The sequence below is a fragment of the Notamacropus eugenii genome, chromosome 6, assembly GCF_028372415.1.
Source record: "Notamacropus eugenii isolate mMacEug1 chromosome 6, mMacEug1.pri_v2, whole genome shotgun sequence".
Taxonomy (NCBI): domain Eukaryota; kingdom Metazoa; phylum Chordata; class Mammalia; order Diprotodontia; family Macropodidae; genus Notamacropus; species Notamacropus eugenii.
In genome coordinates this window covers 218,121,291-218,193,379 of record NC_092877.1, presented here as the reverse complement: position 1 = coordinate 218,193,379, position 72,089 = coordinate 218,121,291, and the positions used below count along the sequence as shown (strand labels likewise).

The 72,089-nt window shown below is 36.6% G+C and overlaps 1 long non-coding RNA gene across 1 annotated transcript; it reads right to left on the bottom strand.

Annotated features, from left to right (window-relative positions):
* Nucleotides 1-35,795: 35,795 nt before the first annotated feature.
* Nucleotides 35,796-56,337, bottom strand: LOC140512685 (uncharacterized). The gene is made up of 4 exons (XR_011969878.1): nt 56,247-56,337; nt 50,012-50,145; nt 49,860-49,926; nt 35,796-40,220 (listed from the first exon to the last, which is right to left on the bottom strand). It is a non-coding gene; the product is annotated as an uncharacterized lncRNA (long non-coding RNA).
* Between the last annotated feature and the right edge of the window lie 15,752 nt (nt 56,338-72,089).

Here is a 72,089-nt window from a genome sequence, read left to right as displayed (position 1 = left end):
CAGCTTCAGGAGATAAAGAGGGGCTAGGGATGGCATTCATGCTAGACTCCCCCCAAAATAGCCATAGTGAAATCATCATTGCATCACTCCAATTTCATTCAAGAACACTCTTGTCATTATATAATCAATGAAGCAGAATTCTTTCCTCTTACAAATGTGGCCTAGACAGCCACAAATATGTGAAGTGTTTTTGAGAAAAGAATTTTCTTTTGTTTCATAGGAAGCAGATTCCAAAGAAACAAGTATCAGAATATGAACAATGTGAGGTTCTTGCTTGTTAACCAAAATTAAAACAACATTACAAAATTTTGTTGAAGGAATTTAGTGTTCTGAGACTATTAGAAAATCCTGGGACCTTTTAAATATTTTAAATATTGCAGAATCTCCTAGTTGTCCTCCAATCCACTCTCCCTTTCTTATTTAGCTCTGTTTACACACACACACACAAAGCTAATTATCTTCCTCTAAAAATATTCTTTATTTCAGTCCAATAAATATATATTAAGCATATTCTCTATATAGAGCACCATCCTGGGTGTTCAGAAAGACACAAAGTTTGGAGGAGACACATTTCTTTGTAAAGTTGATATTCTGTCAGGGATTATGTCCTCAACACAAATAACTATAATATATAATAAGAACATATTGGGGAAAAACAATTCTGATTTTATGGTCCATCAGGTTTTCAACACAGAAGGTGGATCTAAAGTTGGAAATGCTGGTGTTTGAACTGGATGCAACATCTTAGTTCAAGTTTGATCTTTTATGAAAGTAGTTAGGTGTAGTTAATGATTTTGTTCTATTATTTTGACCAATAAAACTCAAAAATCTCATATATTTCATGGTAACAATATAGAAAAATCTGATTATTGTTCAATGCTCCATGAACTAACCAACTGAAACTGGTATTTCTACACTTTTGGGAAAATTAATGCTTGGAACTGTACTTATGGCAATAGAAAGGTCAAGGACTTTTTAATGTCACCTCATACTTCTTTGAAAAGCAACTACAAAGATAATTTATATTTCGTATTTAAGGCTAATGCTAATAGTCTCTTCAGATGAGCTCAAGGAGAAAAACGGCAGTGTATTATGACATCCAATGGATAAAATTTAAATAATCATCTAAAAAACTGACATCTTTACCTCAGAATTTCTTATACATAAAAGAGTGAAAGAATATAATGACCATAATTAAGTGCGCTACACCAAGTGACAGATACTTCAAATCTATAAATCTTAAATTTATATCTTTGAGTTTAATCTCACGATTACATGTAAGAAAAATGAACTGACAATATAAAACAAAATTGATATGAATACAGTAGGGAAATATTCTCTTTGAACAGGGCATCCTAAGTCTCATAAGAGACTTCCACTGAAACAGTACATTCACACAAGCTCTCAGTTTTATTGACCAATGAAAGAATTATGAAAGATTTCTTTTATTTGTAATTCCCAGGGAAGTTTTCATATTTGGCACTGAACATCAAAATCAGACATAAAAATTATGCACATTTTATGTTTCCATAACTAAGAATTAAAACTACTATGCATTTTATTTTTATATTGAAATGCTACCAATGAATAATTTTGGGGAACAATATCTTTCCTTAGATTTCTATCCAATTTATCAAGTTGACAATTTTCTGTGATGTACATACTTTAGATATGTTCCAAGAGCCGTGATGACTACAAACTACAGCACCTGGTGGTTGATGTTATGGTCCTGAGCCTATGTGTTGGTTCTCAAATTGCACAAACAACCTGCCTTCAAGCATGGATTCCAAACTTTACGAGGGTAGCAGAACCTGGAGCAGCTTGTACTCCATCAATACAGCTTTTGAGACACTCAGATCACTTGAATTATGAGACAGCAGGTTTTTTTGTTCTTTTCTGAAGCAAAGACTCCCAATGGTCCCTTCTAGATCTAAACCTATGATCCCTTTTTGGAGTTATAACACCCTCTCTTTGTTCATTATTTCTATCTCTCTAGACACAAAAAGTGTGGGAGAGCAAATGACATATTATTTTTTAGATTAATGCTAACTAAAATAGCAATTCAAATAATCACCCAGCAACTATTTATTTAACACTCCATGATGTCATTGATTCTCTTTGAAAATTAAAGGAAACATCAATTTTTAGCACCTACTATGTAGTAAAGCACTCTACTGTACACATGATACAGTCCCTGACTTCAACATGCTTATATACAGAGGAAGATAACACATACACATAAAAGTATATAAATTATACACAAATTCATACCAGATAATTAAGGGGAGGGGCACTAGCATCTAGGACAATTACAAAGGGCTAAATGTAGGAGGCGGTATTTACCCGTAACTTTGAGGAAAGCTAGGAATTCTAAGAGGTGGTAAAGATCACATTCCAGACTTGGGGTAGAATCTGTACAAAGGCAGGGAGTTAGCACCTGCATTATAATTTGTAAGGAATAGCAATTTTCCCAATTTGTACCAATGTGTGCATGAAGAAAAGTCATGTGTGATAAGGCTGGAAGAGTACGTTGGAGCCAAGTTGTAAAGGGCTTAATGTACTAAACAAGGGCTTGTACTTGATCCTAGTGATAATGTCAATACACATTTATTATGTGCCTTGTGTGTATAAGATACAATCCCAAGAAATGAAAATTAAAAGAGGAAAAACATTAAAAATTAAAATTAAAAAAATTAAAAGATCCTGCATTCAAAATATTTACAAGCTAATTGGAGGAGGGGATAGCATGAGCAGAAATAAAGATAAAATAGCACATAACATATCAAGTGTTAGGAAAGGTTGAAAGTGCTAGGAGATAATTGAGGAGGAAAAATGACCTTTAACTGGGAAAGGGAGGAGGGTTTTAGGGAAGACTTCAGGGAGGAGGCGGCTACTGAGGTGGACCTTGTATAGAGTGAGAAATGGTAACAGGCAAGGACTCTGGGGAGAGAATTTAAGTTTGATGTTCTAGGTGGTATGTAATTTTCCTAGATTAAGTATGGTGAAGAGGATAGAGAACCACCCTTAGACCTAAGAAGAATTCAAGTCCCACCTTTGACAACCACTGGATGTTTGAGACCCAGAGCAAATCTCTTAACTTTTCAGTACAATGGACAACAACCTTGGATTGTAAGGTGTGGAGAATGTGACATCATACATTGATTAGCAGAGGGAGTTTTTTCACCAAGGTTTTCCTTAGATGGGAAATTATGGGATAAGTCCCTATTAAAAAAAAATTTAAATAATTTTATTAGTGATGAAGATTCTGAAGTCCAATAGATAATGTAGCAACAAAGCCGATCAAGGTTAGAAGAGCGCAAGGAGTAAGGAGGATGGAAGAAGTGAGGGAAGGGGAAAAGGGAGACAAGGGAGAGGAGAGGGGAGAGAGGTTGGAGGGCTTAGCAGAAGAGATGATGCAAAAAACTAAAAGGTTTTCTATAAATTGGAAGCAACCATTTCTCCCTGGAGGAGTACAAATAAAAGGACAATTTCTCCTTAACATGGAACAACATAGAAAGTAGGCTGATGTCTTCCCTCCTCACAAATATAATTTTTAGAATTGTAAATCTAGAATTGTAATAACTAACATTTAATGGAGAGCTCTAAGTTTTTGCAAAATCCTTCACCTGCATTATCTCATTTGAGCTCCACTCTAATCCTGAGAAGTAGGTATAATTTTATTTTTCCTATGGGTAAGAAACCCAGGTAGATAGAGTTTAAGTGAATTGGTGAGGGTTACATAGCTAATAAGTATTCTGAAGCAGGGTTCAAATTCAGTTCTTAATTATTCTGAGACCAGCATTCTATCTATTAAGTCATCCACTTGTTGGAAGGGACCTCAAGGACCATCTGGTCCAACCCTCTCATTTACAAATTAGATAACTGAGTCCCGTAGAGGTTAAGTGACTTATCCAAGGTAATACAGGTAGTTAAGTGTCAGAAGTAGGGTATAAATCCAGGTCCTCTGAAACCAGAGCCCAATTGACAGGCAGATTTCATGATGCAGGGGCAGCATCTGTTTGTCCAAAACTAGTTGTTCCAAATGATATAGGGCATGTACTTATGGGAATACTTATAACAACAAACAAGCTTGACCAGATGTTGATCATTAGCCTAACTCATTAATTCTGAAGAAGCTAGAGGATTAACTTTGATAGAGCAACGAATTAATTCATTTAAGCTCAGAGGATTTGTCAAGAGTCACCCATGAAAGGGTGACTAGTCTTGGTCCTAGGATTCTATGTTTCTCTGTTACCATGGTTAAGTGATAAGGACTTTCTGAGATTCCCTTCCATAGAGTTTGGAGTCCACATGAGTTCTTCCTATGTATTAGAGATTAAAAGAGGATACTGAGTGGTGGGTATTGTTCTGATTCTTCTGTCTGAGCATTGTGGGATAATATAGCATATGACTCGTCATTCTCAGATCACAGAGGGAAAGCAGAAGGATATGAAAAGGACCTGTATGTGGTTAATTAGCACCTGTTCAAAAGTTTCAGGATAAAGCTTTCCTTTATGCTAAAACATTGAGAGATCATTATTGAATTATATTATCATTATTACATTGAAATTATTACATCAAAGAGATTATTAGATTGAAAAGGCAGGCTTTGACAAATTTTGCCATATTCCTCTAACAGAAGACATAAAACCAGAAGTTACAACCACTAAGATAATATATAAATATGTAAGGTCACAGATTCATGAATTATTTTAATCTAGAAATCATAACATGGGGTTTAATGGTCCAAATTTTAGTTGATTTTTCTGCAAACGTGCTTTGTTATCTCAACCAAATCTCTCATGGATTTGATTCATCTTTACCTGTAAAAGGGGTTGAAATCCAGGAAGAATTTCCCAGAATGTCTATGAAACATAATAGCAGTCACATTTCTTTTTAACATATTTTTGAATAATTGTAATAGCAGAATTGTCAAATAAAAAGTATTTAAATCAATTCTTCACTTTTGCAATGGCTCTTAAAATCTTTTCGGCTATAAAGTTAAGAATCCTTTAAGATTCCCAGTAGTACATTAGTTGATTAATCCATAAATATCCTAAGAATAAATTTCTTGAAGAAATTTTATGATGATTTTTTTCAAAGGAAAAAGTAGATTTAAGTAAGCACTGTTCCATATTATCAGGGATAACATAGAAGAAGGGGCATGAACAAGACAGGAAAGAAGTAATCCTATATATGAGTAGAAGAGGAGGTGAGCAGGCAGGCCAATCATGCAGTGAAAATGAACTCTTGACTTGTCCTTCAGAACTAGCACCTCAACCAAGAAGATGGACAGCCAGGAAGCATGAGAGATGAAGCCCTGTTGGAGGAGCCACTGTTCCAGTGGTCTATAAAAGCTGAGGTGTGAAATACCCAGGCTGCTTTATTTTTCCACACTTTGTTTATTAAGAACTTCTAGATTACAATGTAGCGAGTAGGAAGAAATATTTCTCAATCCCTCCTCTCTTTTTACCACCCGAGGACCAGAACATGGTAAACCTCAAGTTCCTGATTGTCTTTTTATGCCTAATTATTTTTTTTAATTAGCCTATTGCCTTAATTCTATGTGATTTAGGAAAACTCATCTGGACCTGCATTAGATTTGTTAAAAGTATTTTAAGGATCCTTTAGAGACATTTTGTTGACAACTTCATGTCCTGTAGGTCAGAATTGTTCCTGGTTGGTCCCTAGTGATTAGTTGCTACCTACAAGATGATTGTTGATAAAATCAAGGGGAACCTCTTTGGGAAAGAATGTCCTCTTTCTATTGTCTGTAAAGGCAACTAGCCCCCTTTCATTTCCCATACTTTTTCTTCCTTGGATTCCTTGAAATATGAAACTCATAACTTTCAAGGGAAGCATATTTTGAGTAGCCTATCCTGCCTAAGAGGACAGTTTCTAGATCACTAGTTCTTAGCTATTTTTTTTCCCATTCAGTTGTATTTTGGAGGAAAAGTCAGAATCTAATCATGCTGAGAATGGATATTTCAAGTCTTGTGGCAACTTGAATGGCAATGAATATTTCAAACCTCATGAGTAACCTGAATTTGAGAATTCCCAAGTTTACAAATTCTCGAAAGGTCAAAAGTTTTTTGGTTTAGGAAGAACTAGTACTTCAGCAGGAGAAATTCTATCATAGAAGAACTATGTAGGAGGGCCATCCTGTAGCTGGAAGACTAATGCCACTCCACAGGGAAGAGGACAAATGGATTTTCCTAGCCCTCCATAATGTTAGAGCCGTCATTCACTCATATCAAAGTCAACTTCAAGTCATGTCATCATCTCTCTCCCTGATGTCATGGTCCGCTGTGAGAATGGACACACACACACACACACACACACACACACACACACACGCACAACTGCAGTATTACTATAAGCGGCTTAGAGAATGCAGGGGGGAATGAATATGGAGAGGGCATTTTTTGTTGTCTTGTTTTTGGTAACCACAAAACTGCCTTACTTTCGAGGGGTAAGAGATCTAAGGAAGGTAATGGCATAGTTGTGTTCTTTACATTTCTGTACGTTGATGTCAAGATGGAAGAGTACCAGGAAGAAATACAACCTCATCCAATCACTTTCACAAGGATCTAGAAAACACACCAGACCAAATTCTTATCAGGCAATCCAGGCAAAAATCATGGAGCAGAGCAGGGACTTGCTTCAGCCTCCAACCCAGAGTGTAAAGAAGCCTACAGTGTAATAATGAGAGCAGGAGACCCAGCCCAAAGCTGCCGAGTCTCCCAGTAAGCTACTAGTGGGAGAGTCTGACTATCATCAGTCTGATGTGTTGGGGATGGAAGCTCAATTCCATGTGGACAGTCTCGGGCGGGTAAAGGTGGGAACTTCTAAATCTTAGAGTTCTCATGAGGCCCCCCAGAAAACAGCAGGGAATTGAGGAGTGAGACCGAGCTATCTCGTGTATTTCCGCCTCTTCCCGTGAGAAACGTGATGGGAGGAGCATCCCCGCCCTCGAGACTGACCCGGATCTGGGCACACCTATTGTTATCTAACAGGCATGGTATTCAGGTGCAAACTACGCGGCCGGAGAGCTTAATTAGGGTCAGGAAAGCCTGAAGGCGCTCTTAGCGCGGGAGGGGCCCTTAAAGGACAGAAGGCGCCTCTTCCCTTTTCCTCTCTTCGCTCTCCCTCCCCCCTCTCTCCCCACTTCCACTTCTGCTTTCATTCCCTCACTGTAAGATCTTTGCCTCCTTGGGAGATTTCTCTCTCCCTCCTAAGGAAGAGTTCCCCCTGCACATGTAACCAGGACCCTGAATAAAGCCTAACCCTTGTTCGACTCCGGAAAGTCTCTTCTCTCATACGTTTATCCAGTTTGGCCAACCGAAGACCTGGGACAGGTAAGGTAAGACTCGGGTAGCCCTCAGGCCTCTAGGCCTGGCACACCCAGCTAGGGAACCAACAGACCCAAACCTAGGTCAGGAAATTATAAAGCACAAACCAAGAGGACAGAGAGCAAATTTCACCCTAGATCACATCACTCTGGTGACAATGAAGCTTAAAAGCCTCTACCTGCATATAAGAAGGATATGAGGATAGAAACTCAGACTGGACTTTGTTTCTTTAATTGTTCATAGGTTCTGATCATTTTTTTCTATTTCATACATTTTCTGTGGTGGAGGAAATAAGAACCATGTCAAACTTAACAACTATGATATAAACTGAGTATCTACACAGGAGTGGAGACCTACCATGAAGGAAACTTAAACATGAAACATTTTTGCTGTTGTCCAGTCATTTCAGTTGTGTCTGACTCTTTGTGACCCCATTTGGGATTTTCTTGGCAAAGATACAAAAGTGGTTTGCCATTTCTTTTTCTAGCTCATTTTACAGATGAGGAAACTGAGGCAAACATGGTTAAGGGACTTTCCCAGGGTCACATCTAGTAAGTGTCTGGGTCAGGAAGATAAATTTTCCTGACTCCAGGCCCAGAACTCAATCCACTGCACCACTTAGCCACCCAAACGTAAATCATACCTAAGTTTTACTCATATTTATTATGAGGTAGGGTCAACAAAGCAAAGGCAAACTGACCATTTTGGAGTCATCCCCCAGGGCTGGACCTTGTTCTGCCTGAGTCCTAGAATCTTTACGAGGCTCTAGGCCACTGATGACATTAAACTCTCAGAGAGTTAATTGTTTAGACTGGATTAATTGAAATGGGTGTGGAGAATGACAAAGAAGGAAACAGAAAAAAAAATCATGCCAATTCAGGCATGAAAAATTATAAAGTGGTGTGGAGTGGAATACCTACCCTCTTTCTCAAATCTTAAAACATATGTGACTAACAAATAATCCACCCCCAAGATTTACAAGAGTAATTTGTTAACTGGGAATACATGAGTCTTGAACACAAACTTGTTTTTATTCAATGTGAGTCACATAATACAAATTAATAATGTGTTGCAGACATACAATTCTGATGACTAAACAGCAGGAATCCCCAGTCTACCTTATTCTAGTATCTTTGTGTTTTCATTAAAGGAGCAGAGAGAGTGTATGATGCTTTTAGAAATCTGACTAGTGGCATCCAACTCTGACACGAGCTATAGACACATTCAGCCTATGCCACATTGTATCTTTATCATAAACATTAACCCAATCTTTGTGCCATTAGGTGTCTAAAGGCATTTAGAAAACAACAAGACAACATGATTGAGATTGGCACATTACCAGAAATCCAGATGCTGAGTGCAGCAAGCCCAACAGGGCTGGCAGATAAGCGTCTTTGGCTCATTAGCCAACCAGGAGGATAGAAGCCCTCCACAGTCAGGACAAGGATCTATCAGATAGATGAATATTATCCAGTGAGCTGTGATAAACATAAGGATTGAAATATGATTTCATCAGTACAGTGAAATATGATTTCATCTATACCATGAAAGTTGAGGTGAGGAAATTCCTTCCTCCTATACAGACCAGACCAAATTCTAATCAGGAGATCTAGGCAAAAGTCATGGAGCAGAGCAGGGATTGGGTTCAGCCTCCAACCCAGAGTAAGCCTACAATGTTATAACCAGAGAAGGAGACACAGACTAAAGCTGCAGAGTCTCCCAGTAAGCTGATAGTGGGAGAGACTAACTAGCATCTTCACAACGTATATTCTGAAAGACTGTGACTTTCCCTGGGTCACAGGAAACAAAATGTCCGAGGTGGGTTCTAAATACGTCTTCTTGATTTGGGGCCAGCTATCTATCAATTATACAATACTGCCAACTCTGATGGAGATGTGTTAGAATTTTGCTTAAAGAAAAGAGAGAGGAGAAAGAGAAGATATGAAATAGCACAATGTAATAAGGGGAGCAGGAGACCCAGTCCAAAGCTGCAATCTCCCAGTAAGCTAATAGTGGGAGAGTCTAACTAGCATCAGTCTGATAAAATGCCCAACCAGGGAACCAACAGACTCAAACCTGGGGCAGGAAATTGTAGAGCTCAAACCAAGAGGACAGTGAGCAAATTACACCCTAGATCACATCACTCTGGTGACAATGAAAGCTTGCAAGCCCCTACCCTGCCATATATCATGGACAGTAAGTTATTGGCTAATGAAGAAATCCACTCCTCAAGCTTTTACTCCCATCAGAATTCTAATAAGCTATTCAACTCCAGACATCACTGCAGAATTCAGAATAATTTGAATCTATATGAGAAAAGGTGAGCAGGATTGCATGTATGTGATATGTTGTTGGAAATAATGTTAAGGAAGATTCAGTGCTTTTAAAATCTATTATGGCAATGACACATCAAGAAAACATTTCAGCGTAACTGAAAATTATATTGTTTATCTGAATCAGTCTATACTTGTACCTAGGTACTATGAAATAGATATAAACAGTTTCCGATGTGCTACAATTTATAATCTTAAGGCATCGTTATCATAAGATTAAAGACAGTGCATTAGATTTCTTGTACATGCAGAAGAGCTGTGCTGGACTGCTGCCCCTGTTTTCTTAGCTACTACATAGCTACTACAGCCCAGGAAAAGAAAACTGTCCCCAATATGTTGAATAGTGTGACATTGGAAACTAATAAGATTTTAACAGTGGAAATTATGATTAAATAAAATGCATGACCACCTGCTTTGTCAATACACCCTATTGAAACCATGGAACATTTCCACGTAACTGAAATCTCTTAATTATATTGTTTCCCCTTTTATAATTGGGGATCTCCTTAAAAGCAAGGATTGTCTTGGATTTTCTATCCATATTCTTAATACTTAACATAATTCTTTGTACATGGTAATCATTTAATAAATGCTTTTCTTCATTCATTCTAAAAAGACTGGATTCACCATCTGTTGTAGTGAATCTGCCCTATTAATTTTATTTTTGTTGACTTCAATTTGAACTTTGTTTTCAGTAAAAAAAAAAGGTAAATGTGTTTATTAAGGAATTATACCTTAAAAGATCATACAGTATTTATGTTCATTGCCTCAAACACTCTCACTTTGTTGTTGCTGAGTCCTCTCAGTCATGTCTAACTCTTTCTGACACCATTTAGGGTTCTCTTGGCAAAGGTACTGGAATGGTTTACCATTTCATTCTCTAGCTCATTTTACAGATGAGGAAACTGAGACAAACAGGGTTAAGTGACTTGCCCAGGGTCACACAATGAGTAAGTGTCTGAGGTTGGATTTGATCTCAGGAAGATGAGTCTTCATGACTCCAGAAATGGCACTCTATCCCAGATGCCCTAAATCCCCCCATACCCCAGAGGCAATAATGAGGAAAAGGAGGAGGAGGAGGATAATAGCTAATATTTATATAGCATATACCATGCTAAATACTTTGCACTTATCTCACTTCATCATCCCAACAACCATGGGAAGTAAGATCTATTATTAACTCCATTTTACAGATGAGAAAACTGAGGCAGAGGTTAAGTGATTTGCCTACCATTATACAATCACATTTGAACTCAGGTCTTGCTGACTCCAGATCAAGCACTTTATCCCCTGTACCATCAAATTCACTCTACGGTTTGGAAAACTCTGACAACACATTTAAGGAAGAAATACTTTCAAAACTGCCCTCAGAGCTTGCTAACACAAGATGCTATAAAATATTCCTAGTACATGATTATGAAATAAATTGAAGTAGATCTTTGATGCTAGAGTTCAGAAATAGAAGCACAGGACAAGGCTGGGGGTAGACCTTCCTCAGAGTGAGAGTGTATGACTCTCTAATTACAAAACTTACATGAAACCAAGGTCATTAGAGGAAAGTCTCAGGATGTGTGAAGCCACTTTGGACTCGTTGAATAAGGCAAATATATTTTTGTTTCTTATGTTCTTAGCTTTTTGAAGAATTAGGTGCAAAAGTTCAATATGTACATTAACATTCCAGATAAGTCTTAAGGATTTTTTAACTAGAGAGAGATAATATATTTTCATTTAATTTCATAACTAAAGACAATTAAACATTGATTTCAGATTTAGAGGTAGGACAAACAGGTGAGAGGAGGGGTGCTGTACTCAACTTTTGTTCTTGAGAGCTAGGAACTGAACTGAAGTATTTGCATATCGAATACAGTTCAGATAAGCATCTGAAAGTTTGGAGTTATGCTGCAAGTGGTCTAGTCTCTGGGCTCTCTGAAAACCTAGACTGGAATACCACCAGATTATATTCACTTGTGACATTGTCTCCTTGGAAATACCAAAAAAATTATATTGCACCTTAACCTCCTATACTGAGTGAAATTGTTGAGATGTATAGAGTATCATCCAGCAAGCAGATAAATGAAGTTGTTTTTTAATATTATTTAGACCTGTTTGAACCTCATTATGCATAGTGTGGTTGTCAGTCTTTGTTTCAGCTTGTGGGGGAAAACAGGTTCAGGGTTAATTATATTTGAACTGCAGAGTCCAACCTTAAAACAATATTAAATTCCCATAGTCACAGAGAGGTCAGGAATTTGATCGTCTAACATACCTCGGAATTTATGGTCTTCATCGTGATGAATGAGATCATTCAAAGAAGTACTCTTACAGCAGGAGTTTCAAGAATTATATCACAGTATCCACTAATAGTAGAGTTGACATTACCCACCAAAGTCCAGAAGGTTTGTATGCCTGGAGGTATGTGAAAAAGACTTTCAAGAAATATCATCAAAATGCTAAGAAATTTTTTTTTTTTAATTGAAAGTATTAGGTTTTTGTTTTATCACAGTACTGGGACTTTGCATGGCAATGAGATGGAACAGGCTGGTGGCAGAAGGTAGGGCAAGGCTGGGATCAAAATTATCGTGCACTAAGAAGGCCAGCAGTTATGTCATGGAGGTCAGCTAAGGCAAAAAATTGTAATTAGTTATCTCACGTCCATACAGGCAAATAAGAAGTCTGGTAAAAGGGCACAGTACACCAGAAGCAACAACAGAATTTAACATTGAGCTACCTGCTACCTGAGGTAGAAATGATTTACATACTTTCTGCCCAGAGTCAGAACTGCCCTCAGACTGGGATGGCTAGATCTCATAGGATGAAGCAAATGCGGTCAAAGAGTTGAAGGGAGTAAGGACAGGGATACAGGCTTTTCCTAACAGTTAAATGGAAATCATTTCAGAGACCATTTAGAACAAGGGCTCTTAACCTTGTTCCCCTCCTCCAAATACAACATTCCACATTATGAAACCCATGGGCCTCATCGCACTGCTGAAGCCGCATCATACTTATTGAATGAGATAAATTAATTTATGTTCATTTTTTTCCCACTGGATGTTGGTTCTCTCCTGAATTTCATGCAAAAGTCCTCAGAATAATGTTGCTAAATGAATAAGATAAATTATATAAAAGCAAAAAGGAAACAAATTATATAACACAATTCAGTGATCAAAATATTTTAAAATATAAAAATCACAAGACCTCAGATTGGGAACCCATGATTTAGAAAAACAAGAATGTTTAAACTATAAAAATACCTGATTTAGGTAAAATATAGAACTTTAATGTGTGTAAAACAAATGAAAAAATGGATAGGAAATTATATATAGTGCAAGAATCTTTCAGGATGAGAAAGTGGAAAGGAATAAGTTTAGAATTCATTCCTCCCCCATTCTTCTTAACACTATGCCATCTGGCTTCCAGTCTCATTATTCCACTAAAACTATTATCTCCAAAGAGAGTAATATTTCTTATTTCCTGAACCTAATGGCCTTTTCTCAGTCCTCATCCTTCTTGACCTCTCTATGGCCTTTGAAACTGTCAATCACCCCTTCCTCTTTAGCTTTCCAGATCACTACTCTAACCAGGTTATCTATACCTGTCTAACTGCTGTTTCTCAGTCCCCTTTGGCGAAGTTTTGTAGGTTGGTGAAGTCATGACACTTACAGTGAATGTCCCCCCACTGCTCCATCTTGAGCCCTCTTGTCTTCTCTCACCCTACTATTTTGATTGGTGGATTCACCAACTCCCATGGATCTAATTATCATCTCTAGGTTGATGATTCTCAGACCTGTTTATCTGGACCTAACTTTTCTCCTAACCTCCAGACTTGTGTCTCTAACTCCTGATTAGACATTTTAAACTGGATATTCCAAAGATATCTTAAATTTAGCATATCTAAATCTGAACTCATTGTGTTTCCCTCCAAAAGACTTCCCCCTTCAGAATTTCCTCTGGTCAAGGTCACCACCATCTTTCCAGTCACCTAGCCTTCCAAAATACGCATCATCTTCAACTGTTCATTCCTCATTCCCTGCCCCATCCAACCTGCTGCCAAGGCCTTCACAACACCATTTCTTTGACATTGTTACTGCCCTGATGAAGACCCTCATTACCTAAGAGTGTGCTATTATACTAGCTCTTTTCTTTGTCTCCTTGTTTCAAGTCTCTCTACCACTCTATTTCGTCCTCCATTCAGCTGTCAAAATGGCCTTCCCAAATTACAGGTAGGCCTTTGTCACCTCTCTATTCAGTAAATTCCACTAGTTTCCTATCACTTCTAGAATCACACCTAAAATCCTGCTTGGCTTTTAAAGCTCTTTATATTCTGATCTCTTCCTGCCTTTCTGTTTTTCTTACATCTACTCCTCACCCCCACATACTCTGCAATGAAGTGACAGTCACCTCCTTGCCATTTTTAACACAAGAAAATCTACTTCCTAAGAATATGTTTTTCTGGTCATCCCTCTAGTATAGCATTCTCTCCTTCTGCATCTCTTCCTTCTGGATTCCTTGGCTTCATCTAAGTACCAGCTAAAACCCCTTCTACAAGAAGACTCTCTTGAATCCCTAATGCAGTGCCTTCCCTTAATCGATTGTGGCCTGTTCACTGAATGGGTATCACCTCACCCTAAGTGAGTACAGAATAAGCTTTAGCCTAAAGGTGACAAGGTCTCCCATTGCATCCTGGGTCATCTCAAGTCATTCTAATGCATATCTGGTCACTGGATCCAGATGGCTCTGAAGGAGAACAGGTGATCTTGCACAGCCTTCCCTCTTTCAAAACAACAAGTGCAAGTCATGTCATCATTTCTCTGATGGCAACGAAGGATGAACACAACAATATATCCAATGTATCCTGTATGAATCTTGTTCCTACATAATTGTTTACCTTTTCTCTCCCACATTACACTGTAAGCTCCTAGATAACTAGGACTATTTGTTTTTCTTTTCTTTTTTCCAACCAGCTCTTAAAAACAAATGTCTGGCACATTTAATAAACCTTTATTGATTAATTATAGAAAATGGTTGTATGTGTTGTCTCCCTCAGCTGTACTGTAAAGGTAGGGATTGCTTCACAATCTTGAATCTCCAGGATACAGAGTATGTCCAAATGTACTAACCCAGGGGTGTCAAATAGAAATCGATCATATATAGACTAAAAAAACCACAAATGAACATTTTCAATGTTACATTGTAATTTTGTTACACATTTTCCAATTACACTTTAATCTAGTTCAGTCTGCACTCTGGAATCTGTGTCCTAGCCAATCCAACAAACTTCTTGCAGAGGTAGAGATGTCCAGTTCTTGTTCACAACTAGTGAACCATAAAAAAGTTCTCAACTGAGAGATATATTAGAGCTAAGTGGGTGGGATCACTTTCATTAAGTTGTTGTTTTGTTTTGTTTTACATCTGAAAATGCTAAAGCTCTACATGAAGTATAATTTTCAAATTTAATGGCTTAAAATGTAAATGCGAGCCCTTATTATTATTAAAATTATATTTTTAAACTCCTAGCACTGTACATATGTCCATGTATCTTACTGTGTACCTATAGCAGAATGCTGTGCATACAACAGGCACTGGATAATCCTTTGTTAAAGCTTTGTCCGTTGAGAATATGTATGTTTGAGCTAAAATATATTTACCTACAATTCACTGAACTACAAGGTTTTGTTGCCATGAAACTAGGTGAAAGTATAATGAACTTGCTCTGATTACAAAGAAAATTTTAGAATATCAATATTTCCAGAATGTCTTTGCTCCTCTCAGTCATTCTCAGCATGGAGGATCTTTTATATCGATAAGGCTTTTTTAATAAGCTTCAAGTCCTCAGAAGGATTTTACTTCAGTTAGCTTTGACATTTTGTTGACAAGCACTAAGATTACATCCAATGTACATACAGAGAGTCACAAAGGAAAGTTGTCTTGTTATGTAAAAGACACTAGTGACCATCTAGGTGCTTCTATATCTCACTTCAGCCTAAAGAGGAGGTCAAGGTAAGGTAGCAATATAGCATAGTGTAGGGTGCTGGGCCAGGAGCGAGGAAAACACGTTTTAATCTGACCTCAGATGTTTACTAGCTGTGTAACCTTGGGCAAGTCACTTCACCTTTGCCTCTGTTTCTTCAACTGCAAAATGGGCATAGTTACATTGAACTTCTAAGAGATTATGAAGATCAAATGCGATAATATTTCTACAGAACTTAGCACGTTGCTTGTCACATAGTAGGAGCTCTTAAATGCTTGTTCTCTTCGCCGACTTCAAGACTGTTCAGCACTATCCAATGGTAGAATGAGCTGTCTTTAGTGGTTGTCCATTGTGCATCAATGGAAGTTCAGTGACTATTTTTCTGGGATGATGGAGAAGGAACACTTGCTCAGATACATACAAGTCATACCACACAGCCTCTTGGTACATTAGAAGTCTGCCATCTTATTTTTTCCTTAAATTTTATTGAAATCAGTATTTCAGCCAAAATAGTGAATAATGGTAAAGGTTCTAGACTCTGTGATGAATGGATAAAACTTCTTAGAGGCCTTAGGTCTCTTTTTTTTCGTATTAGTTTTTAGTTTGGGCTAGATCTATACTTTCCTTGGTTAGAGGACTCCCAGGAAGGAAACCCTATCTGCCAAAGCAGATGACCAAACAGCTCTGACCCTTATGGTCTTCAAGAGTTGTAAGAGGCAACAGAAAGGTAAGCCACTTACCCAGGGTCACATGGCCAGTATGCATAAGTCATTTGCACTTTCAGGTATGATCATCTCTTTTTTTCTATTCTACTATGTTATGCAAGTGCTTGTTTTATTTCTTAAGTTCAGAATAAAATAAATAGCACTAATAAACAGAGGTAGGACTTGTACTTTGTGAAACCAAGACTCCCTCTTTATCCACTACCTCCTACTGCCTGTCATCTACATTTGTAGAAGTGAAGAAACACTTGACTACTTCAAGGATACAATCAGCAACATGTACAATAGGACAGGTGAATCATGCTTTTGCATACAGGACAATCACATATACTGGGTCCAGCCTGTCAGTGGGTAATAGAGGGTGATGTCCCTATACTTTCCCACACTTTTCTCCTAGGTCACCTCTATTGTCCTTGTTGACTGGATGCCGCACATTTCACTCTACTACTCATCCCTCCTTAGCATGGCTTAATTCCACTCTCCGAACATTCAGAGTTGGTAGCTATTGGATTCTTAACTATTACCAGAGAAAGAAACATAGAATAAATTACATCTTTGTTCATGTATTTTAAACAGTCACAATGAAAGACAGAGCAAAGCACACCCCTGGAAGCTGGTGTTGAGGTATCTTTCTGTGATTCTCAAAAATGCTTAATTCAACGTGGAATGAATGTTGCCAAAAGTCCTGCTCCTACCTCAGTCTAATCCTTCTCACCACTCCCCTTATTTATTTCTACCCTTTCAGCTCCACACCTTCTTGCCTGGCACTCCCTTTTCTCCAAATGCCCTGCTTTCCTATGTCTGTGAGGCATACTCCCATCTTCAAAGGCAACAGAATCCATGCACAACCAAACCTGCCCCCATCAAGGAGAAAAATGACAACTCCCTGCCTTCCTCAATTTAATGAATGACTCACATCTAGAATGGAAGCATTCACTCAGCACGAAGACCACAAATGATCACTTCTCCATGGAGAGTAAATAATGATTTGTTTCTACATTCCTGGCCTTCTTTGTTTGGTTTCTCAGCTGGATGTACAGTCATCATTGCATTTGCACATCCTTATATGGGTTTGTCTGTGTCAATATTATTTGTTCTGGATTTGAAGGTGCCTAGAAGGCAGGGATTGTCTATTTGTCTTGTTTGGTGGAACTCCCTGCCCTGAGTTTGTTAAGCCACTTCTCTTTGATCAAAGAAGCATTATATTTACCATTATATTAGATGCACTCACATATTGCTAAATTTCTCTTTTGCAAAATGTTGGGTTTACTGGGGTAGGAGCAGATATAAGCTGTGTAATTTTAGGTATGATCTACTATGTGTTACATACTTACTGATCACAGGCTGAGGCATAAGGAGGTGTACCAGATGTGACATTTTATGGTAACTCTTTGTTAAGAAAACTCCCTCTACCAATATAGGTCAGCACTTTTTCTACAAATTCCCTTTTTAGAGAATTGCCTGGATCAGTGATTTACTCAGGGTTATACACCCAGTATGTATCAGAGATGGGGAATTGCCATTTCTCTCCTTGGTTATCTATGTATTCTATATCCTTTCAAGATGGAAAGGGTAGGCCTTACAGACAAAGGAGAGAAGATCTTCTTGACCTTGAGACCTGCTTTTTATTCACTATGCTGGGCCAATCAAACCACTCCATTTTCTTTTAAAAAAGTAAAAACAAATGAAACTCTTCACTGAGGTAAAATATCTTCACTTAAGTGACTAGATGTCACCATCCATTTGGGTGAATCTGGACCTGACTTTGATTCTTGTTTCAGACTTTCTGTGCAACACTGAGTATGTCACTCAGCATTAGTGTCCTTTTCTGTAAAATGGGGATGAAAGTAATAGCACCTACCTGACAGGTTTGTTGTGAGGATTAAATATGAAAAGTGCTTGCAAATCTTAAAGTGCTATGTAAATACCAGATATCATTGGATATTTATTATACAGACATAGGTCAAATTATGACAATGATTTCTAAAATGAGGGAAAAGAAGGAATAGGACTGCTAAAAGTCACAAAAGTACAATTAATAAACAACATGGGTTTTTCTATGTTGACATATTATGGAAAGGTGAGGACATTTTCTGCATCCCTTGCATCCCATCTTGCTTTAGAAGAGCAGGTGCAAAGCCAGCTGGTCATTGCTAACACTTGTTTAATACACTAGCATGAGAATGATTAAGTGTCTTTCTTAATAATCCTCATATAGTGATAATAAGAGTAAGAATAATGGATGATAAAGATCTGAAAGGAGTTGTAGCTTTTCTTATTTGTCATTGAAACTTACATGATGGACCAGAACTCACTCAGGGTACTTGAATCCTGACATCTTTCAGGCTATTATATCCCCATTTTACAGAAGAAAAAATGAATAGTGGTTAAGCAACTTGCCCTGTGGCACAAAGCTAAGTGGCTTGTCCATATTCACAAAGCTGGTAAGTGTCTAAGGTAGAAATTGAACTGAGGTCTTCTTGACTCCAGATTCAATACTCTTTGCCAACAGATTAAACAGTCCCTGACTTTAAGGAGTTTGCTTTTAAATAAAGGGACATAGCACATATAAGATAGTTGTGGCTAGGAAAAATTGTTGCAGAGAGGTCACAGGCATGCTTTAGATTGGATTCATAGAGCCAATAATTGGCATGTCCTTTCCAGGATTGATGTAAGGACCTTATATGTATACATGTTGTCTCCCTCAGTGGAGTGTAAGCACTTACAGAACAGAGTTTCATTTTGTTTCTTTATATCTGTGTGCTTAGCAAGGTTTCCACACATAGAAAACTCAATAAATACTCTATTGCTTAGACAAACGAGGAATTATTGAAATATGTTTACTACTATCCCCTAATTTTATCTCAACATATACTTTTTGAATGCCTTACTTTCATGTTGGTCATATTCTACCTCCCCTCTTCCCTCTAACAACTTATCCTGTATTATCTGTTATTTCAGAATCACTAATACATTCTTTATCCTTAGCCTAGGTTAGTATCAGCAATGACTATCTAACTCCTAGTGAAAAGCATGCCTAACAGAAGGATAACACATTGTTGGTATTCAGTAAATGCTAAATTATAATGACAAAAAAACAAGTTATTTTGGAAAATAAAATAGCTAATCTAATTTCCCATCTGGTGTCCGGAACATTAACCAGAAGCATTCCCCTTTGAAATGCAAAATATCTTCAAGAATGACCAGAATTATTTTCAGCTTGATCATATTAGGTTTTTTTAATTTATTTTTTTTCAGTCACCTTTCTTTTTCTTCTAGTTCTTTCAGTGTCTAATTAATCTAAGATTTATGGTGTACCAAAATATACTTGTTCAGCTGCCTTGCTTCTTTCTTATCTAAGAGGCTACATCTCACTTTGTTTAGTGGCGTTCACTGAGGAAACTAAAGGTACTAGACAAACATGAGTACCAGCTTTTATGGAATGGTATGTTTAGGTTGGGAATAATGAGTGTATGTTCTGCCATCTCTATGTAGAAATGAGTGCGCTGCTGAAATGTTCCTCCTGTCCACAAAAAACTAACTTAAAATTAGCAAACATAGAGAAGAGCCAAACAAAAACTAGCCAGGTTAAAACCCAACTAACTTATTGCTACTAGAAATAGGCAGCAAAGTACATAAGCTGAGCAGGATCACAGCATCTTAGAACAGGCACTAAGAGATCTTAGAAATCATCTAAGTTCAATTCCTTCATTTTACAGATAAGAAAACTGAGCCATAGGGAGGTGAAGCTATTTGTCCATAAGCATGCAGAAAGTGGCAGAGACAAAACTGAAACCCAGATCCTCTGAGTTCAGATCTAGAGCTATTTTCCCACTCTACCACACATCTATCCAACATAACAATGATGTGACCTGGAGGAGAGAGTGGGGTGGAGGGTGAAACAGTAAAGAAATGGTATTACAGGGTAGTAAACAATTAGAGGGAGAGACAAGGAAGAAAATCTTACAAAATAGAAGTAGATTACTGGGAAACATGAAGTTAAGTGACACAGTGGATACAGTGCCAGGCCTAGAGCTGAGCCTGAGTTCAAATCCAGCCTCAGACCCTTATTAGCTGTGTGGCCCTGGACAAGTCTCTTAACCTCATATGCTTTGGTTTTCTCATCTGTAAAATGAACAGGAGAAGGAAATGACCAACCACTCCAGTATCTTTGCCAAGAAAATACCAAATGGGATCTCTGGGAGCTGGGCATGACTGAAACGATGAAACAATGATGCTGGGAAACATAGCAAAGAAAGTGCCAATAGTAGAAACAGGAAGAGTGAGGCAGAAAAACAGAAGAAGCATTAATTATAACAAATCAGAGCTCACCTCCTTATGGGAAATAGTTAATAATAGTTTGTCACCTAGATGATTGTGTATCATTATATAAATCTTTATTTACTTCTTCATAAAAAAGGATCCCTTCCTGACAGTGAACCTAAACAGATCAACTCATTTTCAGTGGTAGTAGGCATGAAGGCATCTTATCAGGCAAAAAAGTCTTGCTTTCTACTAATAAACTCAAAAGAATAATGTGATGTTAACCTTTTACAAAAACTAGAGATGACCCATTAGAAACACTCCCTGTTTATTAGAAGTAGATTTTAAAATTAATTTGCTAGACACTTTAATGAAATATTTGACACAAGGGAAAGAAACAGATGGAAAGTGTAATTTCGGAAGGTCATTATCGTCATCTGCTTGGTAAGTGTGGCTGTTTGGGGTCACTGCTGCAGTAGGATATATCTCTAGAGATTTAGTCACCAAAGGCAGAGCTCACTTCCAATTAGGATACTAATACAATATCTTCAATTCACAAAACAAGGTAAGGGTGTTCCTTGATTATAAAAGACACTAATTTAGAAATAAATGGTGCAATGAACCATAGCTCATTTATTCTATTTATTTAATTCAGTTCAACTCAACACTTCCATCTACTCTGTATGCATTTTTGTATGTACCTATTTTTTTTTTCCATGTTGTCTTTCCCTTTAGAATGAAAGGTCTTTGATGGCAGGGGCTGTCCTTGCCTTGCTTAATATGCTGAGTCTTTAGCACAGTGCTTGGCATAATGGTAAGGGTTTAATAAATGCTTGTTGATCAAATAACAAACTTTTGTTAAATACCACTTATGCTCGTCATTGTGCTAGGCCCTAGGGAATCAAAGATGAAATGAAAGTCCTTCTCTTCGTGGCATTTTCCTTCAGCTAGATGTAGCCTCATAAAGTAGTTATTTTAGATGCAGTAAAACTTTATCTAGATGACAAATTGAAGATAGAGTGAACAGTGTTCATGCTTTGTAGGTGGGATATGCTGGACTGGATTGGATAACCCCAAGGTCCCTTTCAATTTTAAAGGATTCTTTGATTCTATAATAAGGGAACATCTGTAGCAGCAAGGATGATGTTAAATTAATACAGAACCAAGAATGTATCTTGTCTAGGACCTAAAAGATAGACTTAACAACCTAGGCATGAGAAGAATACAGTAAAGACAACAGGAAAAACAAAGTGGGTAGTGATTCACTGTTCAGAGTTTCTGGGGCAGTTATTTCTCATAACTCGGTAACAGCAACAAAAAGTTAGATCCAAGAAATGACAGAGAGTCTTCCAGCACTTCTTAAAAATGAATGACTACTATTCACTTCTGGTGAATCATATAGGCACAGGAAAGAAGCATTCCAGAAAGTACTGCTTAAGATTATGAAATTGTATGGAGCTGGGCAGAGGGGAGAGGAACACTTGGAGAACATAGAGACACAGTTGTGTTTCCTTCACCCAAAAGACTCTATTAAGGTCTACCTGTACCCTGACAAGTGACTCCTTTTTCGTCAAGGGCCTGAGTGTGAAAGTAAATGCTAATCCCTTGTAAAATGTGAAAGCAAAACTGAACAGTTTACATTGTTAAACTAGAGCTACCCAGCTGTTAGTATACTGATGTCCAAATCTTCCCATGTTCAAAACCCATTGATGTCCTAAATCCCTTACTATTCAAATTTTCCCAGTTCACCAATCACACTGAAGGGTCTTTGAACTCAAGCAGTCTGACTTACAATCTTATCTTTCAACTGGAACTACTCTCTCCAATGTTTCTTCAAGAATGAAGGACGGGCAGCAACCACCACCACAACTTTCTTCAATATTACCAACGATCTCTTAATTTCCAAATCTCATGAATTTTTGTCTCTTTTTCAAATTTAATTTTATTTTTTTAATTGGCAATCTTTCTCCCTCCCATCTCCTACCACAGTAAAAAAAAAAAAAAGAGAGAGAGGAAGGAGAAAAGGAAAGAAAAGCCTAAATCATAACAAACAGACATTGTCAAACAACACTCATTTCCATATTGAATATGTTCAAAAAATATATGCCTCAGACTGTACCCGGAATCCATCATTTCTCTGTATCAGAGAGTGGGCAGTGAATTTCCTTAGAATTCTTCTGGAAAGATGGTTGGTAACTTCATTATACCATCTTTCAAAATACAGCTTATATTTTTGTGTATTTGCTCGTCATCATGATGTTGTGGTGATTGTATAAATTGTCCTGATTCCTCTCACTTCACTCTACATTAGATCATACAAGTCTTTTCAGGTTTCTCTGAAGCTGTTCATATATAATAGGTCCCAGTTTTAAGTCTTTGCCACTGTACACACAAATCTCCTCTCTGTCCTTGTCTGTCGCTGTTTCTCTGTCTGTCTCTCTCTCTCCCTCTGTCTCTCTATATGCGTGTATACATATGTGTACTCACACACATTAGAGATCTACTGACAGTCTCACTGGTTCAAGGGCTATAGAATTTATTAACCTTTTGGACATTGTTCCAAATTGTTTTCTAGGATGGCTGGACTAATGCAGAAAACCCTTCAGATTTCGCCATCTTCCTTTTTTGTCAACTTTGTTAATCTAAGGAGTATGAGGTGAAGTCTTAGAAATGCCCTAATTTGCCCATTGATAATTGTTAGGGATTTAGACTATTTTATGTTTATATGGCTATGACAGCTTCAGAGCATTTCTTCCTCTGAAAACCTTGTTAACATCCTTTAGCTGCTTATTGATTGATAATAACTCTTATTCTTATAAATGTGAGACAGTAACCTTTATATCTTGTTAATGAGACTTATTAGAGCAACTTACTGTAAAGGGTCTTTTTTCTTCATCCTTAGCCTTCTTGCCCTTACCTCAGCCTCTGACACTGTTGACCACTGTCTTCCTCTGCACTTACTCTCTCCCTGGATTTCCATAACACTAGCCACTCTATTGGTTACCCTTATGCCTCTGACTATTTTTTTCTCAGATTATTTTTTCTGAATCTTCCCCTTGAACACATTCACTGCAAGTATTCCCCAAAGACTCTGTCCTGGGACATCTCTTGCCAAATTTCACCATTTGATTTCATCAAATCCCATAGGGTGAGTTATTACCACTATGTAAATGATTCTCATCTTTTCAATGCTAACATCTCTGCTGACCTCTATTCTCACATCACCAACTGTCTATTCAACCTCTCAAACTACTCCTGTAGAAATTTCAAGTTCATGTCCAAACAAAACTCATTACCTTCCCCCCCAAGCTATGCCCTTTTCCCATTTCCCTGTTACTGTCAAAAGAACCACCATTTTCCCAGTCATCCTTAAATATATATATATATATAAAATTTATATTATATTATATATTATATATAAAATATATATTCATATTTTATATATAATATAAATTAAAATATAGATATCATCTTTTACTCTATACTTGTAGTCACAGCATTTTTCAAATCTAATGCCAAGTTTTATCCTTTCTGTCTTCACAATATCTCTTACACACATTCCCTTCTTTACACCCATATTAACACCACCCTATTTCTGTTCATCACTGTTGCATACCTGGACTATTTATTTCAATAAACTTCTGGTTGGCCTCTCTACCTCAAGCCTCTCCCCATCTCAGTCTAACCCCAACTTGATTGCCAACCTTCCTAAAGCACTGATCTGATCTGGTCACCCCTCCCTTGCACTCAATAAACTCTAATGGCTCCCTGTTACCTCCAAGATCATTTATGAAATCCTCTCTTTGGCTTCTTAATGTCCTTATCACCTTGAGTTCTTCCTGTCTTTCTAATATTCTTATGCTAAGATTCAACAACACTGAATTTATTACTTTTGCTGAAATAAGATAATCTGTTTCTCGACTCTGGGCTTTTTCACTCATTGTCTACCATGACTGGACTCCTTTGCCTCATCACCTCCACCTCATGGCTTCCCTGGCTTCTTTAAAGACTCAACTCAAATCCCACTTTCTACAAGAGGTCTTTTCGGGTTTCCCTCACATCCTCACTTATAACTTGCATGTACCTAGTTATTCGTACGTAATCTCCTCTACAAGAATGTGAACGCCTAAAGAGTAGGGGGTGCATCTTTACCTTTCTACCTTCCTTCACCAAACTAGCATTTAGTACAGTAATCAATCGATCAATATACATTTATTGAGCACCTAATATATTGTTGGCTGATTGACTTACATAAAGTTATAAATGAAAATGTTTTTTTCAAATTTGCAAGTGATTCAAAGCTGAAAGGGATAGGTAATACATTATATAAAAAAAATGAGAAACTCAAAATAATTTGATGGGCTAGAATAAAATAAGCTTAGACTCACTGGTGTAAAGTATTAAATAGATACAAAAATAAATTTGTCAAGTATAAATTGGAGGAGGCATGGTTAGACAGCAGTTTGTCTGAAAATAGATTTAGAAATTTTACTTGTCTGCAAGCTCACTATAAGTCAATCTTGTGGCACATTAAGAAAGTCATTACTTCAAGGATTCAGGTGATAATCTCCCTGGACTTTGCCCTAGTCAGAAGACATTTGGATCATTGTGTTAAATTCTGGCCACCATAGTCTAAGAAAGATGTTGAGAAGGTAGAAAATTTCTGGAGGAAAGCAGCTAATCTTGAGTCCATATCATATATAGATCTGTTGGAGCAATTGGAGACATTTAACTGGAAGAAGAGGTGTAGTGATGAGGAAGAAGATGAGGAAGAGGAGGACTCAACAATGACTGACTTTGTTAAAGTATTTGAAGGATTGCCATGTGAAAGAGGGATTAGATTTATTCTTTGTAGCCCCACAAGGCAGTATCAGGAAAAATGATGGAAGTTAAAGAGGCAAATTTAGGCTTGATATTAAAGAAATTTCATAACAGTTAGAGCTATCCAGCAGTGGAATGGCTGAGGGTGAGAGATGGTCAATTCTCCCTTTCTCCCTACTTGGAAATCTTCAAGAAAAGCCTGAAAGACAACTTTTCCTATATGTGATATGTGAGATTCCTTTTGAACACAGGTTTGACTAGATGGTCACTAAAGACCTTCTCACTTTTGTTCAGTCTTCTTTTAGTTGTGTCCAACTCTTCATGACCCTATTTATGGTTTTCTTGGCAAAAATATCGGAGTGGTTTGTCATTTTCTTCTCCAGTTCATTTTATAGATGAGGAAATTAAGGCAAAAGGGAAGTGACCTGCCCATGGTCACATAGCTAGTAAGTATATGATGCCAGATTTGAACAAAGGAAGAAGAGGCCTCCTGACTATGGGTCCAGCACTCTGTCTATCTAATCTGTCCCCTAGTTGCCTGTTGTCTGAAAGTTTTATATCATCTGGTACCTCTTTGAATATGGCTATAACAACAAATTCTGACTTCTTGAAAAGGTATTTTTAAATGTTATGTGTGTGTATGTGTGTGTGTGTGTGTGTGTGTGTGTGTGTGTGTGTATCATGGACCCCTCTAGCAGTCTGGTGAAGGGACTTCTCAAAATAGTTTGTTTTTTTAATGCACAAAACTAAATATATTGAATTGCAAAGGAATCAGTTATATTGAAATGATTATCAAAATATTAAAAGTTCCATGTACACGTACCACCTAAAATATATCCACAAATTCCATTGGATCTGTGTGGACCCCAAGTTAAGAACTCAGCCTTAGAAAATAAGTAAGAATGAACATTATAAAAAATTTTGATGTTAAAACATGTTTCAATGTATAATTAGGGAAAAATAAAATATTATATGCAAAATTAAAAAGAGATGTCTCAAAAAGAAAGAAAATAAGCAAAAATCAAAGAAAGCAGACTAAGTTGTTTAAAACGTCATAGAGTTGTCTGACTATCTGAAAAAGGGATGAGCGACTCATGGTGCAAAAAGAGATAAACGTTGTTTTACATGGCCACTATGAGGGTTTGTCATTTTTGACAATGTTTATTTAATACAGGAGTTTGGGGTTTCTATAAATGGTAAAGGATTAGAGAAAAAGAGGGGGACAGTTAGGTCTTAATTTGTGAAAATAATGAATCATTTGAAATGATCATATATCATCAGGTTGACACTATTCAAAGTTATAATTATGTAAACTATGGTCCTTGGTTCTAACACCAATGGAAATATACAGTGCAAATTCAAATAATGTGACCACTTCTGGGAGATTCATTATTGGCATTAATCAGGTCCTAGCTGGATTAACAATTTTGACATAGAATGCCAAAAAGATGATCAAAACATTTTGTAAAATATACAGAGAAAAATGAGAGCATTCAGAAGAAAACACAGGAAAAAAAAAGACAGTCTCAAAAGTAACATTAAAAAAAAACGTGTATATTAAAAATCAAGCAATATGAAATGGAGATTCACAATTTTATATACAGTCCTCATTTGTGTAATGTCATGTGTAGGGAAATATTCTTTTGTTTGTTTGTGTGTGTGTGTGTATGTACATGTGAGAGAGACAGAGATAGACAGACAGAGAAAGAGAGAAGCACAAAGAGAGAAACCCAGAGAGAGACAGAAATAGATACAGAGAGTGTGTTAGTTTACATTCAGAACAAAAAACAATGTAAAGTTTGGTGGAACTGATCCGTCTAGAAAATGACATATCAACACTGAGTAGAAGAGTTCATACAAATACTTCCATGTGGGCAGGACTTTGCAAAAGACCAGAGGTCCCAATTTCAGATACATTTGCTTCCTGCCCCCAATATTTATATATTTTTTGGATTTTCTTTCCTCAGTATCCTGGTGGTCTGGGAGGCTCTCCAGGTGGCTCACAAGCTAGTGCCTTGTATTATTAATGTTTTTAATATGATATCTTTACTTTTGCTTCTGGCATGAATTAATCGCTTCCTTATGCTTGTTAATAAAAACCAGACACCATCTCATTAGTTTCTCATCAAAAGGAGCATCATTTTCATGAATTCAGATGGAGATTTGTGTTTATTAATTTGTCTTTGGCAGAAAAAAAAAAGAGAAAGAATGGGATATAGACAGTCAATGGGATCTTTGATCCTATTGAAGTAGCATTCCAAATGAGTGCTTTTTAGAACCTCTAAGCCCAATGAATGGTGACCAGAATGCCAGAGGAAAAGCTGCTGTAAGAAGATCAGAAGCATAAGCTTTCCATTGGAGATCTGATTATGAAAAGTTTAGGAGTTCTTTCTAATACTGTTTTGATAGGAGGCCCAAACTCTAAACTTTTATCGTTGTATTTAACAAAAATTCTTTAAGCTAAGGGCTAAGAAATAAATGAAAATCAGGAAAAGGAGACTCAGAAGGAACAGTTAGAGAGGTAGGAGAAGAACAAGCAATGAAAGCAATGTCAAAAAGGCCAAGGGAATTGCTCAAAAGCTGCCAAGAGCTCAATTAGGTTGAGGATTGGAAAACAGATCTAGCTGTTAAAGGACTGTTGGGAACCTTGGATAGAACAATTTCTGTTGAATAGTGGGACAAAAACCAACTTGTAAGAAGAATTAGAAGCAGATAGGTGGTCAGGAACAGGGTCAAGAGCACCTTGATTAGGGGTTGTCCTTGGCAAGAAGGTCTACCTCATCCTTCAAAACTGCTGTAAAAGAGAATACAATGGAGAATGATGTCAAATAACCTTCATCTGGCCTCACTATCTTCAGAAAACAAGTGGCAAGGAGGGGAAAGGGAGTGGTGGGCACTATATTGAGATGGTGGGAAAGGGGTGTACAGGTATGTTTCATCTTTATTACATTGGCACTGGTTTTTAAAACTCTGCCTAGTCCTAGGTTTTTCTAATCACTGCTCAGAAATTCAGCTGAAAGTCAATCTTCTGCAAGAAGTCCTTCCTAATTCCCTCTATTAATAAGGTTTTCCCTTTTAGATTATTTTAATTTACAGGGACAGCTAGGTGGTGCAGTGGATAGAGAACCAGTGCAGGACTCAGGAGGACCTGAGTTCAAAACTCATCTCAGACACTTGACACTCACTAGCCGTGTGACCTTGGGCAAGTCACTTAAACCCAATTGCCTCATCCTGGGTCATCTCCAGTCATCCTGATGAATATCTGGTCACTGGATTCAGACGGCTCTGGAGGAGAAGTGAGGCTGGTGACCTGTGCAGCCCTCCCTCACTCAAAACAAAGTCAAGTGCAAGTCATGTCATCATTTCTCTGATGGCGTGGTCTTCTTTGGCAATGAAGGACAAAAACACGTACACGCACACAAACATACATTTTAATATATCCCGTAGAGGATATCTCCTGTGCATATAATTGTTTCATGTCTTCCTCACTAGAATGTGAGTTTCTTGAAAATATGAATTGTTTTTTTGGTCAATGTTTTGCTTTTTGTTGTTTGGGGGGGGGGGGTTGTTTTTATTTTATTTTATCATTTATTTATTTATTTATTTATTTTTGCTTTCTTTGTATTCTCAGCACTTAGCACAGGGCTGGCATATAGTAAGCCCTTCATAAATGTGAGTTGATATTAAACTGACTCCTTATGTTTAACTCTTCCTTTACATTTTTCTTTTTCAGTGCTTTCACATAGGAGAAATATATATGGGGGAAATATAAGAACTGCTCTGAGGTCCCAAATTTGAGTCCTAATTCCAGTAGTACTAGCTGTGCAGTCTTGGGCAAGACATTTATCCTCCCTGAACCTTGGTTTCTTCATCTGTGAAATGAGAATAATAATATTTGTACTAAATAACTCACAGATGGTTTACGAAAAAATACTTATATAAATATTTAATGTTATAGATTGTTGCTTTCTCTGTATCAAGGATTTTTAATCTAAGGTCCACAGAACCTATATTTTTCATGGAATATGTAGAGAGATTTCAGGGGTCCATAACCTTGGAAATTTTATTATTCTAATAAATATTTCAATATGATTGGCTTCTTTAGTAATCTTAAATATTTCATTTTTTGCATTTCTTTTTTATTTTTAAAATTTATTTATTTTTAGTTTCCACAAGATTTTGAGTTCCAAATTTTCTCCCCATCTCTCCCCTCTCCCCACTCCAAGACAACATGCATTCTAATTACCCCTTCCTCCAATCTGCCCTCCCTTGTATCATACCCCTCCCTTCCCTTATCCCCATCTTCTCTCTTTTCTTGTAGGACAAGATAGATTTCTATACCCTGTTACTTGTATTTCTTCTTTCCTAGTTGCATGTAAAAACAATATTTAACATTCATTTTTAAACTTTGAGTTCCAACTTCTCTCCCTTCCTCCCTCCCCACTCATCCCCACTGAGAAGGCAAGCAATTCAATATATAACCTACATGTGTAGTTACACAAATGATTTCCGTAATAGTCATGTTGTATATGACTAACTATATTTCCCTCCATTCTATCCTGCCCCCCATTTATTCCATTCTCTCTTTTGACCTTGTCCCTCCCCAAAAGTGTTTACTTCTAATTACCTCCCATTCCATTTGCCCTCCATTCTATCATCCCCTTCACCCCACTTACCCCCTTTTCCCCTACTTTCCTGTAGTGTAAAACAGATTTTTATACCAAATTGAGTGTGCATGTTATTCTCTCCTTAAGTCAAATGTGATGAGAGTAAGCTTCACTTTTTCCTTCTCACCTCCCCGCTTTTCCCCTCCATTGAAAAAGCTTTTTCTTGCCTCTTTTATGACAGATAATTTGCATTCCATTCCTCCCTTTCTCCTTCCAAAATATTCCTCTCTCACTCCTTAATTTTAATTTTTTAGATATCATCCTTTTGTATTCAACTGATCCTGTGCTCTCTGTCAATATGTATATAATCCCTCCAACTATCCAAATACTGAAAAAAATCTCAAGAGTTACAAATATTATCTTTGCATGTAAGTCAGTTCAACTTTAGTACATCTCTTATGATTTCTCTTTCCTGTCAACCTTTTCATGCTTCTCTTGATTCTTGTGTTTGAAAGTCAAATTTTCTATTCAGCTCTGGTCTTTTTTTTAAATTGTCTCTCCTAAATCTATTTTCCAGGTCAGTTGTTTTTCCAATGAGACATTTCTTTCACATTGCCTGCTATTTTTTTTCATTTCTTTGATTTTGTTTTATAATTTCTTGATTTTTCATAAAGTCATTAGCTTCCATCTGTTCCATTCTAATCTTTAAGGAATTATTATTTTCAGTGAGCTTTTGGATCTCCCTTTCCATCTGGTCAATTCTGCTGTTTAGGGCATTCTTTTCCTCATGGCTTTTTGAATCTCTGCTGTCATTTGGGTTAGTCTATTTTTTTAAAGGTGTTATTTTCTTTAGCATTTTTTGGGGTTTCCTTTAGCAAGCTTTTGACTCATATATCATGATTTTCTCACATCCCTCTCATTTCTCTTCCCAATTTTTCCTCTACTTCTCTTACTTGATTTTCAAAATCCTTTTTGAGCTCTTCCATGGCCTGAGACCATTTATATTTTTCTTAGAGGCTTTGGATGGAGGAGCTTTGACTTTATTGTCTTCTGTTTGCATGCTTTGGTCTTCCTTGTCACCAAAGTAAGATTCTATAGTCTGACTCTTTTTCCAGTTTTTGCTCATTACCCCAGCCATTTACTTGACTTTTGAGCTCTTTGTCAAGGTAGTTCTCTGCTTCCAGTGGGAATGGGAGATGTAGTGTCAGTCACTTGATCCCCTCACAATCTGTGGGACCTAGAGCTCCAGAAACAGTCGCTGTCTCTACACTTTCTGCTGCTGTGGTTACCTCAAGTTCCTTCCTCCCCTCCCCCTTCAGCTGCCCTGAAACTGGACCACTCCACTTTCCCGCACTGGTCTCACAGGCTTTATCCACTGACCTTCCAAGTTGTCCTTGGCGTTTTGGGGTCCTGAAGTCTGGAAACTGCCAGAAGTATGAGAGATTCAGTCTCCTCAAAGCCTGCTCAGGTCCTCTCTGTGCCCAGGTGGCCCACACTGGACTGTGCTCTGCCCCTAGCATGTAGTAATAGACTCTTCCTGGTGACCTTCCAGGCTGTCGAGCTGAAGATTTGCTTCACTCCGTCACTCTCTGGGTTCCACAGCTCCAGAATTTGTTTAGAGCCATTTTTATAGGTATTTGGCTGGGCTTGAGGGCAGTGCTCTAGAAAGTAGGTGCTGTTACTTTGTCATCTTAGCTCCAGTCCCCCATTTAATATATTTCAAACCAATATTTTATAGAAGAGATATTAATGGGTTCACCAAACTTCCAAAGGGGTCCATGACAAACAAAAAGATTCAGAGATCTTTCTCTAGAGATTCAATTTTGAAAGTGTTTTCAAATCTCCACACTGGAAGGGAAAATGAGGCATAGTGAATGTAGAACTGACCTCAAAGTCAGGAGACCTGGCTTCAAGTCTCACCTCTGACATATATTGGTTGCGTGACCCTGTAGGGTCACTTAACTTTTCAATGGACTAAGCAGCTCTCTAAGACTATAAGCTGTACAGACAGTAACCAGTTGCTTTAGCAGAGGGAGTTACCTCCCCTGGGAATTCCCCATCCTAATGAAATTACAAGTCCATTTGCTGTCCCTGAGGTTATAGAAATACATTATTTCCTTGCACTTCTCTAGGTACCTTTTATACCAGTTCTCTTATCCTCTGTCATTATTTGCATTATTCGTACCATTAAAAACCACTCCCATTTTGTATAAATTCTGGTCCCACTATTAACAACAAATCCAACACCATAATCCCTTGAACTGCCCACAAAATTGCTACCACAAACAATGAATTAAAGGGCTGCTAAGTATTTGCAAAGCTCCATTAAATTTAATTGTAGAAGATTCTTTGAATTCCAATGACCCTGGGCTGATTAACTTTGTAGAACTGGTATACAATTCTTAAAAAAAAAAAAAGCACTCTATTTACTTAGTTCTGATAAAAGATTGACCTACACACATACACACACACACACACACACACACACACACACACACACACACACACACACATACACAGAGTAAAGCCCCATGATGCCAGACCATAAGGACAGCTTTTCCCGAAATAATTAGCTGCTCTTTCTCCATTCCTTAAGATTTCCCCATTGTGGAAAAACTATAAAAAGTTTAGGTAGTTCCATAGTCCCCTAATCAGGTGCCTGCTTGCCACGTGAAGGGCTAGGGAGAGTTAGGCGCTGCTAGTGAAATATATGAAATTAATAATTTTCAAGAATATTCCTGAGTTCATTTAGGTGTAGAAAAGGCAAAATCCCTCTTTCTTAGCCATACTACTGTGAAAAATTGCCTACACTGGCTACTTCAAGTTCTTCACCTCCCCACTCCTTCATCCCTTGTATTCTGACTTGTGGATCCATACTCAGAGTAAAGTGCTCTCTCTCTCCCACATTACCATCTGTGTCTTCTTATTTTGCAAATGCTTTCTTCATCTTTAAACCACTTCATTTCTCTGTAGCTTTGGAGTGCTTGCCCTGTCCTGGATTCTCTCTCCTCTCTAGGTGAAGCTGCTTTCCTCCTGATTCTTTTCATATCTCTCTGGTTGTTCTTCCTAAGTCCCCTTTTCTGAATTATTACCCACCTTCTGCCCCCTAACCATAATTTTCATCCCCTAAAGCTAAATGGCAACCTCTTTGGTTGCTATCTAAATGGTAACAATTTATAGAGCATTTAAAGCCCTCCATGGTGTAACTCTAACCTAATTCTCCAAACTCATTTCATCTTACTCTACTGTATAGCCTCTACATTCCAACCAAATTTGCCAGTGATCCATTCTCTATACCCAGCATTCCATCCCCCATCTGTATGATATGCCACCCAATGCCTTGAATGCACCTGCTCCTCACTTTTGCCTCTAAGAATCGATCCATTCATTCCTAGCTTAGGTGAATTCACAGGAAACCTTACCTTCTCCTCCAGTTGTTTGAGTTACTTCCTTTCTCAGATCATTTTCTTTTTGCTTCTCTTCTTGCATCTTACTTCCTGACATCATCTTCTAGCTAGAGACATTGACCACCATGTAACAAGATACTCCATCTCTCACTTACAAGAGTGTTCTCTGGCTATTCCCTATTACTGTAATTCTTTCCATTCTCATCTGCATCTCTTGGTTTCCCTGGCCTCCTTCAAGTTTCAATGAAAAATTCACCTTCCCCAGGAAGCCTCTATTTCCTATTTACCCCCATTTTTGCATAGCTTGCTTGTATATATTTGTTTGTTTGTTGCCTCCCCCATTAAATTGTGAGCTACTTGAGGAAAGCATCTGTCTTTTCTTTCTCTTTCTGATTTTATCCCCAGTGCTTAGCACAAAGACTGGTATATAGTAGACACTTAATAATTGTTTGCTGATTAATTGATTGAACTGTTTCATTTTTGTATTTGTGCCCAGAATGCCTAGTATAGTGTTGTTGTGTAGTCATCTTTCAATTGTATCTGACTCTTCATGACCCTTTTTGGGTTTCCTTGGCAGAGATACTGGAGTGGTTCACCATTTTCTTCTCCAGCACATTTCACAGATAAGGAAACTGAGGTAAACAAGATTAAGTGACTTGCTGAGCATCACACAGATAGTAAATGTCAGAGACCAGATTTGAACTCAAGAAGATGAGTCTTCCTGACTCCAGCCTGCTGCTCTATCTTCTGTACCACCTTAATAAATATTTGTTGAATGTTAAGTTGCTATATTAGTGGAAATGGTGCTGGATTTATCATTAAGAATACTGGGTTCCAACTCCAGCCCTAAAACATCATATGTCACCTAGTCAACAAGCATTTATTGAGATGCTACTATGTGTCAGGAACTGCGTTAAATTCTGGGGATGCAAAGAAAAGCAAAAAGAGGCATTACCCTCAAGGAACCCACAGTCTAATGGCAGAGAAAACATGCAAGATAGATGATAGATTAGATAGATAGATAGATAGATAGATAGATAGATAGATAGATAGATAGATAGATAGATAGATTAGATAGATAGATAGATAGATAGATAGATAGATAGATAGATAGATAGATAGATAGATAGATGTAGAGAGCTATATCTAGCTATAGAGAGAGATAGAAATATATAGACAGAGAAATAGAGATTTAGAGAGATAGGTAGATAGATATATACAGAGAGAGGGAGAGACAGAGATAATAAAATAGATATAATCAACAAAGGGATCAGGAAAGAAATATTGTAGAAGGTAATATTTTAGCTCCTTGTAGCTTCCAGGAAACCTGGCAAGAGAGGGAGGAGAGAATTCCAACACAGTTAAAATTAATGGAACTGAGAGATGGAATGTCTTATGCAAGGAACAGCATGGAGGCCAGTGTCACTGGATCACAGAGTCTATGGAGGGAGTAAGGTATAAGAAGGCTGGGAAAGCAGGAAGGGACCAGGTTATAAAGAGCTTTGAATTCCAAGCATAGGATTTTATGCAGGTAATGGGGAACCACTGGCATTTATTGAACAGGGGAGTGACACTGTCAGGTTTGAGCTTTAGGATGATTATGGATGTGTCATTTCACTTTTGCTGAGTCTCAATTTTCTCATCTCTAAAATGATATAAGATGATAGGACCCTCAGAGACCATCTAGTCCAACCCATTCATTTTACAGATCAGTGAACTGAGGTTAAGTGACTTGCCTGACATTACGCAGTCAGTAGAGCTTAAAATAACTATCAAAAAAATCATGAAGAAATCACTTTATAAATCTCAAATATATGAATATTATTTATTACTACCAACAATGTTATATAGTACTTGTTTGAAAAAACAAATCACTCTTGTCAATCATTTACAATGTACCTATGTGTCTCATAGCACTATTTTCTGATTCTAAAGCATTATTCTCCCTTACTCACATATATAAGTAGTAACCAACCTATATGAGCAGGAGCTGACCAAAAAGCCCCGGACTATGTGAGAGAACTTTCCACAGCCAATGCCCAGGAAATGGCAGTCTGCTGTCCAACAAATAGATCACCTCAGTTTACAGACTGCCTGATTTAAATACTAGCTTGGCATGCAGTCACTGAAAGCGACGAAAATGAAATGAGACTGACTATGCTTTCCAAACTATTTTCTCTAGAAAAAGCACGAGCGCCAGCAACCAAAGAAAACTCAAACAGCCAATAATTATCCCCTTTAGCTGAGTGAAGGAGGATGAAGAAAGCAACTGAAGTCATTCATTTACCCCATTTCTGAATATCGTGCCATGATATCCAAGAAGCCAATAGATAATTAGCGATAGTTTCTATAGTATCTATATCTGGCCCTGGTAAATAATAACAACAAAAAGAATTTATTAAGCACCTGCTATGACCCTAGAACAATGAACACAGGCACAGGCACTGGAGATACAAGAACACAAAGAAAAGATAAGAAGCAATCTCTACCTTCAGGGAGATGATACTTTATCAGGGGAGAGATGGTGCACATATAGAAACCGTGCAAAGACAAAAGACAGATTGACTAAACTTAAAATTATGTGAAGGAAAATAATTAATAATGAGGCTAGAAAAGGAGGTTGTTGGAAGCAGTGAGCTTTTAATGTTGGATGAAGGGATTTTTTATTTGATAGAAACAATAGGGAACTGCTATTATCGAGCCAGGGGAGGGATATGGTCAGACCTGTGATCTAGGAAAATCACTTTGGCAGCTGTGTGGAGAATGGATTGGACAAGTGAGAGACCTGAAACAGGAAGTCTATCTATTTCACTCAAAAGGCAAGTAGGTGACCCTAAAAATCCTTTCTCATACAGAAAGATCATGAACAAAATTATATCCAGGCTTTTGAGTTGTCTGGGCTTTGATTTCTTCATTTGCAAAATATTCTTAATATAGAATTTCCTCCCACTCAGTGGTCATAAGTACCTTGAGTTTTCCCCTCTACCTATTAACTTTTTGAAAAATGTCAGTGGGTCTCATTTTCAAAGGTCCTTTTTTGGTCCCTGGGCATTGGGTACTATAGTATGGTGGGAATAGCAGTGGATCAGAGGTCCAAGGGTTAAATCCTTGTTCCCATGATTCAATCTATATGACCTTGGCAAGTCATTACATATATCTGGGACTCAACTTCTTCATCTGTGGAAAGACAAGTTTGGACCAGATGATATTTATATCCTATATTTTATTTTTCCTTTTCCTTTTTGAGGTTTAATGCAAAATTTGGATTTATCCGACACTAGTGGGCAGGATTTCTGGGCAACAAGTAGTCGTGGTTTCTGCTACATGACTTCTAATGGTTCTGCATTTCCTTAGTTGCTATGTGAGCGTATTTTTTAATGGCCCATTTTCATACAAATGCCATAATCTAATTTGGTAGCACACATGTTGTAAAAAGGCAACCTAGAAAAGCCACATGTTCCCACTGCATGAGCCATAGAAAGTAAGTTTCTTCTCAGGGTTTAAAAAAAAATCTAACCTTCCCAGGAATATTTCACTCATTGCAAGACTATGTCTCATGAATCTCTCCCAAGTAGTTTCTAGACACATTTAAAAGCACGTTATTAATCCTCATGATGTCCCTTGAAAGGGATGAATCTATACATTTACAGATGATGAAACTGAGGCCCCTAAAAACTAAGCAACTTGCCAAAGTTTACACCAAAAGTAAATGGCAGAATTGGGACAAGAACAGTGGTCTCCGGACTCAAAGTCCAGGCTCTGCTAAGTAGACCATGCTTCCTCCCCAATTAAGGAATATTATTCCAACAGAAATGGTCAGATCAGGGGAGGGAAAATGAATCGAATGTAAGTTAATCCCTACCTGAGTTTGCATAGCTTGCTCTCTTCCGCATTCACACATGTGGAGTCACCAGGGAGTTGTCTGGCTGTGTGTATTATTCCACAGCTGTCAGATAAATCAAAGATCCCAATGCAAAATGCAGCACTAGGAAACCTTATGTGATGTGGTTTTGTAATACTCGCTGGAGGACTTTCTTTGGGTCTATAAAATAATGAATGGATTGCACTGGAGACTAAGAATAGTATTTTCATGTGTGACAAATGTAATCCTGCAGGAAAAAAATTTTTTTCATGTCATTTAAAAGAAAATGTTACCCCCTTGCTTCAGACTAGACCTTTAGCAAATGAGAATTGGGTACCATCTTTTAAAACCTTATGTTTTTGTAATGAAGAAAGCGGGGGCCTGTTTCATTTTACTGTTTTATAGGAACATGTGTTAGCGAACACACCAGACTGGAGAGGGAAAAGTAGGAGCAGCGCTCGTACATTTGCAGGGTAGAGGTGCCACTGGTGTGGGGAAAGGCTCCGGTTTCCTATCAGCCCTTCCTGGAGGTGAGATGACAAAGAAGCTGAGCCATGCCATAAATTAGCAGTCCCAGAGCACCACCTCAAAGATTTTCTCCAGCCAAAAAGCACAGTCCATTTGTGACCAGCCTCTGATTTCCCTGGCAAAGCTTCAGTCCTACTGCACAATGTCAGATTGCAGGGTAGTCAGAGATGTGATGGTGAGGCTATAAAATACAGAGTTTGGAAGTAGCCTAATTATCCAATGTTAAAAACAAAAATTATGGGGCTCAAGATTGCTATTGTGGTGATGTCTTTGCAAACCCTTTAAACAGTCCTACAAAGGAAGCAAAAGCAATGCCATGGGTACGGTGCCGCCATTGGCAGGATTCTCGCTATGTGCTGATAGCTCATCATTGTAATGGGTAACATTTTCCATAGCAAAGGCAGGCACAATACAGCCAGGCCAAGTGTTTCAGATTAGCTATCGCAACTCTGATTTTAAGTACACATAGAAACATATCTCAAAATTCTCAAAAGAGAATGGCCCATGTATCTTCATGGGGAAATCACTGCAATCGTTTTATTGTAGGCAAAACTCTGAGCAGGATATCAAAATAACATGTATAAGCTGATACAAAATATATGGAAAATAAGCATGTAAATGCAAGTCAAATCACCATGTCAGAATGGTGATTAAGACTGGCTCCATGGTTTGCCTCTAAATAATTCTAACTATGGATGATAGTTTGGGGTTGGGTTTTTTCTTATTACAATTTCGTTGTTGTTCAGATATGTCCTATTCTTCTTGACTGTATTTGGAGTTTTCTCAGCAAAGATACTGGAGTGGTTTGCCATTTCCTTCTTAAGTTCATTTTACAGATAAAGAAACTGAGGCAAACAGGGTTAAGTGACTTGCCCAGGGTCACACAGCTCATAAGTGTCTAAGACTGAATTTGAATTCAGGTCTTGTAACTCCAGGCTTAGCTGCCTTCTTACTATATTATCTAGTTAAATACGGCACCTGGGTGCCAGCGTGGATAGAGTGCTGGGCTGGAGTCAGGAAGACCTAAGTTCAAATCCAGTCTCAGACACTTACTAGGAATGTACCCTGGCAAGCCACTTAAGCTCTGTTGCCTAAATTTCTTTGTCTGTAAAATGAAGGTATTCACAGCACCTTTATCCTATGGTTGTTTGGAAAATGAAATTAAATAATATTTGTAAAGCATTTTGTAAAACTTAAAGCTCTATGCAGCTATTATCACAAGAGATTATTTACTTTTCTTAAGTATGGTTTTATGACAATCAAAAAAATCAATATTAATTTTATATCCTTGAAAGAACACTCAATTCAGAATCCTAGTTTCTGGGTTCAAAATGGAGTTTTCCTACTTATTTCCTCTGTGATGACTTGCCCTCTCTGAAACAAAGTTTCTTCAATTTCTAAAATAAAGGAGTTTTATTCCATAACATATAGGGTCCCACCCAAGACTAAGTCCAAGGATCTCCTTTGTTCTTGTTTTTGTGTTTGTCCTTTATTCCCAAAGAGGACCATGACATCAGGGAGATGATGACATGACTTGCAGTTGACTTTGATTTGAGAGAGGGAAGGCTGTGCAAGGTCACCAGCCTCACTTTCTTCTCTTGAGTCATCTGGGTTCCACGATCAGATATTCATCAGGATGACTGGAGCTGGCCCAGGATGCTATGAGAGAACCTATTCCTTTTTAGGCTAAGACCTTTTCAGGTACTCACTTTGTGTGAGGTAACACCCATTCAGTAAGAAATGAGCCAAGAGATGACCCCTTCAATTAAAAAAATAAGTGAAACCTGTGTTCTAGATTTCTTTCAAATATACCAGGAGACAAAAGCCTGTAACAAATCTGTAAATATTGAATGACATTTTTAAAAATTTCCATTTAAAAATGTATATTTTTTTTAATTCAGATTATCCTCATCTCTAAGGAGCTAAGATTCTCAAAGGCAGGATCAACATCTGGTCTGACTTTATAAAAACTGGAGAGGAGCAGTAAAGGCCTAGGAAGATATAAGGGTGAGAGTCCTGGGCAATAAGCTTTCTCTTTCATTCATCCCTGGCTCTTTCTCTGGTCCCACTTTTCTGTTTGTTCCAGTTCCTCCAGAAAAAATCGCAGAATAAAGAGCAGGTGCCGCAGTGAGCCTGGATCCTATTTGGCCATAAGTCATGGCTAATGAGGGCACATGTGTCCTTCACGTGGGCCTTTGTTCACAGGTGTCATTTGCCTTGTCTTCCTTTTGAAGTCCCAGGCCCACCTGTGGCTGCTGGGAGTCAGGAACTGTGACACAACCAGCAGACACAAACACAATGGGGGGTTTTCTTGATCGCTACAGCAGAGCTTTTTTTGCAAATGGATGGAAAATTATCTGAGAAGATAAATGAAACATACAGACCATCTGATTAATCATCATTCCCCAACATATACCTGGATCATAAAAGGAATCAGTGCATACCAAGCTCTTAGCAAAATGGGAAGTGCTATATAAATGTGAGCTGCCATCAATATTATTGTGATTAGCATTGCTGAACAGAGTTTTCTGTATCCCATTATGGAACATTATTAACCACAGAGAATTCACTTGGCGTGCTTTGATTCATATGAGAGAGATACAAACAGTCTCTATGACAGCTAGTTTTTGAAAACTACCAATTGATGAATGATAATTATGGGTAGTTAAATGATGAATAAGGGGCAAGGTAGCACTGAAAAGAATGGACCAGATTTGAGACCAGAAAGATTTGCGCTCAAGGCCTGACTCTGCCCCACCTGGTTATGGGACCATAGGCAATTCACAATCTCTCCATGCTTATGGCAGATACCCAAAATGAGTTATCCACATGTATCAGTGGAAGGAGTTTCCCCATCAGGCGTTCTCTATACTGATGAAATCACAGATTTGGTTAATTTTTTTTTTTTTAAAAGCCAAACCTTAAAAATGCATATCCTAACATAGGGTATTTACATCGAGTGACAGTGTATGCAAATTTGAAAAAATGCTTGTTATTTTTCAGACTTACTTCTCCATTCATACTCTGTATTATCCATTTATGATCTGGCCAACCTGATTGGTTATTCTAAGGGGAAAAAGCTTAATTCTTGGCTTAGACAGGTCAGGAGGTATGTAGCAGGTGGCTGATGGTGGTCTGGCTGGAATTCAAGTTAGTCAAGTTGTTGGATAGTCAGCCTTTTAATCCGGTTGCATTCCTCACTGCTTTATTCAGGGGGGTGGGAGGAGGTGATTTTAACTCAGTATTCTGTAATATTTCAGTTTCTAACTGGTTTATCCCAATGTTCTTCAATGCAGTATTATTTTGCTATGACAAAGAAGTCTCTAGCACATGTCTGTCAGCAAGCATTTATTAACCACCTACTGTATGTAGTATAAGCACTTGCTCATCATTGGGAAAACAAGAAATAACCCCTGCTCTCAGTTTCCATTTTAATTGAGGAGGGAGAGTACAAATATAAATGTTTAGAGCATAAATAAAAAGAGACTAAGTATGAAGTAGTTAAATACAAAGTAGTTTAGGAAGAAGGGTCCTAGCAATGGGGGGAAGGAGGGTACTCAGAAAAATCTTCATGTAGATAGATGATGGTACTCGAGCTGCAGATGACAGCTATTTAAGAAATCTTTTGTACATAGGAACCCATGGAAACTTATGTAGCAAAACACTTCAAAGTGTACTTCACTTTCTCTCTCCTCCTCCCACTGCCCTTTCTCTATTCCTGGATACAGAACTTTGAGTAGAAAATATGCATCTATGCTTTATTTATTGACCCCTGAATGAACATATAAAGTCAAGTTCCAAAAGTGCTGAGGATAAGTTTGTTTTCTCACTGAAACAATTAAGAGTAGGCTAATACAAAGACCTCTCAGATTTCTAACTAATACTTAAAGTAAACTGAACTCATTTAGAAAGTTTAGGTTATTCAATTATCTTCACTAAGTTTTCAAGTCTTCAAAGTTGGAAATAAAGCAGAAAATGAAACTGTGTCAATAGCAAGAAATATATATTATTTTTCTGATGAAAATGAAAGCAGGAAACACTAACTTCAGCACATCTCACCAAATACCTATCCTAGACTTTTGTGCTTATTTTATCTAGTCTAGTCACTAAACAGCAATCAGAAATACAATAAACCTAGAATGACCAAATAACATATTTTCCTTATGGAAAAGTAAAATTCGTGATCAGTCTGTTTGTATTGACAGGACACTGTCTCATTTTGTTTTGTCACCCAATAATAGTTATTTCATTCATAGTAGAAATGACTAAAATTCTAGAATATATTTCAAATTCAAAAATTAGTTACATTTTAGGAAAAATTCTTTTCCAAGTGTGACTTGTCTTTTAAAAAGCATTGACCCAAGACTTTAAAGAAACAGTGACAGTCCTAATTCATTCTTTCATTCATTCAGGCTTGGTACTAAGCAAGCAAGAAAAAAAATCCACAAATCAGGAATCAGATGAAGAGGGAATTTGAATACATTTCCCTTTTCCTTTTTCAAATCCTTTTTTTATTTGATAGAGTCTCAGGAAAGGTTCATACAACTATACTGTAATCCTACATAGCCAAAATTCTCTGTGGGTGCAATTCACCATGGCTCATTAAGACAGCCTAATTGGAAACAGAAATCACTTGTAGAGATGGGTATGATGGCTGTAGTGAAAAATCTAGTGTCCAATTTTACTACAAATGTATAGACTCAGTTCATGTTTCTGGGGAAGTGCTTCCCAGGCTTACTGATAATGAGGAAATAAGTAGAAATGAGTAAGAAGATGGGGTGGGCAGTGGTTAGTGTGGCAGGGGGCAATGAAGATTGGATTGGCTAAGGGGAGTGTGAATGGGTCTCATAAATTTTTTTCCAAATCCTTTGGCCAGTTTACTTTGATGAAAAAGCCACACCAGTGTGAGCTTTCAGTATTGATTTTTTTCCTCAATTCAAGTCAATTAAAGACAGCATGTCTTTGAGTTTAGACCATGTGCAAGGTCTTGAGTTGGGGATTGAGAGGGATATAAAGATGGCAAAGATACAATCCCTTGACCTAAAGAAGTTTAGACTCCTTGACGTTTTCCCTATCTAGTTCTAACACTTTCAGAAGCATGGCAAAATGTGTGCCAACTTATAAAGTACTTTCATTTTAAAGACAAATCCTACAGGGACTATAGGCTAAAGTGATAGAATGACTCACGACATTAAAGTGTCATAGTTTAAAACTGCATTTTCTAGGGACTAACAATTGTAACATTAAACCACTTGAATTTTTAGCTCAATTAATACTTAATATTTGACTGCTGATATATCTATGCATTATAGCATATTTACATAAATTCACTTTGATGATTATGCAATGCCAATGGAAAGTTATGAGGAGACATGTACATATATATGTATATGTTTTAACTCATGACTTCAACTTTATTTAAAAAGCACACAACCCATCTGCCCAAAAATTTTAGCAAGACCTGGCAGGTTGAATTCACTGAGCCAGAAACATCAACAAAACTTACTTCATTTGTTGAGTTAATGAAATTTCACATCCAGCAGGCTTCACTGAAATAGAATAGCTAGACAAATAAAATTATTGTTTGAAAATGATGCTAAGTATCTCCTTACTGGATAGTAAAATGAGTTGTATTGAATCAGTTTCTGGCTTAGACTGCACATTTTCAGAACAGCAAACGTTTTCCATTTCTGTTAATCTGGGGTGACAGCAAAGTACTTTCAAATGTTACGTGTTTAAGAAATAGATTATAATCTTGAAGGGGTTTTGGGTGGTTCTGAATTACTGTGTAAAATATGGAGTGCCTGAGCCAGGCTAATGTGGTTACTGTGGTCATAGACTTGTGCAGGGACGAAAACCACAAGCATCAAGAACAAGTAGTCTTCCAAACATCGCATCACTACAATAAATATAATTAACTGCTGTAATAGGGCCAAAGTAGGAATCTGGGAGTCTAAAGATACTGGAGCATATTTTTAAATCATTTTCAGAGAACAGAAATTACATGGTTCTTGAAAGTAATACTCATATTCAATCAGATTCCATCCAGTGAGAAAATTTATAGTGGATATCCAGTGTCTCAAATGAGAACATGTAGCATCCAATCTGGAAGAATTTGTTTGTTTGTTTTGGGTTTGCATTTAACACTGGTTTCTGTTTCATCATTAGAGTCAGCTATTATAACCAGTTGGCATAGGACAGAACCTGATTGGCGTGGTCTGGTTTGGCTTAATAAATGGATTTGGTTTCAGTTTGGGCCATGGCTGGTAAAACTGGATAGAACAGAAAAGAGAACCTGATAATATCAACCGTTGGTCAAAAGGTGAGTAGAATTTAGTAGGTTAAAAATAGCTTTTACAATTTTATGATCCTTTTCTTAATCACACAGTCTTCTAATTGAACAGACTATAAAGAGGGCAACGGCAATTCAAATACTGTTTTGAAAATGTAACTTCCACAAGTCAAAAGTCAACAGAATAACCACAAAACTTAATTTTAAAAGAAAATGTTGACTATGACATCCATTTTCCATTCAGAGAGAAAAACCTTAATAGATAGAGATATGTATACACATATGTAGACAGATGATAGACAGACAGACAGACAGATAGAGAGAGAGAGAGAGAAAGATAGATAGATAGATAGATATGGAGATACACAGTTATGTACATTTACAGACATATGTTTGTCCATATAAAGTTTAAGACAGGAAGCAAAGAGTATGAATAAGCAAGACGCTTCTGACAACTGTAATCAATAGGTTCTTCTAGAAACCATGGTAATTTCATATTTCTATATATGATGAGAAGAGAGAGCTCACAGTGAAATCTCTAGCTTTCCTAATTCCTCCCAAGTAGTGATATGATAAACTCATGAGAATCAAACACCAGATTTCAATAAATTATGTAAGTAAACAAAAAAAAAAACCTGGCAGATAAGCTTTTATGTTGGCAAACATAAAATATGGAATTTAAGGGAGAAAATGATCCAGAATATATTTATAAGAAAATTTAACTTGTTTCAGTGAAAAAAATAAGGAAAGGAACACTATACATGAAGCATTGGCTGCTGTTTATGTGAAAAAAAGGCCCAAGAAAAACTGGCAATTCTAGAAAAGATTACCCCATCCTTGATCAATAATGTGACGAATCTTTAAGTCGTAGAAATATACAGGGTATCCCAAAAATCTTTAATGTCTGGACTATTTGTTGTTACTGTTGTTGAATTGTTTTAGTCATGTACAATTCCGTATTAATCCATGTACTTTATAGGGTTTTCTTGGCAAAGATAATGAACTGGTTCACCATTTCCTTCTCCAGTATGGTCCCATTTTATAGATGAGGAACTGAAGTAAATAGGGGTTAAGCTACTTTCCCAGAGTCACAGAGGTAGTAAGCAACTGAGGCCAAATTTGAACTCAGACTGACTCCAGTCAAAGTATTCTATTTGCTGTCCCCACGCCTGGACCTTCCCTTTAATCTCTTCGTTTCATCTTGTCCTTCACAGTTGCCAAATTGATATTCCTAAAGCAAAGATCTGACCATGCTATTTCTCTGCTCTGGTACATCCAGTGGCTCCCTATTGCCTCTAGAAAAAAATATGGATTTCACTCTTTGGCATTTAAAGTCCCTTATAATCTGGCTCATTCTATTTTTTCTTCCCCAGGCTAATTATATATTACTCCCCCTCACGTACTCTACACTATTGCCAAACTGATCTACTCGCTACCTTAGACAACGGATCTCGGTGTCTTTGCTTGTGTGGACCAGTGATCAGTTTCTAACTGGAATGCATTGAATTCTAATCACTGTCTTTTCTAATACCTGAATTTCTTCAAGGCTCAGTTCAAGCCTGACTTTCTACAAGGATTTATCTTGATTCCTCTTGGGTACTAATGCCCTCATCACCACTCTCTAAAATTACTTTATTTTTAAATTTTTTAAATTTTACTTTTACATTTATTTAATTTCTTTTTGTTTTTAAATTTAATTTTATCTTTATATTTATTTTATTTCTTTTGTATCTATCTTGTATTTGTTTATTTTACTATATGTAGTCTTTCTCTAATTGAATTTAAGCTCTAGTTTCATTTTGGCCACTACGTTCTAAATATCTAGTACAATTCGTATTAAATAGGGGCTTAGTAAAAGTTAAATTAAATATGACTTGGCCAACAGATTATAATTAACTAATAGAATGAATATATTAGTATTTAAATATTATACATTTTGCCATGGAGTTAATATGATACATATTTAAAACTTCCTAATCACAAATTTGCCCTATGGTAATTAGGCATTGTTGGTAAGGGAAATAGAGAGAGGCAAGGGTCTGTGATTGCGAGAACTCCCAGAGGAGGAAATTCTGTCAATGAAGATGGGTACTTTCTCTATAACTAATAGCCCTTGAGATGTGCCTTGAATCCTAACAGGCGAAGTGACTTGTCTGGAATCTATGCTAGTCTGTGTCCTGAATCCAGGTTTTTATTTGTCTCGAAAGCCACTTCTCTAACCACCATACGACACTACCTCTCACAGGAAACTTTACCAACTTTCCATTTCTATCCAGTGCCACCATTACTCATCACACAAATTGGATCAAAATGCCTGTCCTATTCTTGTGAGCCCAGTGAGAATATCACCAGACTGGGACTTTGTGGAGTTAGACTGGGATTGAAAATAGTTTTCTTATATTTGGATCTGTCTCCCACCTTTAGCAATAATGTGGAAAATCAGAAGCCAGATTCCAAGATCATCCAGAGTAATCCCCAAAAGAAGAATAAAGTAGGGAAGGGGTATAGGACTTGGAAAGGAGAAAGGGGATCCAAAAATACGAGAAATGGAATAGCATTTGAAGGGGAGAGGAGAGAATGAATAACTGGGCTGGGCAGTAATCTCTCCTAAGGTTTTTCTGATGGTCTCTGATCGAAGATGTGAGGAATTTAAATAATAGGACATAGCTAATGCCCTACAAGGGGTATGTGCCAATGACCTAGGTGGTCCCAATGCCCCTGGTTGACAAGCACAACAATATCCAGGAACTGAGAGACAGAAAAGACCTAGACTTCAAAGATGTGTAAATTTCTAAAACAGGCAAAAGTTTGTGTCAGATTCAAGATGACTATATGGCTTTTATGAGGCAAAATCCAATTTCAGTATGAACAGCCCACATCAGGGTGACCAGTGCATAGTCAAACAAAACTATTAACTTCTAGTAAACAGTTTTTGGAGATCTAGTCAACTTAATAGCCAATAGAAAAAAAGTCTTATGAACAATTTACTTAAAGACCAAATTATTAAGACATAATCTGAAAAAATTAAATGGTTACCAAAAAACTTAAATAATTTTAGATGATAAGTTATATAAACTCCAAAACAACAAGAAATGGGCCTTATTTAAATTTTACACCCTGTTCCAGACTTGATTTAATACAGTACTTTATACTTTATACTATGGAGAGGCAGGTAGGTAACCTAGAGTTAGGAACACCCAAGTCCAAATCCAAGGTCAGATACTCACTGGCTCTGTGACCCTGGGCCAGTCATTTAACTTGTCTGCCTAAAGATTGCTATGAGGATTAAATGAGATAATATTTACATATAGTGTTTTGAAAATGTTGAAGTGCTATATAAATATTAGCTATTAATAAAATATTTTAATGAAACTGTTATGAAACAACTATAAATCAACAATTTTTTTGAAATTTTTTAATTAATTTGTTTTCAATTTTCAACAATCATTTCCGTAAGTTTAAAATTTTCTCCCCTCCTACTTCCTTCCCTCCCTGAGATGGCATGAAATCTTATATGAGTTCTGCACATATATTCTTATTAAACACATTTTCACATTTGTCATGTTGCATAGAGGAATTAAAACAAATGGGATTCTGATTCCATGGTTCTCTCTCTCTGGATATGGAATCAATAAATATTTTTTTAAGAACTTGCTTTATGGATCAAAGAAAAGGAAAGAACCTGACTCTATCTGAGGTGGTAAAGAATTGGAAAATGTGGGGAACAACCAGTGAAAAAGCCCAGAGTCAGGAGATGGGGTGTCTTCTTTAAAGAACAGTAAAGAAGGAAATGTCACTGGATCACAGAGTACCTGGAGGATATTAGAGTATAAAAGACTAGAAAGGTAGAAAAGGCCAGGTGATAGGGACTTTGAACACTAAACAGATGATTTTATGTTTAATTCTGGTGATAACAGGGACTCACTGGAATTTACTGATTGGCGCTAGGGGCTGGTGACATGCATATCTGTGCTTTAGGAATATCGCTTTGATCCCTGATTGGAAGATGACCTTGACTGAGGAAAGCCCTGAGGCAGGGATGACAACCAGAAGGTTACTAATGTAGTTTAGGAGAGAGGTAATGAGGTCTTGTGCTAGGGTAGAGGTAACGCCATAGGAAAAAAGAGGGCATGTAGCAGAGATGTTATGAAGTCCAATTGACAACACTTGGCAAAGGATTGAATGAGGAGGAAGGACGAGAGAGACTGAGGAGTAAAGTGTGACAACTGGGTTGTGAACTAGGAGGATGACAGTAATGGTGAAGAAAAGGCAAGGGTTTGTGGGAGAACGGTAATCAGTTCAGCTTTGGATGTGTTCAATTTAAGGTGCCCGTGGAATATCCAGTTCTAGATGTCAGGCAGTTGAAAATACAAGCCTGGAAAGTCAGGAGAGAAATTAAGACATATATTTCTAAGCTAATGGGTTACTGAGCTAGAGAAGTGACAGTTCTGACTTTGTATGTTGTATCTTGCCTTGGAAACTTTACTCTAGCAAAGTTTTCTATAAAGTAAATTTCTATAAAGTAAATACAATTTTTCAATTGATTTTTATCATAAAATTTCCAGAGGGGGAAAAATGTAATAGGATTTCTAGGCTTTGCTTTTCTATTCTAATGTCTGCAAACCTGACCTCTCCTATCAGTTTTTCATAGTGCTATAACTTTAGATCTGGAAGGATCCTTAGAAGTCACAGAAACCAATCTCCTCACGTTAAGAAACTGAGGTCTACAATGCTTCCTACTGACTGTTCATTTGAGCCTCTGCCAATTGCTTGCCCAGGATCTGCTAGAAATGACATTGTAAATCTTGTACTCAACTCTAATTTCAGTTTATCTAATAATTATTTCCATTTGGACTAAAATCTACTGTCTAAATTTCTGTCCTCTTAGTTGGAATCCTAAATCCTTACACATCTCCATATTTAGATTTTGTGTCTCTACTTAGGCCTTCAGATTTACCTGGACTTTCCTAGCTATAACCGTCCTGTTACCCTTTCCCCAGAACCCTAGTGATGATATGGCAAGACAGAGATACATGGCAAGGATAGAGAATAGGTTTCTGGGAAAGGAAAAGGAAATAACCAGCAGAAGGAGAGTACAATGTTAATAACAGCAATAATAATGCGGTTTTAGAGCACATTAAGGCTTATGGCACTACAAAGCTCACTCTATATATCTATTTATATTTATTTTATATTATATTATCCATATATCATTTTATATTATATCATAATATCATATTATTTATATTATATCTGTATCTATATATATCTAGGTATAGATATATGTAATGTTTATCATAAGGTTCTCACAAAAAACCTGTGAAGTAGGTGCTCCTTATCATCCCCAGTATAACAGATGAGGAAACATGAGGACTTGCCCAGGGTCCCACAGCTAGTCTGTTACTGGTCTTTCATCCTCAAAGAGGACCATGACATCTGGAAGGTAATGTCATGATTTGCAAGTGAATTAGCTTCAAGCAAGAAAGGCTGTGCAAGGTCACCAGCCTCACTCTTTCCTTTGGAGTCACCTGGGTTCAATAGTGAGATATAAATCAGGACAGCTAGAGGTGGCCCCGGATGCACTAGGAGACCTTGGCCTTTTTAAGTTAAGGTCTTACCCATGTCCCAGTCTGACTGAAGCAATACCCATTCAGTATATGAGTAGAGAAGACATGAGGTTAAAAAATAGCCTCTTTTACCTTACCAGTAAGTGTCTGAGGCAGGATTTGAAGATCGTTTAGAATTGTTCTGTTTGATCTCAAAGAGAATAACTAGAAATAAAAAGAAAAAGAGGTTATATTTTTACTACAAGGCAAGAAAATCTTAACAGAGCTTTTCAAAGGTGGCATAGGATACCTCAGGATCCTTCAGTAGAAGTCTCTCAGCAAAGACTAAATGGTCACTTCTTGTGGTTGTGGTGGTGGTGATGGAGGATTTCCTAGAGCAGATTCTTGTAAAGGTGAGATTAGACGGTCTCTGAAATGCTGTGACTGAATGTAAGGACATAAAACTAAATATTACCTACTTTATAATTTTATTCCAAGCTATGCCTGCAAACAATTGTTTATGCTCCTGCCCAGCATCCCCTCAATGTTTCAGTTATATTGTTAAATCTCAGAAAGAAACCTCTGAAAGCTGCTTGAACTCTTCCAGATTCGGTGTGCCAAAAAAGTACTGAAATTCTACTTAATACCCTGGTGATCCATAAGGGTTTACTACTTTTGAATTAGGCAGCTAGGTAGCTCATTGAATGGAGTACTGGGTGAGCTCTAGGAAGATCTGAGCTTAAATTGTGCCTCAGATACTTACTTGTTTTGTGACCCTGGGTAAATCACTTAACCTCTCCAAGTCTCAGTTTCTTCATCTGTAAAATGGGGATTATAATATAATAATAGGACTCATCTCCAAGATTTGTTGTGATAACTAAACGGTATAATACATGTAAAGTGTTTTGAAAATGCTGAAGCACTACATAAATGCTAGATGATGATGATGATAAATATGGCAACTTATTCCTGGAGAAAGTAGCTGATGACCTAAAGAATTTCACTGTATATGTATTCAATATATTATGAATGAATGAGTGAATGAATGTGTACTTAAGTGTTTACTATATGCCAAGTACTATGCTAAGTTCTGGGGATACAAATACAAAAATGAGACAGAAACTGTCCTTATGGAGTTTATATTCTAATAAAAAGAGATAAAACACATAAAACAGTGGTAACCAGGGTGGGATATTTTGGTTTAAGAAGTCATAAAGATGGTGAGTAGAGCCATACAGGATTTGATTCACATGATCTTTTCATTTGTGGTAGCATAATCCTCCCTAAAGCAAGAAGTTGGAAAGTATGAGAAGGTGGGAGATGGAGAATGGGGTGGAACTACACCAGTAGCAAAAAGATGGCCAGGATGGAATGTGATGCATGTCTGGGATCAACTACATATAGCAACTATCTAAATTTTCACTCACCAAATAGTAAAATAAGAACTGCAGAAGGACTTGGAGCTTCAAAGCTAACTGCATTAATTTCCCCAGTGAGTCAACCAGCACTTATCTAGGATATGGGTCTTTAGTGGTCTGGTGGCCCTGGGAGTGGCCAGGTTAGACAGCCAAGTTGGAATAATATACATATGATTTTAAATGAACAGTGGAGTAATGAAAAAACCACAGGACATCTGGGTCCAAATCCTGGCTTGACTATGATCAAGTCACTTAAAATCTCTGAACATCATTTATTAGCATCACCATGGTACTCTAGAAACATGTACATGCAGTGAAATGTTTTATAATCCCAGTACTAGTACTCATTATCTGTGTAACCTTGGACAAGTCCCTTAACTTGTCTGAGCCTGTTTCCTCATCATTAAAATAAGGTTTTTAACCAAAATTCTCCTTATACAGGAAGGAGACTCATGCCCAAGGTCACATGCATATACTAAGATGGAGAGGTGGGAGTCAAACCTAGGTCTTCTAACTCCATTTTCCCACCATTCTAGACTACAGATGTGAAAGAGAGGTGAGAAGAGATATTTATATGTGCATGTGTGAACATGTGCATGTGTACATACAGTAGAATAAGGAAGAGAAAGAAAGCAAAAGCTGCAGGAGAAAAACTGTCAGCAGTAGCATATTAAAGTCAATTCTAAGCCACCAGGCAAGTTCAATCTATAGCAGACATCTGTACACAAACAAACACTGTGGAAAGCAGTCACAGCTCTTGAACTTACTAAGAAAAGTAAACAATGAACCACAAAGCTGATTAAAAAAATTGTAAAAATGAAAGGACTGTTCTTTCCCAACTAGAAACATGCATTCTTCACAGCTACTATTTTACAATAATTGGGGGCTCAAAGCCAATTTAAACTGGAATTTGAACTATGAAAGCTATTGGGACCATTCTTTACCTCAGCTAACTTTGTTTTTTCCAAATATTGTCTATAAATGGCATCTAGACTTGTGCTTATGTCTATGTATACAGATACACACGTATACATACACACACACATATATAGTAGATGTGTACATGAACATGTGTGTGTATACCAAATATACCTATATGTTATCTTTAAAAGCTCTTTATCAACCCCACTAACATGTCATATTATGCTCAACATTCTCTCCACCAATCCAAAGTCAAGTCAACAGAATGTGCAAAATATCCCCTACTTGGTTTGTCTTAAAGTACATGTTACACATAGCCAATGTTCAAAAGATATTTCTTGACTGGAAATGTAACATGATTTAATGGAAAGAATCCTGGATTGAGAGGGAGAACAACACTCTCTCTATCAGAGACCTATCCTCTTTTTAACCATGGCAAGCAATCAGCATCCATTTCCTCATTTGTAAAAATAAGCCTAATAAAACCTGTGGTGCCTACCTCAGTAGGTTCTTGTGAAGTTCCAATATGAATAAAAAAAAAAAAAACTAACAGATGAATAGACACTTCCTCTCATCATAGCAACAAGATACACTCTTCTTAAGACTTTGAAACAATTCTTTTAGAGTGTTTGTTAAATCCCTTGACTACAAAATCCTGCATTTTAATTTAAACAACGATCTCAAGAGATGTTAAGTAGGTAATTTTCTCTAAAGGAAATAAGTGGCATAAACAGCCCACTGAAAGGGCCAAAACTAAGGCTATCATTTTCCATATGCTTATATTTTTAGAACAGGATTTAGTGAAACAGAAGGAAAAGGATCTAGATAAATGCATGAGACACCATTTGTGACAAATAAAAAGCGTTTTTTTTTTTTTTTTTTTTTTTACCTATTTAACAAACAAGAAGACTCCAATAGACTTTGGCAGGAACTGCACAAGACAAAGCCAAGACCAAGAGACGTGTTATTTATGTTATGATCCAATCCTTTTTCCTGAATGTCTTTACATATAAAAGGCAAAACGTTAACAATGGAATATTATCCAATTTAAATGTAATCACTTGCACATGTGGGGAAGCTACAGCTGAAATGTATCCCAATAATTATTTATGGGGTCTCGATAGCTTTATATCAAAAAGAGGGAAGTGGTAGCTGAAACTACTGAGATATATTTTTTTTTAATCTGTGATCCATGATGAATGCAAATGAGAAGATGACATGGTGGAGCTATTTAGATCTCTTGAACACCATTGTGAACCATTTTCAGAATTCATTTTTTCTTTTTTCTTTCATAGCCATTATCATCATCATTGTCATTCTTGTTGCTCAGGAACCACAAACCTGAGTCTGGGGAGATGCTCACCTTTGAAGCATTAGGAAATCATCTCATTCCAAAAGGTTTATCATAGAATATAGAGAATTATAGTACAAGAGTGCTGGAAGAGACCTTTATAACCTTCTTTTTCCTATTTGCTTTTCCAGAAAGCCAGGTTTAATCTTGGCTTACAGCCCATAATAACCTTCCAAACAGCTATCAAGAACAAAACAGGTTTTCAAAGCCTGCATAATAGGATAAATAAAAGGTTCTATTATTTATTTTTAATACGTAAATAACAGCTGCAGAAGTTTTGTGATGGTGGTTTCAAAAGAAAAATAAAAAGACAAAAAAGTCATTATTTGTAGCTAATTTGTGAATAAATAGGTAAATTATATCATTGTATCTGATTCTTTTCAATGTAAACTAGCGCACATATCTTGTAATTTTCTTAAATACTACCTCATATTTGAGTATGAGCATAAACTCTAAAGAAAAAATATGTTTTTTGACTGTGTCTATGCAGAGGAGCCAAATTGAATCGGAACCATAAGTTCTAGTACAAGTCAGCCAGCCGCTGCTGTCTGCACAGGTGCCAAACAGCATAAATTGGAACTTGCACCCAGCCAGCCACATTGATCACAGACCAGGACATGTTCAAGCACAGGTTCAACCAATTTGGCAGTCACCAGCTACTAGGAAACCAACAGTAACAAATAGACCAATCTGGCATAGACAAACACCCCACAGAATGGTTCCCTTTCAGTAAAATCATCAGGCAGCTCAGGAAGAGAAGTACACAAAGTCAAAAGCTTTGACAGCCCTTTCAAATAAGGTTCTTGGACTGCTAACAAGAAGAGATATTATCTGCAGCTCACACAGAACTTGACTTCACATATTAGTATTTCTAGACATATTCGTTCATTCTTATTCAAGAGCTTAACAGAGAGGCATAATAAAGGAGTTGAATTAGGTCAAGACTCAGGCACTAGTTCAGTGATGTATGTACAAAGGATCACCAAAGGTTTGAGATCTGACTGGCCTTATGGGATAGGTAGTTGGGAGGAGTAAGCATTCCCTGATTCCTGAGTGCAGCAAGATTGGGCAAATCGCTTAGCCTCTTCTCTCTGCCTCAGTTTCTTCAGTTATAAAATGGAAAAATTAATAGCACCTACCTACCAGGTTTATTGTGAGGATCAAAGGAAATAATATTTGTAGAGTACTTAGCACAGTGCCCACCATATAGTAGATGTTATATAAATCACATCGTTGTTGTATTCCAATCTTTGAGCTGGAGGGCAGACTTTGGTTGTGCCCAACTCAAAGATCGAGGGAGTACCATTGTCTTTCAGGACCGCGATGAAATGCTTGCCCTTGTCCATTACAAATCCCAAAATACAGGTCAGGTCTGAAACCACTGTACTGGCTGAACTGAAATTGCCTGAAAGTCAGTTTCTAGTCCCAGGTGTGTGGACCTTGGGAAATCACTGAAAGTCCCTAAGCCTCAGTTACTCATCTTAAAATAGAAACAACATAGCTGCCCAGGTTCCTTCATAAGAGTGGTTTAGAAGAGCAAATTAGTTCATAGATTTTGAAGTACTGTAAAGGAGTCCAATACCTGTGTGCCATTTTCTTCTTCCCTAGGTCAATATGGGAAACCCTAGCGTTCTGAACATGCAGAGCAATTATCTATATCAAATGTCTATTTATGCTGAATGGTGGGGGGGAATGACACATTCTGATTATTTATACTCTGGTGAACTGAGTTAGGTGTTGTAAGGGAGGCATAAAAGTTTTATAAGAGCAATTCAAGGAAATGGGGACATTTAGCCTGGACAAAAAAAAATTAGAGGGGTTTTTTTTGACATTCAACAATTCAAAAACATTCTCCTTGGATATAGAAGGCAGAACTTAGACCAATTAGTCTCAGCAGATTTCATAGGGTCTTAGAGTCACAGATTAAAAGTAATTTTGTTTAATTGTCTCATTTCATAAATGAAAAAACTGAGGGCTCAAAGTGGTTAAGTGAATTCCTCAAGGTCAGACAGATAGCAGTGTCAAGATTTGGACCCCAAATTTCTGACTCCAAATCCATAACTCTTACCAGCTCAGTACAATGCAGAACTTTCTAACAGACCTATCTGAAAAGGAAATGCACTGGTTTGGGAGATTCTCCTCCTTGTAAGAAATGTTTAGAAACTGGGTGACTACTTGTTGGAGATATTATAGAAAGAATTCATGCTATACTTGCTGGTCTAGATGACATTAAGACATGGGTTCTTTACTCAGGAACTTAACAGTCTTCTTAAGGAAATGAAAATAATACGAAAGAAACAATCAAAAACAATCATAGATAGCATATAATTATCTAAGAAAATGTTGGACAGAGTACAATTAGCATAGCAGACAGCTTCAATGCCCATTTTCAATAATAAATTACATTTCATCAGTGCTTGTCATTGGCATAAAGAATATAGTAAGTATTGGCAAATAGATATTTTACATATAAAAAAAGTTACCAAATGTCTTAAAAGGTTTTTTATGAAAAAGAGCCACCAGAGCTTAGAAAAATAAACTGGTTCTTTACAGGAAACTCTATACCCTTTAGTCAAAATTTAATCAACTCTTTCTAGTCATTTTTTACAATGCTAACTTGAAATCAGTACTGTTTGTAAGTAGGCACTATCTACCCTGGAGGTGTCTGAATTCTTGAGGCCACCAATCACAACATTTCACCCCTTCAAGTTTCCAAAGCCCTGGACCTCTTCTTTTTTGACCCTACCCCTCAATCCACATTTATGAGATCTGTCTCATCTCTAGTTTTATACCATACTACCTACTGATTCTGTACACGTCTTTGTTTATTCCTGAAGTCTACTTCAGGTACTCACTTAAAATGAGGTAATTCCTATTCCTGAGGTCTCCCATTGCATCCTGGGCCATCTGCAGTCATCCTGATGAATATGTGGTCACTGGATCCAGATGTCTGAGGAGGAGAAAGTGAGACTGGTGACCTTGCACAGCCCTTCCTCACTCAAAACAAAATCAAGTACAAGTCATGTTATCATTTTTCTGAGGTCATGGTCCTCTTTGAAAGCAAAGGATGAACACACAAAGTCTATTAATGGAAATAACTAAACAGAACCGGTAAAGTGAAGATAGAAAGGCAGGAAGAGACTAGAAGACTGCAAAATAATGAGAACTTAAAACATTTTCAGTAATGGACAGGTTCAGTTTCCATGATGAATCTGATATTCTTTTCCTGTTTCGATTCTCTCTTTTTGGCTCAAAACTTAAGAAAGTTTCAACCAGCAAGTTCAGCACCTAGAACAGTGCCTAACACATAGTAGGTACTCACATAGTAGGTACTTAATAAAGGTGTATTGATTGGATGAATGAATGAAATGTAGAGTAGTTTTTTTGTTTTGATTTGCTTGCTTTTTGTTTTTGTTTTTTTACTGCAAGAGTAGTTGATCTGCCTACCCCATATAACAGAAAGTCTTGTACAATAGGGATACAATATCTTCCAACCCTTAAAAAGTAGTGTACTATAAGGAATGGACTGTACATACTATAATAAAGAGTATATGATATAATACAATATAATGCATTCATGACTCAAAAACCTACTATATACAAATTGTGTCATTTATTTTTTCCTATGAATGTATAAAAAATATTTGCAATCAAGACAAAGAACTTAATGTTTACCACTCTAAAATCATATTGCTTTTATGGTTAATTGCAGTTGAAAGCCTTGGAATTGTATCATGTGTGGAAAAGTTAACTGTGAAAATGTTATAACCTCTTGCCAACATGTCATTAGTAAAGGGGTTAGTAGAAATACTTTTCATCCAATTATCATTCCAGCTGCATGTCAATGTCAGTTGTATTAGCACAGCTGAGTCTTAGGCTAAAGCCCTTGCTATAATCAAATGATTACTATGGTTCCCTTTACAGTCATACAATGGCTCACCCACATACTGTAGGAATGAGATGTGAATCAGGTACATCTATTAATTGCTTTAAAAAATATTCTGAACAGTACAGGAAGGGCAGTACGACATACTGGATAGAGCCTGCTCTGTTGTGGAGATAGGGGTGTTTGTCATGTCTCTGTCATTAACACAGTATTTGTGACGCCTTAGGCAATTTTCTTAGAATCTCAGTTTCCTCATCTATAATGTGAGCTAGTTAGACTAGTTTATCCCTGAGATCTCTTCTAGGTCTAAATCTATGATCATTTGTTGTGACTATATCATTTACCTCTAGGGTCCCTTAGAGTTCTAATTATCAGTAGTTATATGGATTATTCTTAATATCTAACTGATGGGGTCAAAAATCTCAAATAATACACAAATAATTATTCTTGGCTCAAGAATGGAATTTGGTATTTCTCTTTGAATATGGATGTGTCAACATTCTGGGAATTGTCTTCAAACAAAATAATGAAGGTGTAGTAGGAAGACAACTCAGAGAAATAGGAGATCATTCAGTCTCCAGACTGTCCATATTCACTGTCTACATTCTGGGAAGATAAAGCTCTCCTTAAACTAATTCAAAGATTTCAGTCTATGCCCTTTCCCTAGAGAGAGGGAAGTGCTGAAGTATTTGGCTCTCATAGAGTTTCTACACATGAAAAGTAAATAGAAAGAGGCATTATGTCAGCAAATTCACAGTGAAGCTGAACAATCCTAATTGTTCAAGACATCAAGGATCAAGCACAATATAGTATTAAATACTGAGTATGCAGGGAAGAGAATAAGCAAAATTTTCTGTGGATATCTCATTGCTGATAATATAACTATAGCTAAACAAGAGTTTAGTACACATTCAAATTCTTACATTGATATCATATATATCTATATCTATATGTATATATATATATATATATATATACACAGACAAACATACACATGAACTCTCTGTCTGCCTGTTTTCTTCTCAGTAAAATGGAGATAATAATGGCACCTACTCCACAACATTGCTGGGAGAACCAAATAAGAAAATATTTGCAAAGAACTTAGTATACAGTAGATGCTTAATAAATGCTTATTTCCTTGTATACATTTATACTCCACATTATGAATGCATTAGTGTGCATGCACACATACTGCCATCATTGGTTGTCCCAGAGGGGAAAAAGATCTCTTGAATATTACTGAAATAGTCTGAGAAGAAACTATACTTATTTTTTAATATAAAAACAAGAAGATATGCCATTTTAAAAAAAATTTAAATTCTTTGTAAGTATTTCACTATATTGTCAGAATGCTACATCCCAGAGTATAGATTTTTATCATTAAAAATACCCCTTCAGTTTCCACTTTTCAGAAAGATATTGAGTATATTGTTATTCACTAATTATTTTTAATGCATTAGAAAGTGTCCCAATTACATTTCAATGAAAAGTGTTCACTGTCATCTGAATGCTAATAATACATCAATGTAGGGTGCTACATACGGCAACAAGGCCTTTGTTTCTAATAATATTAATTGACTAAAATGTACAAAACCAACTTACAAAAAAATTAACATTTTGAAGACAGGCACATTATCCAACCTCATAAAATGAAGACAAATTCCATATATAATAATTTACAAAGCAAACAATTGTTTAATCCTAAAAACAATGAAAATCTTTAGAGCAATTTACCATCCAAATATATTTGGCAAAAATGGTAGTAATAATACTATTGGAACATGAAGAAAGAATTTTAAAAAGCAACTTTTTGCTCCACTTTGCAAATGTGTTACGGTTTAGCATGTTAATAAACTGTGGGTTATGGGAAACTATTCTATAAATGATTTCATCATTTTTTTGAATGAACATATTTTGACCTGTTCTTCATTTCAGGACTGCAACTCACTTATCACCATGGAGAATTGTCTATATACCTATGTAAGTAGTTTTATTTACTGTCAGCTAGTTTCTTCAGGTCCGTGATCAGGGGAACTAGCTTGCACCAGCTGGATTGTTAAATTTTCTGTGTGAGCATTTATACCTTAGAAATAAGCAACTTCTAAAAATCGGGGCATGATTATTGTTTTGTTTATGGATAGACTTAAGAAAATGATGAAAATATTAATAATACAAATTAAACTTAAGGTATATCATGTATATATTTTCCCCTAGGGGACTTATTATTAAACACTTGCCAGCCTACTACGTGTCCATAATCATTACCTATTGGAAAAAAAATGAAACAAAGACCTCATACAGTGGAAAGAGCCAGAGAATGTACGTTTAAATACCAGCTTTACCGCTATAGGATGTGTTCCCTCAGAAAGTCACTTCACAAGTCACTTCTGTAATGTCTCCATTTCCTCCTTTGTGAAATGACTGGGTGAGATAGCCTTCAATTCTAAGTCAAAAATCCAATGATGACATACACAAGTTGTCTATTTTATACTTCTTGATGTCCTTAATAACTAAAGCTATTTTTAGCCAGGATTATTAACAGGAAAATGTAGAACCTTCCCTGAGTATGTTCCATCATCACTTGGGGACCCTATACTATTATAATGTCTGACAACCAGGCAGAGACCCAGGGATGCTGCCTATGAGAGGAGAAGTAGTAATAGCTGGTTCTAAGATACTCAAGGTTCAAATATATGCCTAATCCATTCATAAATCCCCCATCACTATCAAAGGCAATCAGGTATAACAGCCCCTCTACTTCAAACTGTATGAGATCCCTTCATGACATTGTTCCTAATACTATATCACCATAATTATTCTTTTGAGATAAAATAATAGAATAAAAACTCATTCAAGACAAGGGCTGTTTCATTTTGTCTTTGTAGCACAGCCACCTATCATAGCCTCCAGAATATAGTAATCATTTAAGAAATCTTTACAAGTTGACTGATTAATTTTACCCTTATTTTAATGGTGGAATACATGTTGAGAAGGAGACAAATTGTGATTCATCATGGCCCCACATTTTCTTTTTTTTTATTGACAAAGTAACGATCAAGAGGAAAGTCTAGCTCTGTGACCATACCCTGATCCTGGGCAAAGGGGCAAAGACAAGAGTATTGGTGTTACTTCTCATACAAGAAATAACACCCTGAATGGGTATTGATAAATCACCAGCTCCAGGAGGTCAAGTGCAGTACTGAGCACATGGGCATATGTGGAGATATTGCAGGCTTGGTTCCAGACCACCGCAATAAAGCAAATATCCCAATAAAGTGATCTACATGAATTATTTGCTATGCCAGTGTGTATATAAAAACTACCTTAACACTATAATAGTCTATTAAGTGTGCAATAGTAATATTTCTACAAAAGAAACAAAAACACTGTACATATCCTAATTAAAAATATTGCTAAAAATGCTAACCATCATCTAAGCCTTCAGCAAGTCATAATCTTTTGCTGGTGGAGTGCCTTGCCTTGATGCTGATGGCTGCTGACTGATCTGGGTGATGGTCTAGCTTTCAGTCTATGTCAGCTTTTGACATTCCTTCCTCACTAAGCTTAATCACTTCTAACTTTCGATTTAAAGTGAGAGAAGTGTATGTAAACATTTTATGTAAACATTTAGAGACCATTGCAGGCTTATTAATTAGCCTAATTTCAATATTGTTGTGTCTCAGGGAATAGAGAGTTTGAAGGAGATGGAGGAAAAGCATAAAGCAGTCAGAACATGCACAATATTTATCAATTAAGTTTTGCCATCAGATATTGACAAGGTTTATGGCTTCTTAAAATAATTACAATAGTACCATTAAAGATCACTGATCACAGATCATTATAACAGATATAATAACAATGAAAAAGTTTGAAATATTGTAATACTTATCAACATGTGACACAGAGACACAATGTGAACACATGATTTTGCAAAAATGGTGCCAGTAGACTTGTTGGATGCAAGGTTGCCACAAACCTTCAATTTGTAAATAATTCAATATCTGCAAAGCACAATAAAGTGAAATTCAATAAAATGAGGGAAGCCTGTATGCACTCCTTCATTCCTGGGCAGGAGCAAAAAACAATGGCAAGAGGTCCAAGAAGTCTTAGTTTTAAAAAGTTTTACAGTTGTTCTACATGGAATACCAACAACCTATGTTATCTTAACTAAGAGCAGTGGTCAGCTGTGGCCAAAGGAAATTAAGTTAAAGACATAAGAGAACTGATTTATAATACAACTACATTTATATATGACTTTTCAGGTTTACAAGGCATTATGTGTGTATATATGCTTGTGTGTGTGTGAGTGTGTGTGTGTGTTTGTGTGTAGTTTATGTTTGAAGAAATCAACTTGCAGTACTTTTAAAAAAGGGAATTTCTATGAGGATTTTCTTCATTTAAATGTGATAGAATCATCATAGATTTTAGAGCTGACAGAAATCTTAGAGGCGGTGAGGTAATGCAGCAGCTAGAACAATGCACATAGATTCAGGAAAACAGCTCAGATTCAATTTCAGACATTCCATTGGATGGTAAGTTCCTTGACTGGTCTTTTGCCTCTTTTTTGCAACCTCAGAACTTAGCATAGTGTCTTGTACATAGCAGGCACTTAATAAATGTTTATTGATTGACTGTTTTACTGACAGATTGATCACTAGCTGTGTAACCCCAGGCAACTCACTTAATCTTTTCCTCTTCTGTAAAATACAGCTAATAGTAGCACTTATTTCCCTGCATTTTTGTAAGGATAAAATGAGACAATATTTGTAAAGTGCTTTGCACATCTTAAAGTGCTATATAAATACTAGTGAATGCAAAAGCTAACTAATCTATACTACCTCCCCTAACATTCTGAAGACCCAAGGTACACAGTTATTCAGTGGCAATGCCAGGGTTATAAACCACGTGTCTAAATCTTAGGGTTTTGCCCCACCACTATACATACCGCCTCATCTAAGAAAGGGGTGTTATTTTGAGCTTAAGACTAGAAGAATAGAAATTGTAAAAACTGTCAGAATAATCAGTTCATCGATCTAAACTCTGCCTCTCATATAATAAGAATATTCCTTAATTGTGAGAAATTGGATTTCTATGAAAAGACCCCAGTGCTAACAATTCTCCGTAATTACTGCATGGAAAAATTCAGCTTCTGCCTCCTTGCAGACAATAGAAACTTTTTACTCTTCTCACAATGAGTTTGCAAAAGAGGAGTCACTGGAGTTACAGTCAGAGCAAAATCCATTAGAGCAAAGGATATCAGTAAATGTGAGTGCTGACAGAAGTCACAGGCTGATTGGAATACCAGCTAAAGGAAAGCACGCTCCTCATGAATGCTTACAGTGTTTTCTATGGTTGATTCCATTGGCTGAAGTTTGTGGGGAGAGGAAGATGAGGAGAATGAAGACCTAGAAGAGTACTACTTCAGAGATAAAAGTTTGAAAAACATCCAATCAGTAAATGAAAATCCAGGAGATTGTCGCCTTATTTTAGCCAAATTTCATCCAGCGACTTGTAGCCTGAATTACTAGGCTTGACATCTTTCAGGAACTGGGCCCTCCATCATGTTTCCAATAGTTTCTATTGGCAAGAGAGTCCGAAACTTAAATAGACCCCTTTGTTATTTTGGTAGTTTTATGAAAAATGAAAAGACAGTGAAACTAAGCTTTAAAAAATCCTGAGTAATTCTGGCTATTCAAAGCTGTTCCTTTGGAAGGCTGAGATAACACAAGGCATTATGTTGGGAGTCTTTGACTGTGCCAAGTGCTCAAATAAATCTCAGGGGATCCTAAAAGGAAGCATAGTTACTGATTTAATGATCTCAGGGAAGCACCAATAGGATATTGGCTGCCTCACTGAAAGCCAAATGACTTGGATATGATTACTAACCCAGACTCTAACCAGGTAAGTGATAGAGCAACAGCCAGAATGAAACAGGTCAAAACGCAGACTGGACCTTACTATATAAGGGCATGTGGGAAATTCTCACTTAAAATAAGGTTAATTAGAGCACCGAATATAGCATTAGTTCCTTTTAATGAACACTGAGTTGGTGTAAAGATTTCAGTGTTATTTCAAACCTTCTACCACCAAAAAAACCCCCCACAATATAATAAGAGAATGTCTTGGGTACTGACTGAAGTCATCTACCTCAAACTCTCCTCCCTTCTTCTTCAATTTACATTTAAAATAAATTCTTTACAAATGTAGAAATTTGCTTCAGGTTAGCTTTACAAATGGATACCATTTATATCTTCTATCTAGCACTTTTCTTCACTGCATAGAATGAAATATGAATCATGGATATTCATCGTATTACACACTGGAAGGTAAAAAGCTAGGACTAGATTGACGAAATAATTATGTAAATAATATCAGGCTTCCAGGGAAGAGTAATGGTTTGAAATACTGCATAACATTAAAAAGTTAATATATTTAATGCTAACCTTTGCAGCCTCCAGTAATATTTCAAACATAAGAAAATTGTTGGAGAAAGCTTAGTAATATTAAAGCAAAGGAATGAATGCCCTCTTAATAAATGAACCACCTTGTTTTTCTGGGAAACTGACAGAACACCATTTTACTCTGATGGTAAAAGCCAATGATGAACTTTGATAAATATCAGATCGCAAGATTCTCTGATGTACTGGACTTACTCTAAAAAGAGGTCCTTTGATTTCCTTTCTTAAAAAGTATACCAATGGTATATTTCAATAGCAAATACACCTAAATCTTGAAGAATTTCCATTATGCTAGGAAGGATACCCTGAAGTAAAGGGGAAATACATTCAAACTAGTACAATATGACTGATTTAGCTCTAAGATAATAATTAATTTGATAAAATTCTCTATCTTTGAATATTTTATACAAATTTTTGTACTCATAAAGACATTACATTTTCTCTGAGAAGAAATTATTAGAGATTTAATGAAACATGGGTAGAGTCAGAAATAAGAGGCTTTGACTGCTCAAGGGGGGATTCATTTATGATTTAATGGGCAAGTGATGGTCTGAAGCTGCACAAAAATAGCCCAGGAATGCTGATTCAGGGAAAATAATGATCCTTTAGAAGACTGGGAGAAAGGCATAGAAGAGGGAAAAAGAAGAAGGAATATATTGAAAACTGAGATAGAGTTTGACATTTAACAATAGTCCATGTTCATATCATGTTCTTTACGGGGAGGAATAAGATCTAACTACTAAAAATAAAACTTAGCAATGAAAGATATATGTATTTTGTCTTGGAGAAATACAAAACACAACAAAGCTTGAAGATAATCTACTGTATCTCCCTCTCTTATGACATTTTTCTTCTATATTTCAATTTCCTCCTTAAGACATAATTTTGAGTGTTGTAATAAGCCTTTGATCTTTATAAGTAGCAGGAGATCATAGATACCAGAACCATACACTGGGCAGTTCAATTTCTTCTAGAATTGAAATTCTGAAAATTAAGTCAATAAGTATTTAGGGGTCATCCACAAACTGTATAGCAAGTATAACAACTAAGAATCAGAATCATTTCTCTGTTGTGCCACACCCTCACAAAGAGTCGTTAAAAATTTGTCAGAATTGGGAATTGTCCATCCTCCCTTTTCCTCACAACCCTGCCACAGTAGCTTCATCCTCTGGACAAGAATTTTCATCAATATTTAGAGCTAGAAGTGCTTCAAGTGCAATCCCCTCACTTTATAGATGAGGAAGGTAAAGCCTAGAGAGGTCCTGGGTCTTGTTCAAGGTAAAACAGGTAGCAAGGGATCCCAATGTGGGGGTCCTTTGACTTCTCACTGTACTACTCCTTCTCTTTTAGGGAGCCCCCAGCTTTATAGTAGTGAAATGAGTGGGAATGTACAGAATGGATAGAATTCTGGTTGGTTGAGAGCATAGTTCATTTGTGCAGGGCAATTGGAACACAGGAAAATAAATAATGCATCACTTAATATGATCACCTAATAAAATAATAATAATTAATACACTTAATATGATTAAATGAGGTATTTGTGAAGTGCTTTACAAAACTTAAAGCATTATACCCTTCAAAGCTAGCTATAATTAATAAGGAAATTTTTATAAATTTATTATTTTTATAAATAAATTATTAAAAAATTTATTTAAAAATGAAAATTATAAATAAAATAAATTTATTATTAAATTATAAATAAATTACTTGTTGAAAAAAAGAAGAATCTAGTATAAGTAAAAAAAAAAGTGACACGTTAATGCTTCACCTTTCTAAGAGGACCAGAAACTGGGGGTGAATAGGACAATTCAACCATTGTGACAGCCCATAAAGCAAATAGCAATATCTTAAAGATCCAAGTTCTGTGAAGAATATATTATCAGTTATTATTCTTCAGACCTATTACATTGTGCTGAGGCTGTGCTATGCCTGCGTAAATGCATATTGCTCCCTAGAAAGAACTAGCAATTCCCTTTACAATGCATTTATACTTGATTAAAGAATGGATTTGCAATTCAGAGACTATAATTAGAGCAAAGGGTCTCTATAATTTTAGCTACCCTCATCCACTAATGACGATGTTATGGAGATTAGACACTATTATAAGGACTCATGGCCACTAAAATGATTACTGGAAACACATGTATTGATGGTTAGGAGCCCATTCTTTTCTTTTTTTTTTCCTTACCACAGGAAGCCTATTATAAACAGAATGTTGTACATGACTGCTAGACAGGAAAAGTGAGATTAACAATTAACACCTCGCTCAAAGGATTAGTATAACTTGTGTGCTGAAATGACTTTGATTCTAATTAAACCTCTCAGAGAGGCATGTGTATCCTTTTCCAGGTAAATCTCACTGTTCAGATGAATTATCGAGACCAATGAGTTGGTACACATGCAGGTACCACCATCATTTCTGGAGACAGAATTGATCTTTAAGGAAAAAATATGGTACACTGAAGAAAGCACCAATGAGGTTTTCAAGGGGAATCTTCATTTGTAAAATGCCAAGTATTTTAATTTCCAATGGGGCTATTTGACTTATACTCTTGGAGGCATGATATTGATCTATTATTTTAATGCATTAGCTGCATTACATGTTCATATATATGAACAAAAATCAGCAGATTAGCATATCTTTCCAACTAAGTCATCATACACTCTTCTTAACTAACAGGGGTATCTGAATGAAAGATAGCATAGGCCAAAAGGCAATGTAATATAGAAGAATGTCTAATTTTTTTCAGGTCTTTATGCATATATAAAAGTTAGGTAAGAGGAAAACAGGACAGTATAATGAAGAGAACTGGATTTGTAAACATAAAGCCTAGTTAAGAATCACAATAATCATTATTTCAACATTATCATAAGGAAAGTATTATATACAACTTGAGATATTATAAAAATATACGAATACCATTTAAGAAAGTCCATACTTCAGGCAAAATGGATGATTTTTATTACAGTAAATTGAAAAGCTTTTGCACAAATAAACCCAATGCAACCAAGATTAGGAGGGAAGCAGAAAAATGGGAAAGAATTTTTGCAACTAGTATCTGTGATAAAGGCCTCATTTCTAAAATATATGGAGAACTGAGTCTAACGTACAAGCATACAAATCATTCCCCAATTGATAAATGGTCAAAGGATATGAACAGGCAGCTTTCAGAGGAAGAAATTAAAACTATCTATAGTCACGTAAAAAAAAATGCTCTAAATCACCATTGATCAGAGAGATGCAAATCAAAACAACTCTGAGGTACCACGTCACACCTATCAGATCAAAACAGGAAAATGATAAATGTTGGAGAAGATGTAGGAGAGTTGGAACACTAATTCATTATTGGTAGAGCTGTGAGCTGATCCAACCACTTTGGAGAGTAATTTGGAACTACGCCCAAAGGGTAATAAAAATGTGCATACCCTTTGACCCAGCCATACTGTTTCTAGGACTATATCCCAAAGAGATCATAAAAATGGGAAAGGGTAGCATGTGTACAAAAATATTTATAGCAGCTCTCTTTGTGGTGGCCAAAAACTGGAAATCAAGGGGATGCCCATCAATTGGGGAATGGCTGAATAAATTATGGTATATGAATGTAATGGAATCCTATTGTGCTGTAAGAAATGATGCACAGGAAGACTTCAGAGAGGTCTGGAAAGACTTATATGAGCTGATACTGAGTGAATGGAACAGAACTAGGAGAACTTTGTACACAGCAACAACCAGAGTTTGTGGGGAATTTTTCTGGTAGACTTAGTACTTCATTGCAATGCAAGAACTTAAAAAATTCTCAATGGACTCTTGAGGCAAAATGTCTTCCACATCCAGAGAAAGCACTATGGAATTTGATCACAGAATGAAGCTGACCATATTCTTTTGTATTATATTTTGTTTTGTTTTATAATTTCTCCCATTCATTTTAATTCTTCTATGCAACATGACTAAGGTGAAAATGTATTTCATAGGAATGTATGTGTAGAATCTATATAAAATTGTATGCCATCTCAGGGAGGGAGGAGAGAAGGAGAGGGAAAAAAAACTAAGATATATGGAAGGGATTGTAGAACACTGAAAACAAATAAAATAATTTTATAATAATAAAAAGAAAGTCCATCCTTCAGATAGTGTTTGACCAAGATAATGTCTAAGGTTCCTTCCAACTCTAAGGTTCCATCACTGTAGAATTCTTTATTTTCCTATAATTTCCATATTTTTCATTTTTCTTCTTTTAGCATAAATTAATGGGAAAATTCAAAAATTCATATTTATCCTTTCTTTATCTTCCTAGTTATTCTTAGAGTAATTGAATGAGAATTACTTATATAATAGTTTAACAATTACATTTCTGGGGTGCAAATGGTAATGAGAAAAAAGTTATAAATAGTGTACATTAGATGGTGACTAACTTCTTTTTTCAAGGAAGCATAGAAAATTACATGGCTTCAGTCTCCATTAAAAACTTATAATAACCAAACATTTAAAGGAATCAGTTAATGAGAGAAGGGAGAGGTCACCAGGCAAAAGGAAGAACATATTTTTAATCCAAGAAATTTAAGATTCGAATCAAAGAAGCATCAGTGGATTTCACTTAGGATTTTGAGGAATTATCAGAAGCAATGTTTGGTGCTGGGAATACAAAAAAGGGCAAGAAGAGTCTCTGATTTCAAGAAGCGCACATTCTAATGAGGGGAAGCAACATGCAATGAGGAAAGGCATTGACACTAAAGGGTAGGGGACTGGAAAAGGTGGTTGTTGTCTTTTTAGAGGAATTATTGTAAGTAGTATCAGAACTATTGGCTCTTGAATTTAAGAATCTAAGGAAGTACAGAAAGGCAATACGGCATTGTGGACAGAGAGCTGCCCTCAGAGCACCTGAGTTCAATTCCTGTTTCTGACACACACTGGTTGTGTGATCCTGGGCAACTCCTATAATGACTCAGTGGCCTAGTCAATTCTCTAACAGCAGAAGTTGTCAATTAATAGAGGAGTTTTCTAATTGGGTATTCCCTGCACCAATAGGAATTATACTGCACTGTTGATGAAAGTGGATTGGTACTGTTATTTTAGAAAGCAAAGTGGTAGTATACCCTGAAAGTTACTAGACCCTTTGACCCAGCAACATAATAACCAGACCTGCAACATGAAGATATCAGAGAAAGAGAAAAAAAAGACTCATATAAAATATTTATAGTAGCTCTTATTATAATGGCAAAGAACCAGAAGGCAAGGAATTAGGGAACAACTGAACAAAATATGGTATATGAATGTAATGGAATATCACTGAGCTACAAGAAATGATGAAAGAGATGGTTCCAGAGAAAATTGAAAAGATTTTTAGGAAATGATGTAGAGTGAAATGGACAGAAATATGAAAACAATTTATATTCCAAAAATAGTAATGTAATGGCAAACAACTTTTACAAAATTGAGAATACTAATGCAAAGACCAACAATCAGTGATGATGCCTGCTACCCTCCTTCTGATAGGTGAGAGATTCAAACTGCAGAATGAAACAAATGTATTTGGACACGGCTGCTATGAGAATTTGTTTTGTTTGACTGTGCATATTTATTGCAAAGGTTTTGGGTTTTTTGGGGTGGTTTTTAACTTCCAATGTAGGTTTAGAATGGGAGAAAGAGAAAATAAATACTTGTTAATGTTTTTAAATGAAGAAATGTTAAAAAGAAATTTACATACAACGGATATGAAGGACAGAGGAAGGATTTTTAAATTATAAGGGAAAAAGTAAAACTGAGTGGTCTTTATGAATTAGAAAAAATAGAATAAGCATCAAAAACAAATATAAATTATTCCCATGAGAAATATATTCAGATGCGCAATAACTGGTAGAAAGAATGTGGAAGGTTGGGTAAACAGAGAAGTATTGACAGTAGACAGAATGACAAACCACATTAGTGTACAACACAATTTGCAGTATAAAAAGTTATTGTTACTTTCAGTTGGGTTCATGCACATGCTGTGTGTCTTGCAAAAAACAAGATTCTCTACTATTCCCTGATCAATTTAAAATAAAGACTCAATTTTTCTATAACATCGCATTAAAACTGGGGATAATAGAAATGAGTTAACAAAAATTTTGAACTGATAGAAAAAATAATAAGATTTATGAGAAAAAGTTAGAAAACTGGGCAAGTTCAGTCTGGAAAACACAGCTTAAGAAGAGACACAGTAACTGTCTGGAAATGCATTAAGAAATGTGATGATATATAAACACAGCAGACTAATTATTCTTGTTAGTCACTAAGGAGAAAACAAGTTATAGGATTAAATTCTAGCAGAGATTGTATGGATTAAGTAGATTAAATATTATTGTAGGTACATTTGGGTGGGAAAATAGGGAACAAAAATGCATTCCAATAACTTTAAGGTATTAGAATAGAGTATGGAGCTTATATGAGCACATCAAAAAGGGACGTATTCATTCTTTTGTCCCAGGATTTTATTCTTGAATTTATACTGCACCAGTCAATTCAAAGAAGTAGAGGAAAACTTGTGAGTTAGAGCTTTGTGTTGCAATAACAACAAAAAGTTCAAAATATGTTTATGACCAAACTTTTAATTTTAAGGATTTTTTAAATTGAAATAGGAATATACCTTATTGAATGATGGGGTTTTATAGTTTTTAATGTTAAATTGAAATACTAAAAATGAGAAATTTAATAAAGCTTGATGAAAAGGTGCAATGAAAATCTATTTCTGAACTGAGTCCTTTGTCCTCCTTCAAATCCAGCAGATTCCTTCACAGTTAGTCATTACTATAAAGCAATGCATCTTTCCAAATAGAAGCCCCGAACATTTCAAATCATTCTACACTAACCTCTAAAACCACTCATTTACATTTACTTAACACTCACATAGCCCTGCTGCTAACAAAAAATTAGTACGTGTTAATGTCACATTCTCAGTAAATGAAAGGAATGCATTCACTTGGCATCTACTTGACAAATAAGCAAAAATTTCCCCATTTAATCAAGTCTAAACTAGCTACTGCTTCATACTCTCTTTCTTCCTTTCAATATTTCTGTACGTATAAAACAAATCAGAGCAACACATGTATCTCACTTAAATATAATAAGGCAAACAGAAGACATGAACTGAATTTTATCCCATATGTTTCTTGTCAATATGCAAAATGGTCAGTTCTCGTATGCGTACCATTTCCCCCAAATGAATAAGAGCAATCATACAACTATTTTTCCTCCTCTGAATTACTTGAATACACTTGAAAATATTCCTAATGGTAAAAATGAAAATAGAATAAGAGAAAAAAAGTCTTTTCAAATAAGGGTTCTATAGGTTTTTTTGTGAGGTTCATGCTTGATTTCAGATGACCTAATCTTTTTGTTACACATTGGTCGTTCCTAATTCCCTATTCTCAAAACTGCTTCATTCTCTGAACTCCCTGGCTCATTTTTCTGCATGAGCTTCGTGAAGTAAAAGGTCTCTTCTCTAGTTGCTGCCCATTGCGATTGCTCTCACCAATTCAATTCAACAAACCCTTCTTAAGTGCTTCTGTGTGCCTATACTGTGCTAGGCATAGCTTCTGGTACTATAGCTTCTATAGTCCGAAAGACCTGACACTAGCTCCATACTTCTCCTTCCCACTCCAAAGTATCTTATAGGTTTATATGTCTATCAGGGCTTGATGAATGGCAACCCAATCATTGGAACATCATATCATGTTCTGGTTACTATCAGAACATTGAGAAAAAGCCAAGGAGCCTGCTTTCTAAAACACATGATGGCATGTAATGGAAAGGCTCTATGCCTCAATTCAGGACCTGAACAACTATTCTGACTGCTTCTAGTACCCTTACTACGTGAAGAAAAGCAGCCTTTCAACTGATTACTGAGCTAGAACTAACAACTCATTCAAAAAGAACTACCTGACCAAGGCACAGTTCTCTCCTTGTTCTTTGCTTGCTGAAATCTGTATCTTCACCAGATGCTAGAATCAGTTTTGCACTGGTCTATTAGAGAAAACTCGATCAGTCTGAGCACTTTTCCTGTCAACATCACCCTAGTTTATCCAAGGATGTTTTGACCTCGATGTAAAATTTTGACTGGTTGGTTGAGACTTATTCTCACCTCTTTAAGTATCAAAGCACCTTATCATTTGTTTTAAGTGGGGTGAGGTGGGTTGATTGATTTACTCAATCAACTACACACATATTTATATATATATTTATGCATATGTATGTATATATATATATTTGTATATATACATACATAAACATATATGTGCGTGTGTGTGACATCATTCAGGAAAAGCTTGGAACAGCTGCATGGAAAAAAAAAAGTACTAAGCTGCTAAAGACCCTGGAA